We start from the raw sequence: 72089 nt of genomic DNA on the forward strand, positions 1-72089 counted from the left end.
CTGGGTTGCAAAACCAGCAGAAATGGATCACTCAGTTGGAGTCTGGATTACTAGAACTAAGAAAGTTTCATTAAAGAAACAAGCAACACAGTAATCGAAAGGACAATAAATGCAACAGGTCAGCAATGATAAACACACATGTGCACAGAATTAAGATAACAGCATCAATCAAGCTCTATCGTTGTCTAGGGGTAAATGACCAATTTCAAAGTGACACAAAAGTCCAGTTTGATTTAATAGTTCAGTTCGCAGTAATCGTTGCCATGGCAATGGACAACGTGGGGGGAGGGAGAGAGAGAACGACTGATCATTCAGAAACGGCTTCCACTCACAGACCGGCGATATTGCTCACAAGCAGCTTTCGGGCGGGTCCTCCGCAATGTCACCTGAGATCACCGACTGTGACCCCTCCTCCAGATGCGGTCGATCCTCTGCAGTGAACCCGGCACCCAAGCGAGGGTGGACACACACCGGGTTCCCGCTGATCGTACCTTTCCACTCTGTGCGTTTAAGGTCCGATACTTCCCACCGACTCGTGAGAGGCGCACCGCTTCCAGGGTCTCGTTACCTCGGGTGTCGTGTGTGTGTTGTCTTAGCGAACCTGTCCCTTTTTATCCCCCTGCTGGGGTATCGCCTGTCGATCACTTCAAACAGTTCAGGGTTCAAAGGGGAAGCCGCTCTAGACAGCTCTCTCTCTCGTCCCTTCATTACACATCTCCAGATGCTGCTTCATTGTTCCTTATCTCTCCTTCCCCTGAGGACAGGTGGCAGACCAACTGCTGATCTCACAGGGCAGCTAACATCTATGTGTATTCTCGTCACAACGTGCAGTGACAAGAAAGGCCAATGATGAAGTAGCTGAAAGGAGTTTAGGAAAATGGCATGAGCAAATCTTGGAGTCACATCTAGTGGCTGAAATGATTGACCTTCAACAACCACAGTCATCTCTTTTTGACTACTTACCTTGAGCCAGGGGTGAGTGGATCCTATTGTTTATTACTGATTTTGATTTTTCCAGGGCTGCCTAATGCTACACTTGGCCAAATGTCACCTCAAGGACAACAGCTGTCATTCTCACCTATCCTCTTAAATTGATATCTTTTCTCCATCTTTGGACCAAACTCCAATGAGACCTGGAGCTGTGTGATCCCCGGTGAGTGTTAGTGACATGAAATAGCACTGTCAATTATCAATACACACCAAACTACTCTGGTAGACGCATCAGGTACATCTGTTTTGTCTGTCAGTATTCACTTCCCCCGTCTTTGCCGCTGTTATGGTGGCATGGTAGTATAATAGGGTAAGCTGTTACAATGCCTGGATCAATTCTACTGCTGTCGGTAAGGAGTTTGTACATTCTCCCCGTCATCTCATGGGTTTCTAACAGGTGCTCTGGATTCCTCCCACATTCCAAAGACGTACCGGTTAATAGGTTCATTGGTCATTTGAGCGTAAATGGATGGCAGGTGCTCAATGAACTAAAAGGGCCTGTTACAGAGCTGTATCTCTATAAGTAAAAGAAAAGGTTGTCTCTTCCCTTTTTCACCCTTTTCCCACTTACAGTATGTCCACGATATTTCTGATTGCTTTCAGATCAGTCTCATAAACCAAATGGCACTTTTTAAACAGAGTTACAATCCTTTTCACCTCTGTTCCAGAACACACCAGTCAGAGGACACTTGACCAGAAACGATTCCACCACCATCCTTTGCCGGTCTGATCTCCTTCTCACATTGAACAACTTCTTCAACTGCACTGTCTTCCTCCGTAGAGTTGTAGAGTACAGCACAGAAGCGGGTTCGTTGGCCCATCTAGTCTGTGCCAATCCATTTAAACTGCCTACTCCCATCGACCTGCACCCAGACCATAGCCCTCCATACCCCTACCATCCATGTACTTATCCAAATTCTCATTAACTTTGCAACTGAGCTCACCTACACCACTTGCACTGGCAGCATGTTCCACACTCACATGATCCTCTGAGTAAAGAAGTTTCTCCTCATGTACCCCTTAAATTTTTCACCTTTCACCCTTAACCCATGACCTCTGGTTGTAATCCCCGCAACCTCGTTGGAAAAAGCCTGGTTGCATTTTCCCTGTCTATACCCCTCATAATTTTGTATATCTCTATCAAATCTCTTCTCAATCTTCTACATTCTGAGGAATATAGTCCCAATCTATTCAATCTTTCCTTATAACTCAGGTCCTACAGACTCGGTGACATCCTTGTAAATTTTCTCTGCATTCTTTCAACCTTATTTACATCTTTCCTGCAGGAAGGTGAGCAAAACAGCACATGATACTCCAAATTAGGCCTCACTGATGTCTCATAAAACTTCAACATAATATCTCATCTCCTATGCTTAATACTTTCATTTATGAAGGACAATGCACCAAAAGCTATCTTTACAACCCTATCTACATATGATGCCACTTTCAACGAATTATGGACCTACCCTTTGTTCTACCACACTCCACAGTGCCCTACCATTAACTGTAGGGTGAACTAATGTGGTTAGCCCTACCAAAGGATAAGATGATGTGTATTAGATGATGACGGGCATTGATTGTGTGGATAGTCAGAGGCTTTTTCCCAGAGTTGAAATGGCTAACACGAGAGGGCACAGTTTTAAGGTGCTTGGAAGTAGGTAAAGAGGAGATGTCAGGAGTAAGTTTTTTTACGCAGAGAGTAGTAAGAGTGTGGAATGGGCTGCTGGCTACGGTGATGGAGGTGGATACGATAGGGTCTTTTAAGAGACTCCTGGATGAGTACATGGAGCTTAGAAAAATAGAGGGCTATGAGTAACCCTAAGTACTTTCTAAAGTAAGTACATGTTCAGCACAGCATTGTGGGTCAAAGGGCCTGTATTGTGCTTTAGGTTTTCTATGTTTCTATGTTTCTAAAGTGCAAAACCTCGCACTTGTCTGCAATGAATTCTATCTGCCATTTTCAGCCCATTTATCCAGCTGATTCTGATCCCTCTGCAAGTAATGATAGTCCTCCTTGCTGTCCACTACACCCCCAATCTTAGGAGTCATCCGCAAATTTGCTCCCCTTAATCTTCCATGTTCCAAGGAATAAAGTCTTAACCTATTCAATCTTGCCGTATAACTCAAGTTCCAGTCCTGGCCCAGCAACGTGCTTGTAAATTTTCTCTGTAAAATTTCAACCTTATTTACATCCTTCCTGTAGTTAGATCAGGGGTCCCCAACCTTATTTGCGCTGCGGACCGGTTTAATATTGACAATATTCTTGCCGACCGGCCGACCGGGGGCGGGGGGGGGGTGGCGGGGGTAGGGTTGCCAACGGACAAGAGCAGCAGGTAAAAAAGACTACAATGACCATGAAGCCTTGCGCGGGCACCAGTGCGCATGCGTGTACCTACCGATATTATTCTCTGCAAATCGTTTTTGGCGATTCTGTTCGGCGGGGGGTGTTCATCATGACCGGAATATTGGTAATAAGGGGCTAATACGCTCAATTTCGTTTCTAAAAGGGATTATCTAACGAATTTAATATTACACACACAGCGCCTATTTTCCTGCATGAATATAGTGATAAGTTGATCATCAGGGGAGGACAGGGAGCTTGAAGTAAGTGTTGAAAGAACTTCCAGTAGAAGTGGTAGAGGCAAGTTCGATATTATTTAAAGAAAAATTGGATAGGTATATGGACAGGAAAGGAATGGAGGGGTATGGGCTGAGTGCAGGTCGGTGGGACTAGGTGAGAGTAGCTTTCGGCATGGACTAGAAGGGCTGAGATCGCCTATTTCCGTGCTGTAATTTTTATATGGTTATATAAGTCACTTACCAGTCAATAGCATCATAACATTTTAAGTAACTTTTGGATATTAAACACACAGCACATATTTTCCCCGTATGAACATATAAAATCATTGCAACACACCAGTATCGCTGAATCAGTGGGAGCCCTGGGCTTGTTTTCCTGAAACAAGACGGTCCTATCAAGGGGTGATGGGAGTCAGTGATACTTGAAGGAGGTTCCTTATGTCCAGTCCATCTAGTTTTCGTTGCATTCATTGCAGAGATATGTTAGAAATGGAAGCTACGTTTTCAGTTCTTTCGTGGCTATCTCAGGATATTCAGCCTTGACTTTGATCCAGAATGCCGGCAGAGATGTTATGTCAAACATACTTTTCAGCCCGTTGTCATTTGCAAGCTCGAGGAGTTGATCTTCTTCCCGCGCTGACATGGATGACGCGCGGGCAATGACCTCGCGTGTGTTCAAGCTCAACAGTGGGCGTGACAGGGAATGAGGAAAGGTGCAGCTGACTCATATCGCCAAATCATATTGTTTCCTCACGGCCCGGTAGCAAATGCTCTGCGGCCTGGTACCGGTCCACGGCCCGGTGGTTGGGGACCGCTGAGTTAGATGAACCAAACTGCACATTAGGCCTCTAGATCAAAGAAGCTCTGAGTCCAAACTGTAACATCTTTTAACATATTATCAATTTCACTACCACATAAGACCTCTTCCTTGCCTATAGTTTTTTGATTCACCAGCATCAGCTTTTTGCTGTTGCCTACTCTTATATAGAACAGCACTTTGACCTATGATGTCTGTGCCAAATATGATGCCAAATTAAAATAATCCTTTCAGCCCAGACATGATCCATATGCTTCCGTTCCATGCATATATATATATGGCCATGTTTAAGATCCTGTTTAAATGCCACTATTTTATCTGTTTCCACCACCAACCCTGGCAGTGTTTTCCAGGTATCCAGACCTCTCCAAGTAAAAAATTTGCCCTGCAGACTTCCTTTAAAATTTCCCTTCACCCAGCTTAAATGTTGGACCAGTGGAATTCTAAATTTTCATCTACTTCACCCCTACTTTTATGTTGTGTACCTTTTACTCTTTATCTTTTCCCTGTCTTCACTTCAGAAAATGAATTAGCAACCAGTATCCAATAGAAACCCACCATATTCCACTCTCTTGAATGCACTTCCTCCCACACTATTTATAGTAGGGATTTCATCGCATTTCATTTACTTGTCTTGGTCACTACTCCAGTCCCTCACAAACACCAAGAAGGTCATTGGCTTTAGTCACATAAGTGCAACACAATATTCAGGGTCCCTGCCAATCACACCACTCTCCTGACTTGGAAAAATTCAAAAGTGTCTTTATTATTACTGGATCTCAATCCTGGAACTCTCTTCCCTCCAGAACCCCAAGGCATAGGAGTTTATGGACCAATTGTGAGTAAATGGGACTAACACAGAAATATTTGGCATGGCTGTCGTTGGTAGTTATGTGCTGTATGACAACTTGACTCCAACACCATGGGAGCACCTCTGTTTGAAGGGCTGCAGCAATTCATGAAAACAGCTCGCCACCATTTTTTTTAAATGACAATTACAGATGGCGAAAAATGCTGGTGATATCCACATTCCAAAAAGTGTATAAGTATAATTACGCTGCCTGCAGTTTCTTTTTCCATCACCATTTCCAGTGTAGCTCATTTCAGTCAGGTCTTCCTACTTATATCTGCCCTTGATGTACCCTTTGTTACTCACTATTCTTTTTGTGACCATGCAGTTTTCCTTTGGGTGCTCAAGATTCCCCACACGATTAACTGGTCACTTTAAGTTGCATCAAGCATATTGGTGAGTGGTCAAATCCAGGGGAATTTGATGGCACATGTGAGAAAAAAAATAGGATTAGTGTAAATGAGTCAGTACAGACTCAGGGGGCTGAATGGCCTGCTTCTATGACTCTATGACTCTAAGAATAGCTTGAAGCAGGATCAATGGTTCAATGGTTCCATTTAACATCAGGGGATACAGCATACAACCTGAAATCCTTATTCTTTGCAGACATCCACAAAACAGGAAAAAAACCCCACAAAGAATGAATGACAGAAACAACATTAGAACCCAAAAATCACCCCTCCCACACACAAGCAGCAGCCCTCTCCCTTCCCCACTTGCTCCTGCAAGAACAGCAGCAGCCCCCTCTCTCCCCTGCAACAACCACCATGCAATAGTAAAGCCCCCAGAACAGAGCAGGATCTATGTTCATCAAAAGCTACACAGAAGTCTTGGTGGTGTGAGAGGGAAATGGGGGATGGTGTTTGGTAACAGTGAGGAGGAGTGATGGGCGGTGGTGAACTTCACCCAGAATACTGAAGACTGAGCATATCATTCTTTTCTGTGCTCCTGTTATAAATATTTAGACTTAAGAACTGAAAGCTGATGTTTTGCAATTATCATTTTTGCAAGGGCTGAGGCCTGGGTTTATCTCCTTGGCTTTTTTGACTTGTAAATTTTTTTGAGCTGAGTATTGGCACAGAGGAGCCTGACTTGTTCTACTGTTTGCTGTGTGACTGCAGTTTTCGAGAAATACTGATGAGGACCGGGTTGTACAGGGTCAAACTGTCAGTGCTCTAACATTTTGCACAATATCTCTGATTCACAGTAATTAGTTTTAATTTGTGTGATCTGTTCCTTAACTTCGGCGCTGAGCTTGGCAGCTGGAAAGCTGCTACAAGCCTTAAAATAGTCTTGATTTCCAGGCTTTTTAAGTTGAGTTAGTGACCTTTCCTGACTGCATGTTATTAAAAGGCAATTCAAACCACAAAACAAATGTGCTCAAGCTGAATGATTAAAATACAGATACATTGTCATTATCGGATAGAACTTATAAAGTAAATGTCATCATGAACCAATTCATTTGTGGACAATTTTAGAGCACCAAAGTACTTTCATGTGATTTACACTAATTTACGTTATTTTATACTCTCGGGATATGGTCTCCTGCATTTAACACCCATTCCTCATAACCCTGAGATACAGCATGTTGGGCACATTTCAGAGATAATTATGTTTGTGTAGGTCTCGTGTCAAGTCTAGAGATGGGATCAAATCTGCAGGTTCCTCTCTGGAGGACATTAAAGAATTGCCTGTGTGTTACTTCAGTCTGTAAGCATTGCATTCAGTTTTACAGACATTATCATTTCATTCTGAGGTAATTTAAAATTCAATATTTGAATCACTATGATGCACATTACCCTCTGGATGATGGGTTCACTTTAGTCCTGCACTCTAAATGTGAATACCTGCAATTTTTTTCCAGGTCCTGAATTTTTGCATTTCTTCACCGCCTCATCAAGATTGCCTCTCCGCTCGCCATTCCCCATTCTTTTTATTTGTCCTTCTTCCTCAAATCTACTGTTATATCTGGTGAACTGCCTGAAGTTTACTATAGATGTCTTCTTCTACATTGTGTAGCTTTACATAAAGCACTCTAGGGCAATGGTCATAGCTTTAAAGTTATTGAACATGAAGGCATTTATCTCCAAATATTTTTGTGCAGCATAACTTTCCATTTAAACACTCCTTATTTTTTAAAAATATTCCCTTCACAGATTTATTGATACTTATCTTTTGAAATGATGATTTAATTTTACTTCAGTCATGCCATATGATAAAGTATCCCAGATGAAAATTCTTTCTTTTTCATTCCTATTTATTGAATAGAGTGAAAATCCTTGCTTATGTTTGTTTTATTCCCTATGTGCCTTTTGATGGAAATAAATAATAATAGTAATAATAATAATACAAATAAATAATAACAATCTGAGCAGACTAGATGTCAACAAGAAAGTGTCGAATGCTTAGCTCAGAGTTGGAGACTTCTGCCCAGAAACAGAAGGGTTCCTTGGTTCCTTGTGGCAATACAGGACCAGGTGGTTAAAATAAAGAGAATGTTCAAAAATGAATTATAAAAGACCAACAAATTCAACTTGATATCTGTAGAAAATGCCAAAAAAACCTGAAACAATCCAACACATTACAGAATCCTGTAGCAGTTTAACTCAATCTGATTACTTGTGCAGGCTCAGTCAAGTGGCAAACATCATTCATCAAAATCTTGCTTTAAAGTATAAACTCATGAATGAAATCACACCTTATTATAAATATAAACCTGATCCAGTTTTGCAGTCAGAATACCACAAATTATATTATGACTGTTCCATTATTACAGATAGGACAATCTATAATAAACATCCAGATAGAATAATATAGGATAAACAAGCAAGAACAACTTATTTAATGGATATAGCAATTCCAAACACACATAACTTACAGAAATCAATAAGTGAAAAGCACCAGAAATATTAAGTAAAAGAGGAAATTGAAAGCCATTGGAACATGATCAGGTATACATTGGCCTGATAGTAATATCTACAACCGGTATCAACCCAAAGGCACTACACAATAACATTAAACAATTAGGGTTACACAGTAATACCTATGTAAATCTTTAGAAAGTCACAATACAAAACACCACTAGACTAGTCTGACAGTTCCTAGCAGTTGACAAATCAGCGTGCTTGGCTATGCCCATACCTCAGGTTTTACCAGCTTGACCTGAGAAAAAAATAATAGTAATAACTTATTTACTTACAGCAAGGAATAGACCCACCCTGCCCATCGAGCCACCCCACCCCACAATCCCAATTAACCCTAAACTAATCACAGGTCAATTTACAATGGCCAATTAAGCTACAGTCCTTGGACTGAGGAGGGAAATTGGAGGACTCAGAGAAAACCATTGTGTTCAAGGGGTGGACATACAGAGACGTCTTACAGAACGGTGCCAGAATTGAACTCTGATCTCCAGAAAGCTGTAAAAGAATCGTACAAACTGCTACACAACCATTTTTAGAATACTTTTCATACAGGCAATGTGTTTTACAATGGGATGAAGTGCAAGCATGAAAATAAAAGATAAAAATACATTTGTTAAAAACAAGGTTAAATAAGTAGGTTTTGAAATAATGTTTAAAAGTGTCAGCTGACTCTGCACCTCTCATAGATTTAGGTATTAAATTCCACAGTTTAGGGCCATAGTTCGTAAAAGCTAACTTGCCAATTATCTTTTGAGGGAGACTGTTTAAATATAAAGAGACCGGTGGAAGAAGACCTGAGATTAAAAATCTAAAGGGACTCTTTGGTCCCAGACCACTGAGAGCTTTAAAAACATGCGAGAGATCTTTAAAATCAATTCTAAAATATACCAGAAGCCAATTCAGAGTAGATAGGATGGGACTGATATGCTCCTTCATCCTGGTTTTAATTGAAAGTCTAACAGCAGCATTTAGAAGGAGTTGAAGTTTGTCAGCAGCTTGCTTTGGACGGCCAGTAAATAGTGCACTGCAGTAATATAGTCTATTCAATATACCCCCGGGTGCCTGAGAGGGGAGGAGGGTGAGCACCCCAGTCGGACGGACACAACGGCATCAGACCCAGGCAACGAACAAACGACTATGACAAAGCAGTGTGAATGTGGCAAAATCTGCAAGAACAATCACGGCTTGAAGATCCACCAAGTGAGGATGAAGTGTCTGGAGGGAGCAGGAGCGGCACAACGCACAGGTGTCCAACCTGGTGAGACAAAGGAGGGGCCAGGCCCGGAGTCACCCCATAGTGCCCGGAACCTCCAAGTGTTGCAAACTAATCCCTCTAACATCAAGTTTAACAGGAGGTGGATCAAGTGGCCTGCAGCTAACATGACTTCACTGTGCAAGCAGTTTGATCAAGATGTCAACCAAATTCTAGAGGCAACAGCGAAGGGAGGGGTCGATAGGAAGCTGCAAGCCATGACAACAATCATTGTCAGCATCATAGCTGAACGGTTAGGAGAAGAGGAGAAGAAAGGCTCCAAAACACCTTACTCGAAGAACCAAAGAGCGTTGAGGAACCACAACATCAGGCAGGAGATGAAAGCGCTGAAGTCCCAATACAAGGAGGCAGGAGAAGAGGACCGCCTGGGCTTGGGCCAGCTGATGTGCATACTACGAAAGAAGATGAGGGTCTTCTGCCGGGCAGAGTGGCATCGGCGTCGTGAAAGGGCCCGAAAACATGCTGCCTTTATCGCCAACCCCTTCAAGTTCACCAAGGAGTTGCTGGGAGGGAAGCGCAGTGGGAAACTGGCCTGGTCACAGGAAGACATAGACCAACATCTGAAGAAGATATATAATGATCCTGAAAGAGAGCAGGAGTTGGGAGAGGGCGACATCCTAATAGACCCACTTGAACCAGATGTGCAGTTCGACATGTCAGAGTTGCAACTAAAGGAAGTCAGAGAGGTCATCCGCAAAACAAGGGCAAGCTCGGCTCCAGGACCAAGCAACACCTCGTACGAAGTGTACAAGAACTGCCTAAACTCCTGCTGCGTCTGTGGAAGATCCTGAGAATCTTCTGGAGAAGGGGGAAGATCCCAGTGGAGAGCGGCTGAAGGGGTGTGGATCCCGAAGGAGGAAAATGCCACCCAGATAGACCAGTTTCACATCATCTCCCTGCTGTGTGTCGAGGCGAAGATCTTCTTCAGTGCCGTTTCCAATCAGCTGTGCACCTATCTAGCAAAGAATACCTATATTGATACATCAGTCCAGAAGGGTGGCATTTCGGGGATGCCGGGCTGTCTGGAGCACATCGGTGTGGTGACACAGCTCATCAGGGAGGCCAGAGAGAACAAGGGCAACCTGTCAGTGTTGTGGCTCGACCTGGCAAATGCATATGGCCCATTCCGCACAAGCTGGTGTACCTCACACTGACCAAACAACACGTCCCCAGCAAAATCAGAGACCTTATCGCTGATTATTACAGCAACTTCAGGGTGAGGGTCTGTTCAGGAGCAAGTACATCAACCTGGCACAAGGTGGAGATCAGCATCATCACAGGGTGCACTATCTCAGTGACACTGTTCTCCCTAGCCATGAACATGCTCATTAAGTCTGCTGAACCAGAGTGCAGAGGGCCCAGAATGAATTCTGCTCAATGGCAACTACCCATCAGGGCATTCATGGATGACCTCACAGTCACCACAGAATCAGTCCCAGGCTGCCGGAGGATTCCAAGTTTATCAAGAAGTTTATCTCAATTGCCCTTGGGACTAACCAGAAGTATTTCAGTTTTATCTTCAGTTAGTTGTAAGAAATTATTGCTCATCAAATTGTTTATTGCAGCCATGCCAGAAGTCAGAGAAGATAAAATGTTACCATCATCAGGCTCAACCAACATATACAATTGTGTGTCATCTGCATAACTGTGCAAATCAAGTTTATGCTGCCTAATGACGTCTCCGAAGGGGAGCATGCATAAAGAGGAAAGTAATGGACCAAGACAGCTTCCCCGAGCAACACCAAAAGGTACATCGTATCTCTTAGAAAATTGGTTTCCAAGACAGACAAACAATTTTCTCTCTAAAATATATGAGCAAAACCAATTAAGGGCACTACCAGAGAGCCGAACCAAATTCTCAAGGCAATCTAGTTCACACACTGCTTAGGAATCAGGATGCTGCAGGGGATAAGATGACTCCAAGGTCAGCAGAGCAGTGTTCTCCTGTGCTATCAGGAATGCAAAGCAAAAGCACTCACAGAAAATACACAGACACCTTTGTGACAGCAGGGACGCACAGCGCATGTGAAAAGATATGCAGAATATAACAGATTACCTGTCTGTCCTGTGTGTCAACAACACCTACATCTCCCTTCCTGATAAACTGAATGCCTTCTATGCATGGTTTGATGAAATGAATGATGTGACATTAAGGGAAACCCCCACTTGCCCTGACTAACAGGCACCTTCTCTGGCTGCAGCTGAGGTGAGGAGCATCCTACCCAGGGTAAACCCATGCGAAGCTGGACAACATACCTGGTCAGGTGCTGAGGCCCGGCTAACAGAGGTCTTAACGGACATCTTTAACATCTCTTTGCAATCGTTCATCGTCCCTGCAGGTTTCAAGGCAGCCACCATCGTTCCAGTGGGCAGCAAAATGGCAGAAGGAGCTTAACCTAAATGAATGTGAGATGTTGCATCTTCGTAGGGCAAATGCAAAGAGAAAGCACACGGTTAAGGGCAAGATCCTCAACAGTGGACTCTCTCGCGGTGGTGTCTGAAAAGAGGATGCTGTCCAAGTTGCACACCATCTTGGACAATGTCTCCCATCCACTACATAATGTACTGGTTGGGCACAGGAGTACATTCAGCCAGAGACTCATTCCACCGAGATGCAACACAGAGCGTCATAGGAAGTCATTCCTGCCTGTGGCCATCAAACTTTACAACTCCTCCCTTGGAGGGTCAGATACCCTGAGCCAGTAGGCTGGTTCTGGACTTATTTCCTGGCATAATTTACACATTATTATTTAATTATTTATGGTTTTATATTGCTATATTTATACTCTGTTCTTGGTTGGTGCAACTGTAACGAAACCAAATTTCCCTCGGGATCAATAAAGTATGACTATGACTATGAGTGTTGCTCAGCTTAGGATCCAAGTTTGATAAAGTAGTTAAGAAGGTTTATGGGATGTTTGCTTTCTTTTATTACTCAAGGCACTGAGTTTATAAGTTAAAAGGTTATGTGGCAACTTTAAAAAACTCTGGCTATCTCTGGAATATTGCATGCAGTTCTGGTCACCCGACAATAGGAAGGATGTTGAGGCTTTGGAAAGAGTGCAGAAGAGGTTTATCAGGTTTAGAGGGCATGTGCTATCTTGAGAGGCTGGATAAACTTGGGTTGTTTTCTCTGGAGCAGCAGAGGCTGAGAGGAGATCCGATAAATGTTTATAAGATTATGAGGGGCATAAGTAGAGTAAACAGGGGGTGTCTGTTTCCCAGGACTGAAATGTCTAATACCAGAGGGCATGCATTGGAAGTGAGAGGAGGAAAGTTCAGGAGAGATGTGAGGGGTAAGTTTCACTGTCTGGTATGGTGATAGAGGCTTTTCAGAGACGTTTCGATAGGCTCGGGGATGTAAGGAAGATGGAGGGACATGAACATTGTGTAGGTAGGAGGGATTAGTATTTGGGTGTTTTTGATCTGCTTTTTAGCTGGTTTGGCACAACATTGTCAGCTGGGTGGCCTGTTCCTGTGCTATACCGTTCTATGTTCTATAAGCCAGGACGTTGTTCATTGACCAGCTCACTTAACACAGTCATCTCTTAGAAAGTGCCAGGTAAACTGTTTTTGTTAGGGCTGTCTGTAATAGGAAACTGTTTTTGTTGGGGCTGTCTGTAAAGGGAACTTGGGATTGAACAGTATCTGCCCACAAATCAGCTCTGGGTCTCAAGAGCCCTGAAATTAATGGGAAAGCTTCAATCTCTGAAGATGGCAAACTTCCAAAAGAGCTTTCATCAAGCCTTACGCATTATTGTTACAATAATTGGTGCATTGAATAGTTACATATGTTCAGAATGTATTTTGCTGCTCTGTTCAGGACTGATCGTCTTACATATTTGTAATGAAATTTATTTATTTATTGAGATACAACATGGAATAGGCCATTCCAGCATTTCAAGCACTGATGCCTAGCAACCCCCAAGATAAAGCTAGCCTAATCATGGGACAATTTACAATGATCAATTAATCTACCAACTGGTATGCCTTTGGATTATGGGAGGAAACCAGAGCACCTGGAGGAAACCCACGAAGTGACAAGCAGAATGTACAAAATCTTTACAAACTTATGTACAAACTCCTTACAAACTGATTATGGGAATTGAACCCATATCATTGGTATTGTAAAGTGTTGTGCTAACCACAATGCCTCTGTGCCACCCATATTTCTAAATTACTAGGAAGGTTGGCAAGGAAACAACTTGATGAGTTAAAGTAAAATGAAACCGATAATGATGAAAACACTCAGTAAAGCAGATAACATCCATAGAGAAAGAACCTGAGTTAAAAGTTTCAAGTTGATGATGTTTTGTTAAAATCTATCACTAGTGTAGAGCCGGTATTCTCTGTTTTATTTCAGATTTCCAAAATTTCTAGTATTTTACTTATTTACTTATTCATTCACAGGATGTGGACATCACCAGCAAAGCCAGAGTTTGTTATTCATCCCTAATTGTTTTTGAACTGTGGAGGCAATTTTGAGACAAACGTATTTAAATGACACGTAGAAGAACAAGATTTTTTTAAAGGAACAAATAGGAGTTTCCTTATTGGATAATGCTGTAACCGTTTTAGACTTGGCTAGATGATAGTGAAAGAGAAATTTAAGTCAGTTATTTAGACATTCACTCCCAAAACTCCAAATAAATACATAGAAAAAATAGCTCTCTCACATTACATGCCAGACCACAAAGAGTTAATTCCGTCAGGGCAGCTGACACATATGCAGTATGGGTGGATTAATTTAAATTATGTATTTTAATGATGTATGCCTATGACTACAAGCTTCTGGCCATCTCCGTTTTCAACTATAATTGACACCAATAACAGGCATAATACCTCATCCAAATTAATGAAGTCCAAGGAAAAAGCAGCTCATGAACTAGCTGAATTAGCCCCTCTCAAATAAAACAATTATGTTTAAGATAGGTGCCTCTAATGCATTGGTATAATTTGTGAAGGTGAAGTGTGGTTCATGGGGCTGGCTGATAGGGGGTGGTGAGAAAGGCTTTTATGGTAAGGACAAGGAAGGGAAATCGATTCTTATACAGCAGGTAAAATCTCTCTGAATGATCTAGATCAGACATGGATATGCTCCCTGGTAATGTGGAAGATACTACTTTGTAGGTTAAATATTAAAGTAAACTGTTTGAGCGGGACTGTGGGCTTTAATTGATGATCACGTGATGGTGAACACCTAGACAGCTGGAAGCTACTTCATAGAGGTTAAGAGGCAATGCTAATTCCCTAGTCACTGGATGGCTTGATGCTTGAATTCCATAATTGGCTGGACTTCCTGTTGAGTTGCCACTTCTTAGTGAATGGCTGAGGCATCACAAGTTGACAGAGTCTTGGGGTCAAATGAATAACTCTTGAGAAGTGCCAGGCTAGTTGTCATGATAGAGAATGCGTGGCAATAACCTCCCAACTCCTCTCACCCCTGTTATAGATGGTTAACAGGAAAATCAAGCCTTTTTCTCCCTAAGCAAGTAATTCTTAGCAATTAGATTTTCAAGGCAGGAGAAGCAACTTACCTGCAGAGATATTCCTGGTAAGAGAGCATTGAAATAACTGGAACTTGCTTTTATCTATGAATAAACAGTATGCACCTTCAGTGGGGCATAAACTGCATGCTGTAATGTGATGCTTCATTAGAAATCGTAAGCTGACTCCAAGACCCTGGCTACCTGTGCTGTCACACATTCTCCCTCTATCCGTTCACTGAGAAATAACACCAGCGAACATCCAGCCAATTAAGGAAAACAAGTATTGTGCCATTCACGAGGGCATTAGCAGTGCCACTTTATCATCACATCTCCAGGTAAAAATGGCATCCAGCCATTTGTTACCTCATTAAATTTCACAGAATACTCTGAAGTCAAATCATTTTAGTCACAAGATTTTCTCATCCACTCCAATCTCACTGTCATTCTCCAGCATTATAAATGCCACTAAAAATGCTAGTGAAACTCTTTGGCAGCACTAATTAACTCTGAACGAGGTGGAACTTCATTACTTCAAGATTAAATGGTTGTTGGGACTTTTAAAAACATATTTTAAATTTCTCATGCAAAATAAATGCAAGAACTGAACATATGGGGGTAGAGGCAAAACGAATCCATGGGGAGGTACAATTAGATGCCTTACAATCTCAAAATTTGGTCAGTTATCTGAAGATTTCTATACTAAAGAGCATGAAAACTATCCAGAAAACTTTCCATTTTGGTTTTGCTGCTACTCCACTATTTTACTGCCTGAATATCCATCATGATTACATTGATCAATGCTCATAAGATTAGTCACTTTGCCTTCTTTATCTCCGTAAGCTCCTTCAACTATTAAACTTTGTATCTTCAATTCTGAAATGAAATGTCACACTGAAATGTTATTTTAGTTAATTTTCTTCTATTTTGCACGGAGTTCAAACAAAACTTGATCTGGACTTCACACTGAATTTTAGACACTGTTTCCCTTGGTACAAACTCTAACGTAATAACTCATTTTAATCTGCAAATCAGCTCGAATGTCCTGGACGAATTAGTCAGGATGAAGGTATCTCTCACAAATCTCAAGGACACAGCTGCGACTCAGCAGACTGCGTTAGCACTTAATCAAGACAAACTGTGGCTCACAGTCCTGTGATGGGAACAATTACTGCTGGTCCCCAGAGACATTGCTGCCGGTTGAATATATTCCATCCTCTATCAACGCTCTCCATCTGTATCCTGGGAGATGGAACCCTTGAAAAATTACTGCAATGTACTAGTGGAAAACAACTTCACTGCAGGAATAGTTGCAATGGGCGAACCATTTGAGATGGAGCACCCATGCCACAGAACTTAAAGGGAGAGGACTTCATTGCCCTGCTCCAGAGCTTTGAGCGCATTACACAAATTGGCAACAAGATATGGATGCACTATTGAAGCTTTTTTTATTTGCTTGTTTGTTTGTTTATTTATTTATTTATTGAGATACAGCTCAGAATAGGCCCTTTGAGCTGTGACAGCCAGCAATTCCCCAATTTAATTGACCACAACTCCCTTAGCTTCAGCACAGCTATGGAAAAGAATAAAAACAGACAAAATGGGAAAGTGCCTAACTGGGGAAGGGCTAACTATGAAGGGATGAGGCAGGAACTAGCGAGAGTAAATTGGAAACAGATGTTCAAGGGTGAAAGCACAGAAGTAAGGTGGAGGAAGTTTAGGGACCACGTGTGCTGGGTTCAGGATAGGTTTGTCCCACTGAGACAAGGAAAAAATGGTAGGAAAAGGGAACCGTGGCTGATGAAACACGTGTTGCAACTCGTCAAGAGGAAGAAGGAAGCATATGTTAGATATAAGAAGGAGGAAGCAGGAGGAGAATTATAGGGTAGCCAAGAAGGAGCTTAAGCAAGGTCTGAGGAGAGCTCGAAGGCGCTATGAGAAGGCTTTGGCATGTAGGATTAAGGAGAACCCCAAGGCATTCTATGCGTATGTGAAGAACAGAAGGATGACAAGAATGAAGGTGAGGCTGCTAAAGGATAAAGAAGGCAACATGTGCCTGGAGGCAGAGGAGGTTGGGGGGCGGTCCTAAATGAATACTTTGCTTCAGTATTCACAAGTGAAAAGAACCTTGTTCAGGGTGAGGTCAAAATAGAACAGGCCTGTGTGCTGGACAATGTGGAGATTAAGGAAGAAGTGTTGGATCTTCTTAAAAACATCAAGATTTGTAAGTCCCCAGGGCCGGATGTGATATACCCCAGGTTGCTGTGGGAAGTGAGAGAAGAGATCACTGGAGCAGTAGCTATGATCTTTGAATCCTCTTTGGCTGCAGGGGAGGTGCCGGAGGATTGGAGAATGGCAAATGTAGTTCCCTTGTTTAAAAAAGGTAATAGGAAGAATCCTGAGAACTATAGACCGGTGAGTCTTACGTCAGTGGTCTGCAAACTATTGGAAAGGATTCTTAAGGATAGGATGTACAAGCATTTGGAGAAGTACAGTCTACTCAAGAATAGTCAACATGGCTTTATGAAGGCAAGGTCATGCGTCATGAGCCTAATCGAGTTTTTTGAAAAGGTAACAAAAGAAATTGATGAGGATAGGGCGGTAGATGTTGTCTACTTGGATTTTAGCAAGGCATTTGACAAGGTCCCCTACTAAGGACTCATCCAGAAAGTCATGAGGCATGGGATCAGTGGAACCTTGGCTGCTGGGATAAAAAATTGACTTATAGGAAGAAAGCAGAGAGTAGTAGTGGAAGGGAAGTATTCTGCCTGGAGGTCGGTGACTAGTGGAGTGCCGCAAGGATCTGTCCTGGGACCCCTGCTCTTCGTGATTTTTATAAATGACCTGGATGAAGAGGCGGAAGGATGGGTGAGTAAGTTTGCAGGTGACAAGAAGATTGGAGGAGTTGTGGATGGAGCAGGAGGTTGTTGAAGGTTACAAGAGGATATAGACAGGATGCAGAGTTGGGCAGAAAAGTGGCAGATGGAGTTCAATCCGGATAAGTGTGAGGTGATGCATCTTGGAAGGACAAACCAGAAGGCTGAGTACAGGGTTAATGGTCAGTTACTTAAGAGTGTGGATGTACAGAGGAACCTTGGGGTTCAAATCCATACATCCCTCAAAGTCGCTGCACAGGTTGATAGGATAGTTAAGAAGGCCTATGGGATGCTAGGCTCTTTAATTGGGGGATTGTGTTCAAGAGTAGAGAGGTCATGTTGCAACTCTACAAATCTCTGGTGAGACCACACTTAGAGTATTCTGTTCAGTTCTGGTCACCTCATTATAGGAAAGATGTGGAAGCTATGGAGAGGGTGCAGAGGAGATTTACCAGGATGTTACCTGGATTGGAAAACAAGTCTTATGAGGCAAGGTTAGCTGAGCTGGGACTTTTCTCTTTGGAGCGTAGAAGGATGAGAGGGGGCGTGATTGAGGTCTACAAGATTATGAGAGGCATAGATGGGGTGGATAGCCAGTACCTGTTTCCCAGGGCATGAATAGCAAACACCAGAGGGCGTATGTACAAAGTTAAGGGAGGGAAGTTTAGGGGAGACATCAGGGGTAAGTTTTTTTACACAGAGGGTTGTGGGTGCCTGGAATGACTTGCCAGGGATGGTGCTGGAGGCTAAAACATTAGGGGTATTTAAGAACCTCTTGGACAGGCACATGGATGAAAGAAAAATAGAGAGTTACGGGATAGTGTGGGTTTAGTACGTTTTTTTAAGGAATATATGGGTCGGCACAACATCGAGGGCCAAAAGGCCTGTACTGTGCTGTAGTATTCTAGTGTCTAGTGTCTTAATCTGAGCCATAATCACGTGACCAATTAACCTATCAACTAGTATGTCTTTGGACTGTGGGAGGAAACTGGAAACCCTGGAGGAAATCCACATGGACGTGGGCAGAACATACAAACTTGCTACAGGCCATGGTGGGAATTGCACATCGGGTTCCCTGTACTGTAATGCATTGTGCTAACCACTCTGCCACTGTGCTGCCCCAGTTTTTATTAAGTTAATAATAAAAGTAATTTATATTACTTTAAAAGTAATTTATATTGTAGATAAAAACTATTCAAAGAAGAGCAGAGGAATCATCCTCAAAGTACTGGACAGCCAACACCTGAATATAAAGACCTGACATTTACTTCATTGCTGCTCCTAAGACCCTGAATGCAGATCAATTTCTGTTTCACTGGTTATATCTTCCACTCAACTGAACTGAGGATGTAATACAATTGAGAAAGTGCTATCATATATTTATGTTGAATTTCTCTTGGGAGGTAAACTTGCATTTCTTTAAAACAATATTACATAGGTTTTTATTTGCACCTATTTTGTCAATTCATAAAATTGTAATTGTGTTAGTACAATTATAATTAGCCTGAAGAAATTGACTGATGTTTTATATGAAACCATGTTTTGAGTCTGCAAATTCTAGCACAAAATTTAGATCTACAACGCATGCTTTTGGCATCATGGGTGAATTAGCTCCAACCAGTGAAAGATGTTCAACTGGACAGCAGCATTACCAAACTGCCAAGTGATATTCCAGTGAACACCTCTAGGAATCTCACGTGGCTAGACATGGCTTGGCATACAACTGTCAAAAGTATGTCAAAAACGGAAAATGTTGGATCTACTTAGCAGGTCAGGCAGCATCTATGAAGAAGGCATAGAATTAACATTCCGGTGAATGAACATTCATCAGAACTGAAAGGTCATCAACCTGAAACACTAAATCTTTTTCCCTCTCTCCAGATTCTCTTCGATCCACTGAATATTCCCAATAACTTTATTCAATATTTCCAGCATTTTCAATGCTATTCTGTTGAAGGGTGAGCCCTTTTAAAATTAAAGTACATGTAATGTCGCAAGGAAATGTGAGAAACCTTTGTAAATTGTAGCATCACTGCATTACAGTTAAATATCTGGTCATACCATTTTCAATAGAAGCTACATAAATTGCAGCAGTTAAAAACTCTACTTCAATATAAAGAGCAAAATTAAATCTGCAGCAAGGCATGATTCTAGCAGCAGATTACACATAAATCGATTCTAATCCAATATGTGTTCATCAAAGCCAGGTAGCCATAAAACCAAGGAAGAAAAGAAAGTCAGCACAATAATCAAACCCCAAATCCCACCTCCCCACAAAAAAAATGAACAAAAATGGAATAGGCACATCAATCCCCAAATCTCTCCTCCCACACAAAAAAATGAACAAAACAGATCAGGGACATCAGTACCCCCTCCCCCAGATCTCTATTCCCGCACAAAAAAATGAATAAAGTGAATCAGGCACAATGAACCCCAATTTCCTATGCCCACACAAAATATCCCCAAGAAGATCAGGTGAAAAAACACAGAATATAAAACTATAAGTCTGATGTAAAAAGAGTCTAAAGTCCTGGGAACAGTCTCTGGGAACAGTGACACGCTCTCCACTCTCCAGTATAAAGAAACCAATTAAAAGGTAAGCAGCCGGTACTAACTCCCTGAATTCGCTTTGACGCTTCAGTTTCAATCTCTCTCATTGCTATAATCGGCGACCAGCGGAAGGTTTAATTGGTGAAATAGAGCCAAACATCTGCTTGTGTCCCAATCTTGCAGCCTGCCCACTATGAGGTTCGCACATGTTACATCTGCCTCCTGGAGTTCTCTCAAAGACGCTGGGACACCCAAACGATCTCCAAACTTCCGCACTCGCCTTGATGTTTCAACCATCCGCTTCACTTTAATTGTCGAACAATGGAAGCTATAGTCAGTGAAATGGGGTCAAACATTGGCTCGCGTACCATCCTGCAGCCTTCTTGCCACGAGGTTCGTTCACACTGCCTCTCTCTCCTGGAATCCTCTTGGAGACTACAGAGCACTGAAGCACCCAAAACAATCTCCAAACAGCAAAACACGGGCTCCAATGGTTCCAGAATCACATCCAAGATGAGAAATAACCGTAAAAGACATGAAAGAAGTGAAATATATGGTTTCATGATCTACCCAGAAGATGTCACCCAAAGGAGCATTTTACACAGTTGCCATCTTGACTGGAATTCCCAGTGAACAGAAACTGTCAGGTACAAACCCTGAGATAAGTTGATGATGGGAGAATGATGGGATTTTGGTCAGTGGTGCTACAGGGGGCCAGTGGTACAAATGGTGGATCTATCTATTAAAGCTGAGGGTAGCAGGCACAGGGGAGCAGCACCACTTCCTAACTTGCTCTGAAAGTGATAAACCTACCCAGAAACATATGATTATTCCTTCAGCATCACAGAGTCACAGCTTGGCAGCTCTGAGACTGTATCACCTAGCATTGATAGCAATAGTTTAAGAAACCAAGTCTACTTTCTTGAGCAATACACACAAAATGCTGAAGGAACTCAGGAGACCCGTCAGGCCAAGATCCTTCAGCAGGACTGGAGAAAAAAAAGATGAGGAATAGATTTAAAAGGTGGGGGGAGGGGAGAGAGTAACACAAGGTGATAGGTGAAACTGGAAGGAGGAGGGATGAAGTAAGGAGCTGGGAAATTGATTGGTGATGAGATTCAGGGTTAGATAAGGGGAAGTCTGATAGAAGAGCACAGAAGGTCATGGAAGAAAGAAAAAGGAGGGGAAAAACCAGAGGGAAGTGATGGGTAGGCAAGGAGATAAGATGAGAGAGGGAAAAGTGGATGGGAAAGGAGGCAGGCAGCATTACTGAAAGTTCAAGATATCAGTGTTCATGTCATCCCCAATGGGATCACACCACCAAGCACATCTTTCCCTTCCCCTCTCCACTTTCTGCTTTCTGCAGGGATTGCTCCTTACGTGACCACATTGTCCATTCATCTCTCCCCACTGATCTCCCTCCTGGCACTTATCCTTGCAATTGGAACAAATGCTACACCTGCCCCTGCACCTCCTCCCCCACAACCATTCAGGGCCCCAAACAGTCCTTCCAGGTGAGGCGACACTTCACCTGTGAGTCTGTTGGGGTCATATACTGGGTCCGGTTCTCTCAGTGTGGTTCCCTGCACATCGGTGAGACCTGACATAGATTGAGAGACCACTTTGCCGAGCATGTAAAATCTGTTCACCAGAAGAAGTGGGATCTCCCAGTTGCCACCATTTTAATTCCACTTCCAATTCCCATTCCGATATGTTAATCCATGACCTCTTCTACTGCTGCGATGAGACCACACTCAGGCTGGAGGAACAACACCTTATATTCCATCTGGGCAGCATCCAATCTGATGGCATGAACATTGATTTCTCAAGTTTCCAGTAATGGCTCCCCACCCCTCTCCTTCACCCTTACCCATCCCCTTTTCCCTCTCTCACCCTATCTCCGTGCCTGCCCAGTGCCTCCCTCTGGTGTTCCTTTCCAGCTTTTCATTCTACCATGGCCTTCTGTCCTCTCCTATCAGACTCCCCCTTCTTCTCTATCTCTTTCACCAATCAATTTCCAGGCTTTTTACTTCTCTCCCCCTCCGGTTTCACCTTTCACCTTCTCTCCCCCCTCCGCCACCCATATTTTAAATCTACTCCTCATCATTTTTTCTTCGGTCCTGCCGAAGGACTGAGCCCAAAACGTTGACTGTACATTTTTCCATAGATGCTGCCTGGCCTGCTGAGTTCCTCCAGCATTTTATGTTGCTTGGATTTCCAGCATCTGATGATTTTCTCTTGTTTCTACATTCCTGAGGCTAATTGAAGATAGCCAAGTAATATTATTTTTGGAAGCGATGCCAAGGGCATTTAAAAGATATGAGGAGGAAGAGAGTGGTGGCTGTGTGGAACGAGCTTACAGCAGAAGTGGTTGAGGCAGGTTCAATATTGTCATTTAAAGTTAAACTGGACGGTTATATGGACAGCAAAGGAATGGAGGGTTATGGGCTGAGTGCAGGTCGGTGGGACGAGGTGAGAGTAAGAGCTCAGCATGGACTAGAAGGGCTGAGATGGCCTGTTTCCGTGCTGTAACTGTTATATGGTTATATGATATTTAAAAATGATATTTGGAGATGTATTTATTGATTTTGGTCATTCATTTGATGTTGTTGACCATTCTGTTACACTTGTGACAAAAGAACCAGTTATCAGAAGACTGATGCCGATAAGAGAACAATGGGGGAACCTTCAAGAGATGTTAATGAGAGACGAGAGGGATTAACGGAAAGGAGACACAGTTCCCAGTATTGTCAGAGACCGGGGCTTTGAACCCTGAACTGTTTGAAATGTGATGGACAGGCGATACCCCAGCAGGGAGATAAAAAGGGACAGGTTCGCTAAGGCAAGAGACACACGACTCCACGAGGTAACGAGACCCTGAAAGCGGTGTGCCCCCCTCCTCACTAGTTGGTGGGAGTTTTTGGAGGTCTGGTCGTGGGACCAGCCATAGACGCACAGGGTAGAAAGGTATGGATCGGCGGGAACCTGGTGTGTGTGTCCACCCTTGCCTGGGTGCCGGGTTCACCGCAGAAGAACGATCGTATCTGGAACGGAGTGGTCACAGTCGGTGACCTCAGAAGACATTACAAAGGGCTCGCCTGAAAGCTGACTGCGAGGAATATCGAAGGTCTGTTTGGAATCCGATTTGAATATTCATTCGTTCTCTCTCTGCCCCCCCCCCCGCCCCCAACGGCACAACAGCGATTACTGTGAACTGAACTGAACTCAATTGAACTGAACTTTGCGTCACTTGAAACTGGTCATTTACCCCTAGACGGCGATAGAGCTTGATTGATCCTATTATCCTAGTTCTGTGTACATGTGTGTTTATCATTGCTAAACTGTTGCATTTATTATCCTTTTGCTTAGAGTACTGTGTTGCTTATTTCTTTAATAAAACTTTCTTAGTTCCAGTAATCCAGACTCCTACTAAGTGGTCCATTTCTGCTGGTTTGGCAACCCAGTTACGGGGTACGTAACATAAGTGGGGGCTCGTCTGGGATTTCAAACGCTAAATTTGGGACAGGGTAAATTGATTGGGTTAAAATTCCTGAAAGAAAGAAAAGGCAAACAGCAGAAATGGAGATTGAGGAATATCTAAAGGCGCCAACCTTGGAGGCATTAGAGGATGCCAGGAAAGTGGAATTGGCAGCTGTGGCCAAACGGTTGAATCTTGTTAAGGGGAAGTCGACAATGAGGAAAGAGGAAATACACAGAGCTATCGTAGAGCACTATGTATCTAAAGGTGTGTTTCCCCAAGGGGAGCTGGAGGTGGTATCTATGGGAAAACCTGGTGGAGACGCAGTACAGGTGCAGACTGAAAAACTGAGACTTGAGCATGAGTTCCGGGTACAGCAGCTAGAACACGAAGAAAAATAGTTAGAACGGCAAGAGAGAGAGAGAGAGACAGTTAGAACGGCAAGAGAGAGAGGCACAAACAGTTGGAGCGAGAAGAGAAACAGAGGGAAAGGGAATTCGAGCTGGAGAGGTTAAAGATAAGGGCAGAGCAGGGGCCCATGCCGAACCAAGATGGAGGGTTCAGGGCGACCCAGGAGGTTAGGCTGGTTCCCCCATTTGACAATACCGATGTTGATCGGTAGTTTCTCCATTTCGAAAAAGTTTCTGCAAGTCAGGACTGGCCGAGGGATAAGTGGGCTGCTTTGCTTCAGAGTGTACTTAAAGGAAAGGCCCAACAAGCTTACTCGGCTTTGTCCGCAGAAGATGCCCAGAGGTATGAGGTGGTGAAAGAGGCCATCCTCAGGATTTATGAGTTGGTCCCGGAGGCATACCGGCAGAGATTCTGGAATGCGAGGAAGCCATGGGGCCACACGTATTTAGAGTTTGCCCGTGAGATGCAGACATATTGTGAGCGTTGGTGCGCCTCGAAGGGGGTAAATGGGGATTATGACAGACTGCTACAGCTGATCCTGATTGAGCAGTTTAAAGGTTGTCCCTGACGGTATGAGACCCTACCTAGATGAGAAAGAGGCAGACACTTTAGCCGCAACTGCAAAGTTAGCGGATGAGTACGCGTTGACACATAAAACGAAGTTTTCCCCGAGTAAAGGCTACCAGAAGGGTAGTCAGCACGGCGGGGAGAGTCCGCCAGAAAAGTCAGAAAGTAAGCCGGGGACTAGTGAGAAGGATAAGGTAGACCGGGAGCAGTCTGGTAGGAAGTCTCCTGGGGTGGTATGTTATAATTGTGGGAAAGCCGGACACTTTGCGTCCAGGTGCTTTGCCCCAAAGAAGGAGACGGGAAAGGGAAAGGTAGCATTTCCGACTGGCTGTATTGAGCTGGTAAACCAACCGCTAGGAGAGGAGAGGGCTAACAAAGTTCAGGAAGGGCGCGAGAGGTTTATCTCGGCTGGATTGGTGTCGGTGAAGGAGGGGTTAAACCCAGTTCCAGTGGGGATCTGGAGAGACACGGGAGCATGTCAGTCATTGATAGTAAAGAGTGTGTTAGAGTTTAGTTCAGAGACACAGACTGGGGAGGTCAGGGTCAAAGGCATTGGGCAAGGGACTGAGGCAGTACCGTTGCACCAGATACACCTAAAAAGCGACTTGGTCTCTGGACCGGTCACGATAGGGGTGAGGCTCGAACTACCGATGAAAGGCGTGGAGATCTTGCTCGGTAATGACCTCGCCGGCGGGGAAGTGCATCCGGCAGTAAAATTGACAGGCCCGCCTGCCAGCATTAAGGCCCCGTCCATGGACTCACAGGGTTATCCCGTTTGCGCAGTGACTCAGCGTATGTCCAGAAAGACTGTCGAAATAGCTCCAGCTGAGACGTTTTACCAGCCTTGTACCAGTGTCAGTGGAATGTCTTTTATAGCTTTGGCAGCCAGCAAAGCTTGGCCCACTTATTTAGAGGCAATGCCTTGTTCAGGCCCCTGCTTTTGTGATAGTATTTGCAATGTAATGACAAGGAACAGTTATCTGCAATTCAGTTCAGAGAATCTGCAACGATGACCTGGAGTCAATTACTGCTGACAGAAAATCCCGACACAATGATTCCCACAGATGTTTATGCCTTCCAGCTGGATGACTGGAACAAATCCCAACCACAGACCAGGTGAAGAGGCCCAACTCCAAATATTGATGTCGATTTCTCTCCATAGACGCTGCCTGATCCATTGAATTCCTACAGCATCATGTATGTTGCTCTAACCACAGTATAGTTTGCTGAAAAAAGGTGGATTGCTGTAGCAAGTAAAAAGGACGTAATAATAACATTATACAATGCAGTAAGTTCAGTGCTGAAGTATAAAGGGACTGATGCACTTGGCGGAACACAAGACAGAGGCCAAGTCAGAAATTAAATCAGAAGAAAGAAACAGACTGTGTAAAGGTTAAGTAGGCTAGGTCCGATCCTTTCCCTTACAGTGTTCCAGTGACATCAGAATCTTATTAATTAAGGACAAAGGGACAGCAGGCAGGAATAATACTTGGGAGGTGGGCTAAAGTGAGCACATCTTGAAAGGAGAATGCAACAGGAAAGAATCCTATTAATCATTCTTACAGTGTTGAGAAGCAGCAGGTAGGGATCAGTAAGTTCTTTGAAGTCTATTGAAATGAGTTACTTGTGAATTAGCCCTCGGGGAATTTCATATCATCTCAGAAGCATACTGATGTCTGCATCAATGGGAGCAGGAATATGTGAAGGTGATCTGACACCTGGCAGTGGAGTGCAGTTTACCTGTTGCTTTATAGCGCTGGGGGAATCGATAATGGATGAATGCAAGTGAGAGACAGAACCAGAGGAAGGGAGAGGTTGGGTGAGAGGATAGAGAGGAAGGGAGAGGAGGAAGGAGGGGAGGGGCAAAGGGGGAGAAGGGAAGAGGGAAAGAAGGAAGAAGAGGGGAGAGGGAGAGTAAGAGAAGGAAAGAGAGAGAGATTCCATTTCAGGTCAGAATCAGAATCAGGTTTATTATCACCAGCATGTGACGTGAAATTTGTTAACTTAGCAGCAGCAGTTCAATGCAATACATAATCTAGCAGAGAGAGAAAATAATAATAATAATAAATAAAATAAAACATAATAATAAATAAACAAGTAAATCAATTACGTATATTGAACAGATTTTTTAAAATGTGCAGAAACAGAAATACTGTACATTAAAGAAAGTGAGGTAGTGTCCAAAGCTTTAATGTCCATTTAGGAATCAGACGGCAGAGGGGAAGAAGCTGTTCCTGAATTGCTGAGTGTGTGCTTTCAGGCTTCTGTACCTCCTACCTGATGGTATCAGTGAGAAAAGGGCATGCTGGAGGTCTTTAATAATGGACGCTGCCTTTCTGAGACACCACTCCCTAAAGATGTCCTGGGTAATTTGTAGGTTTTGTGGGTGTCTGTGAAACTAGGAAAGATAATACATCTCCTATTATGACTTCCGCAAAGGAACACCTATTTATACTGTTTCCTTTCCAGCATTCTCTTGAATCTTTCTGAATGAGGAATTTGTGAGAACTTTTGCTGAGGTGCTTCAATTAAAAGCTTACTTCCATTACATTACATTACATTGCATCTGTTGTAATAGCTCAGTGAGCTACAACACTGTTGCTAATCTGGCTTGGAGGAAATCAGACACAGGATTTGAGTATTACAGATTTGTTCAGATCTACTATAAACTGAAGCATATTATTGAGAAGATATCAATGAGAAATGCAAGGCAACCACTGACTGGTAACTCTCCCCAGTTTTGCTCAGATTTGATTTGTTGTTCCAGGCCTGGAGACCACTTGAATCTCCATCCAGACTATGAAGTAAATGTAATTAGCATAGATAGGACTTGATGGTTGGCATGGACATGGTGGGCTGATACACCTATTTACATGCTATATGACTCTGTGATTCCATCTATGACTCCATCACAGTAACCTTCTCATAACTTAATTAAAATTGTTCTTTGATTTTTCCAGAACTTTGTCTTTTCATCAGCAGTTGGGAAAGGTTTTATCCCATTACAGTTACTTTTGATATACGAGGGTCTGAAGACTCCAAACCTTCCTTCTATGAATGTATAAGTTGAGAAATTGAAGCATGAACAGGTTACTCAGCCCCTTGTATCTGTTCTGTATCTCAACAGGATTTATAACTCTTTCATTTTACCTTAAAATGCTTTCCTGCTCTGACCCCATATCTATTGATTCCTGTAATATCCAAAAATCTATTGATTTCTATCTGGATCATACTCAGCTATTGTATTGAAAAGCTTGTATGCTTGGAAAAAGCACCTGTTAGGAATTTGAGAGGATGAGCTGGAGAGCAGTAAACATTGAGAATACCATTTAATTAGGAAGAACTTAACTTTTAAGTTATACTCAGTAATTGGATGTCCATAGCCTTTTTCTGTAGAAAATTTCAAAGAAGCATATCTCAATAGATGAAGAAATTTCTTCTTAACCCTGTCATTAATGGCTTACCTTCTCACCTCTGTTGTAGCAATGATGGAATTGTACTTGTCTCAGTTTCTCAGTTAGGTTTTGAAGAATGGTGATTCAAAGGAGGATAATGGTATGGTAATACCGTTTAGTGTCAAGAGTGGGTATTTACATTTTGTTCTAAGCACCTACCCTTCATATGTTTGTCACCTGGGTAATACAAACACTCTATACGAATTATTAATCCGTGCCTGAACATTATCAAGGTCTTGTCGCATGCAGGCTTGGAACTGCTTCATTATCTGAGCTCAAACTGTGCAATCATATGGGAATGACAGTAACAACAGCAGTATCAGCAAGAAAGTGGATCATGTAATGTTGCAGAGAAGCAGCCGACTCAGAGCTCCAGCAACCCTCATTCAATCCTGACCTCTGGTGCTCTTTGTGTGAAGGTTCATGTTCTCCCTGTGCGTGAGTGTGTTCCCTTCAGCTGCTCTGGTTTCCTCCCAGATCTCAAAGACATTTACTTCAGTAGATTAATTAACCATTATAAATTGCCTCTATTGTGAAGGTGGGTGAAATGATAAGAACGTGGAGAATAGGATTGTGACTGAGAGCCAAAATAGACTTAACAGTCCTATTCTATGTGATGGAGAAGTATGTGAAATATCTTAGTCATCACCTCCTGGGAGGCCATTAGCCATTTGGCCCATTGAATATTCCCTGCTAATCAATCATAGCTGATCCTTTTTTTTCCCCTCCTCAGCCCCACTCCCCGTCCTTCTCCCCATAACCTTTGATGCCACGTCCATTTAAGAACCTATCAAGCTCTGCCTTAAATATACTCAACCACCTAGCCTCCACAGCGTCCTGTGGTATTAAGTTCCACAAATTCCCCACGCTCTGGTTAAAGAAATTTCTCTGTATTATATGGACGCCTCTCTATCCTGAGGCTGTACCTTCTTGTCCTAGACTCTCCCACCATGGGAAACATCCTTTCCACATCTACTCTGTCTAGGCCTTTCAGCATTCAAAAGGTTTCAATGAGATCCCCAACCCCCACCCATCCTTCTAAATTCCAGCAAGTAAAGACCCAGATCTATGAAACATCCTTCGTATGATAACCCTTTCATCCTTGTGACCCTCTTCAGAATCCTCTCCAATGCCAGCATATTGTTTCTTAGATGAGGAGCACAGAACTGTTCACAATACTAAAGGTGAGACCTCACCAGTGCCTTATAATGCCTCAGCATCACATCCCAGCTTTTGTACCTAGACCTTTTGAAATGAATGTAAACTCTGCATTTGCCTTCCTCACCACTGACTCAACCTGCAAGTTAACCTTTAGGGTGTGCTGCACAAAGACTCCCTAGCCCTTTGCATATCAGATTTTAGAATTTTCTCCCTGTTTACAAAATAGTCTGCACATTTATTTCCTCTACCAAAGTGCATCACCATGCATTTTCCAACATTGTATTTCATTTGCCACTTTCTTGCCCATTCTCCTAATCTGTCTAAGTCCTTCTGCAGCCTACCTGTTTTCTCAATACTAACTACCCCTCCAACAATTTTCATATCATCTACAAACTTGACAACAAAACCATCTACTCCATCATCTAAATCATTGATATACAGCATAAAAAGAAGTGGTCCCAACACCGACCCCTGCTGAATACCAAGAGTCACAGGCAGCCTACCAAAACAGGATCCTTTTTCCCCACTCACAGTCTCCTACCAATACGCCAGTGCACTAACCACGCTGGTACCTTTCCTGTAATACCATGGGCTCTTAACTTGGTAAGCAGCCTTATGTGTGGCACTTTGTCAACGTCCTTAGTGTCCTTAAAGGAATGAATCCAGGTGCCCATAAATATCTACTCCCTTGCCAATCTAGCTGGATTGATGTTCAGTGCTTCCTCTTCCTGGAAAGTCACCATCTTCTACAGGATTGTCATTCTTATAATACAAAAGACCTGTTTGGAGCAAGGTAAATCTGTTACAATCTGCAAAGCATGATCAAGCTAATTATGATGTTCAAAGAGAACTCGAAAGGAAAGCAGTTGCAGGGCTTTGTAAACAGGTTGGGAGACCAGTTGGATTATACTTGATACAAGCCATAAGACCATAAGATACAGGAGCAGAATTAGGCCATTTGGCCCATTGAGTCTGCTCTGCCATTTCATCATGGCTGGTCCATTTTCCCTCTCAGCCCTAATTTTCTGCCTACTCCCCGTATCCCTTCATGCCCTGACTAATCAGGAATCAGCAGGAGTTACATGATCTGAAAGGCCTCTTTCTGTTCTAGAAACCTCCTGAGACTCAGTGAGATCCCAGCTCAGCCCAGGACACCAGAGCAGTTCTCATGATGAACTGAGGTCCAATTCAATCAACAGCAAATGTGAGGTAATGCACTAATTCTCTTTAATGCTAAATTCTTGGCTTCCTTTACACCTTCAACACTCAGCAATATCTGAATTGTCCCATCCAAATTTAGCAGGTTTAGCATCAAGTTGACTTAGCACAAGTGTTTGTAGTACCACCTGCTTATTCAACATACTTTCCTTGCTTGTGTGTGCTATCACTATTTAATTTAGCAGGGGTTATAAATCATGTGTAAATATACTTACACAAGAAATAGATTAGATTAGAAATAGAAGAGCGCTAACAGTCTGAAAAATCAGTATTGTACAGTGTAGTTTTTACAGCCTTGGTGTACAGTTCAGTGATGCAGATGGTAAAGTTGTTGTCTGACAATTCCAGCAACCCAGGTTCAATCCTAAACAGTCACTCTCTACATGGGATTTGCTTTGGGTATTCTGGTTTCCTTTTACATCCTAAAAACATGTGGATTTGGTAAGTTAATTGCCCACTGTAGCTTGTGTAGATGTGTGTAGAATTTGCAGAGGATTAGGGTAAAATGGGTCATTGATGATTGGCTTCCTGTTGAGCATCTCTGTTTGTGCACAGTCTTTCTCTACAGCACCTCTGTGGACCTCCTGAAATGAAGTCTGTGTAGGGGAGCACTTTGGTTCCAGTGATGATAACACCATTAGTTTCAACTTGATCATGGACAAGAATAGATCTGGTCCTAGGGTTGAGGTTCTGAACTGGAAGAAGGCCAAATTTGAAGAAATGAGAAAGGATCTAAAAAGCGTGGATTGGGACAGGTTGTTCTCTGGCATGGATGTGATCGGTAGGTGGGAAGCCTTCAAAGGAGAAATTTAGAGAGTGCAGAATTTGTATGTTCCTGTCAGGATTAAAGGCAAATTGAATAGGAATAAGGAACTTGGTTCTCAAGGGATATTGGAACTCTGATAAAGAAGAAGAGGGAGTTGTATGACGTGTATAAGAAGCAGGGAGTAAATAAGATGCTTGAGGAGTATAAGAAGTGCAAGAAAATACTTAAGAAAGAAATCAGGAGGGCTAAAAGAAGACATGAGGTTGCCTTGGCAGTCAAAGTGAAGGATAATCCAAAGAGCTTCTACAGGTATATTAAGAGCAAAAGGATTGTAAGGGATAAAATTGGTCCTCTTGAAGATCAGAGTGGTCGGCTATGTGCGGAACCAAAGGAAATGCAGGAGATCTTAAATAGGTTTTTTGCGTCTGTATTTACTAAGGAAACTGGCATGAAGTCTATGGAATTAAGGGAAACAAGTAGTGAGATCATGGAAACTGTACAGATCAAAAAAGAGGAGGTCATTGCTGTCTTGAGGAAAATTAAAGTGGATAAATCCCTGGGACCTGACAGGGTGTTCCCTTGGACCTTGAAGAAGGCTAGTGTTGAAATTGCAGGGGCCCTGGCTGAAATATTTAAAATGTCGCTGTCTACAGGTGAGGTGCCGGAGGATTGGAGAGTGGCTCATGTTGTTCCGTTGTTTAAAAAAGGATCGAGAAGTAATCCGGGAAATTATAGGCCAGTAAATTTAACGTCGGTAGTAGGTAAGTTATTGGAGTGAGTACTGAGACAGAATCTACAAGCATTTGGATAGACAGGGGCTTATTAGGGAGAGTCAACATGGCTTTGTGCATGGTAGGTCATGTTTGACCAATCTATTGGAGTTTTTCGAGGAGGTTACCAGGAAAGTGGATGAAGGGAAGGCAGTGGATATTGTCTACATGGACTTCAGTAAGGCCTTTGGCAAGGTCCCGCATGGGAGGTTAGTTAGGAAAATTCAGTCGCTAGGTATACATGGAGAGGTGGTAAATTGGATTAGACATTGGCTCAATGGAAGAAGCCAAAGAGTGGTAGTAGAGAATTGCTTCTCCGAGTGGAGGCCTGTGACTTGTGGTGTGTCACAGGGATCAGTGCTGGGTCCATTGTTATTTGTCATCTATATCAATGATCTGGATGATAATGTAGTAAATTGGATCAGCAAGTTTGCTGATGATACAAAGATTGGAGGTGTAGTAGACAGTGAGGAAGGTTTTCAGAGCCTGCAGAGGGACTTGGACCAGCTGGAAAAATGGGCTGAAAAATGGCAGATGGAGTTTAATACAGACAAGTGTGAGGTATTGCATGTTGGAAGGACAAACCAACTTAGAACATACAGGGTTAATGGTAAGGCACTGAGGAGTGCAGTGGAACAGAGGGATCTGGGAATACAGATACAAAATTCCCTAAAAGTGGCGTCACAGGTAGATAGGGTCGTAAAGAGAGCTTTTGGTACATTGGCCTTTATTAATCAAAGTATTGAGTATAAGAGCTGGAATGTTATGATGAGGTTGTATAAGGCATTGGTGAGGCCGAATCTGGAGTATTGTGTTCAGTTTTGGTCACCAAATTACAGGAAGGATATAAATAAGGTTGAAAGAGTGCAGAGAAGGTTTACAAGGATGTTGCCGGGACTTGAGAAACTCAGTTACAGAGAAAGGTTGAATAGGTTGGGACTTTATTCCCTGGAATATAGAAGAATGAGGGGAGATTTGATAGAGGTATATAAAATTATGATGGGTATAGATAGAGTGAATGCAAGCAGGCTTTTTCCACTGAGGCAAGGGGAGAAAAAAAAAACAGAGGACATGGGTTAAGGGTGAGGGGGGAAAAGTTTAAAGGGAACATTAGGGGGGGCTTCTTCACACAGAGAGTGGTGGGAGTATGGAATGAGCTTCCAGACGAGGTGGTAAATGCGGGTTCTTTTTTAACATTTAAGAATAAATTGGACAGATACATGGATGGGAGGTGTATGGAGGGATATGGTCCGTGTGCAGGTCAGTGGGACTAGGCAGAAAATGGTTCAGCACAGCCAAGAAGGGCCAAAAGGCCTGTTTCTGTGCTGTAGTTTCTATGGTTTCTATGGAATGCTGACATTGCATTTGCCTTGCTCACCACTGACTCAACCTGCAAGTTCACCTTCGGGAATCCTGCAGAATATTTGAAGCTTTTGAAAATGTTGTGTTTGCCCATGTTACCAGAAGACCAGCAATTCATGTTTAAGCCCTAACAAACTTCTACAGATCTCTGTTGAAAGTATCCTGATGTAGCATTATAGGCTGGTAAAGCAATCTGATTGTGTAGAAATGCAAGAAGCTAAACAGAGTAGTGGACTTAGCCACACACATAGCTGGCATATCCATCTCCACCATTGATAATGTCTCAGGAAAGCAACATTTATCAACAAAGACCAGATGATCTGGACTACGCCCATCTTCTCACAACTACCATCAGGCAGGAAGTACAAGACAGCTACTTCCCTTCAACCATCTGGATCTCGAAACAACCTGTAATCACTACTTCAGTATTGCAATACGATGATCACACCAAATGCTGGAGGAACTCAGCAGGCCAGGCAGGTCTGCCGAAGGGTTTCAGCCCAAAATGTCCACTGTACTCTTTTCCATAGATGCCGCCTGGCCTGCTGCGTTCCTCCAGCATCTTGTGTGTGTTGCTTGGATTTCCAGCATCTGCTGATTTTCTCTTGTCTGTGAATACTATGACCACTTTGATTCCTTTCCACTACAATGGACTTTCTTTGTTTTGGTTCCAATTGTGTGTTTCTTTCTTGTTAAAATACATGTATCATTTATTATCATTTTTGATGTAAATGCTACGTTTTTGATGCTGTGTTCGTGTGATGCTGCCTTAGTTAAGTTTTTTTTTCCTTCATCTGTGCATACATGTACTTCTATATATGACAAAAAACACTACTTTGACTTTGAAGTTGAACTAGAAGCAACAGAATATTCCGTATAATCAATACTTTATTTTGCAAGGCAATGAGTACTTGGGATGGACCTCTGATTAAGGCCTACTTTGATAAGGCTGCTTACGGTGCGAGGAGAGGAAAGCTCAGTGTTCATACAAATATACTTTTGCTGACTGTTACCAGGTTAGTTTCTGAGACAAATGGATTGTCCTATCACAGGTAGCTAAAGAAATTGAAACTATATTATTTAGAGTTCAGTAAAATGAAATGCAACCTTCTTGAAACATATAACTTAATGATGGGATATAACAGGTATATTCATTAGTGATATAATCTTATATAGAGGGTCTTAACTTCAAGATTATAAGGATGGTCATATAAAACTGAGGTGTTTAAGAAATTCTCAGGGTGGTTTGTGAATCTCTGGAGTACTCTGCTCTCCAGGGTTGTGGAGGCTAGATCAAGGGCTGTGTACTTAAAGAGAATGTAGATGCTGTATTTTAAAAACCAAACTTGAGGGCTGACACAGAAAAAGCGATGAGACCTGAGGTACCGTAGATCAGCTGTAATCAGACTACATGGCAGGCCAGGCTTGTGAGGCCAAGTATCCTGCTCCTTCTTCTATTTTCTTACATCCTTGTACTATTATATAGTGAAGATCATGTCGATCATGCTCCTGTTTTTCCTAAATCCACAGTGCAATCCAGGCAGCATTGACTCGGAGATGTTGCTAATGAGTCTCTGAAGCATCAGCAACAGAAAGGAGTGATATGCCCCTACTATTGCCGCAGATGGCTTTGTCACCCTTGTTCTTATGAATAACAACGATGTTTGCATTTCTCCATTGCTGTGGGGTGTTCTCATCAGTCCAGACCTTGGTGATGTACTGGTAGGGGGTGCACAAACACACGTACCCTCCGTTCTTCAGTAACTCAGCAGGGATATTGTCAGCACCAGGGGACTTGCTGTTCTTAAGGGAATGGACAGCTGATAGAACCTCCTGGAAGGTTGGTGGTAGACTGAGGTCGTGGATAGGAAGAAGTTCAGGTAGTTCGTCCAGGATGGTGGGGTCTGCGTCAGAGTCCTGATTAAGCAGGGTGTTAAAATGCTCAGCTCGCCTCAGCAGAATGGTATTCTGATTCTTCAGAAGTGTTAGACCATCTGCTGTTTTCAGGGGAGTAACACTTCGATTTATTGAGCCATAGATGGTTTTGACAGCATTGTAAAAATTATGCATGTCATTATTATTGGCAAAGGACCGGATTTCATGTGCCTTTTCAGTCCACCACTCATTTTGTATGGCCCGTGTTGTCTTTTGCGCTCTCCTCCGAGCTGCCTGCCAATGCTGCCTGATGCTGGTGGATGAAAGGTTGTCTAAAGGTGCCCGATGTGCTTTGTGCTTGTTCTTAAGCAAGTTGTGGATGGTGTTTGAGTTATTGTCAAACCAGTCTTGGTGGTTCCTGCCCTTATGGCCGATGGATTGGGCTGCTGCCTCATAGAGTGCAGAGCTGATATAGGTCCACTGTTGTTCCATGGTATTTTCTGAGCTCAGACAAGGTACCAGTTTGGGAGCAACATCAGGACCTGTTTATGGCCTTTGTTGACCTCTCCAAAGCATTTGACACTGTGCAAAGAGAGCTCTTATGGGATGTCCTCCTCAGGTTTGGCTGTCCCAATAAATTTGTTAACATCCTCCGCCAGTTCCACGATGAGATGACTGCTCGGGTGACCATAGGAGGACAAAAGTCTGAGCCCTTCCTTGTATGCACAGGGGTGAGGTAGGGGTGTGTACTAGTGCCAATGCTCTTTAACATCTTCCTCTTGTGTGTTACCAAGCTTCTCCACAATGAGATTGAAGACAGCAGCGGTGTGGCAGTGGACGTCAGATTAGATGGCAACCTCTTTGACATCAGGAGGCTCCACACAACCACCAAACTCCGTAGAGAGTGGGTCCTGGAGCTGCAGTATGCAGACGACTGTGCTCTTGTGGCCCATACTCCGGAGGATCTTCAGACTGTCCTTGCTATGGCGGTGAGAGCGTACAGCAGGATGGGGCTGTCTGTCAATACCACCAAGACAGAAGTGGTTTGTCAATGGAGGACCAGTGTCCCACCCACTCTACCTGCCTTCACTGTTGGTGATGAAAAGCTGTCAGTAGTGCCATCTTTCAAATATCTGGGGAGCATTCTCTCTGAGGATAGCGGCATTGACAATGACATCCAGAGCCGCATTAAACAGGCATCAGCTGCCTTTGGGAGACTTCAGCACAGAGTCTTTCAGAACAGGAGCCTTCGTCCCTCCACAAAGGTTGCCGTATACCGAGCGGTCTGTGTCACCACCCTCCTTTATAGCTGTGAAGCTTGGGTAACCTACAGCCGTCACATCAAGTACTTGGAGCGCTTCCACATAAACTGCCTCCAGTGCATCCTGGGAATTACCCGGTGTGAGCAGGTGCCTCACACTGAAATACTTGTAAAGACCAACTGCAGGAGTATTGAGGCCATGATCACCCAGCGTCAGCTGCAGTGGCTGGGGCGCGTGATAAGGATGCCCCCATGTCGGCTACCCGCAGAGTGTTATACGGCCAGCTACATCATGGTCAACGCTCAGCTGGAAGGCTGAAGAAGCGTTATAAGGATCAGATGAAGAATGATTTAAGGAAGTGCAAAATCAGACCTGAGGACCTGGAGGATGTTGTTGCTGACCGTACCACTTGGCGACAGCTGTGTAGAGATGGGGTTTGTATTCTGAAGATGGAAAGAACAACCAGAAAACAGCAGAAGAGAGCCAGGAGAAATGCAGCCCGGGTTGCCACCACTACCTCCACTACCACATATAGGCAATAGGGCTTGTGGGTCCAGGATAGGACTGTATAGTCATCAAAGATCTCACCGTTAAAGGAGTGGATGTTGCCATCGGATTTCGATGGACAACCGAAGAAGATTATGTAGTGAACTCTCAAATTCATAGGAGGTACAATAATGTCCAAAAGCCTTCAGCACATATATAGAGCTAGAGTACCTCAGACCTTTTGCACTGTACTGGATTATGACAAGGATACAATACGCCCAGAATCTCAATAATATTGAAATGAAGCTGTGTTTCATTAAATTCTTGACTACCATGTATACCTCACAAGAAGCTGTCAGGTTCCGAACACGACTCTCCAACACTAACCACAGGGGACTGGACTGAAATGTCTAGTCCTCTGCTAATCACACATCTGCATAAAAGATACATTCATTGAATGAATAATTTTAAGCGAATATATTTTTTAAAATGTGCTATTATATTTTCATTATTTGAATCAAATTCAGAACTTCTGAAGGCATTTGTCTGGGTTATTATTAGAGTCCTTGGAAAATTAAAGTAAAAGATATTGATTATGTAAATAGTTTGTGTTGGAAAATAAGTAATACAAGAATGTCCTATATTATTTTGATCATTATGAAATGTTACCAATAGGACCATTGAATTGTTCAGGCACATGCAGTGGTCATTCAGTCCAACATGTCTGTGCTGGCTCCTAGTGTACATGTTGTTCAATTGCCTTGCTCTTTCCCTGTAGCCTTGCACATTAGTTTTTCTCAAGTATTCATCTGATTATCTTTTGAAAACCTTGACTGACTGTTTCCTTCAACTTGACTTCCAATTTGGTGTATAAAAATAATAGTTTTGCCTCAATATCCCTTGTATTTTTTTTATCCAGAGTGTGAAATCAGTGACTTCTAGTTTTTGAACCATCTTCAAATGAGAATCCTTTCTCTGTTATCCATCTAAACCTATCATAATTTTGTACACGTAAACACGAGGAATTCTGCAGATGCTGGAAATTCAAGCAACACACATCAAAGTTGCTGGTGAACGCAGCAGGCCAGGCAGCATCTCCAGGAAGAGGTACAGTCGACATTTCGGGCCAAGACCCTTCATCAGGACGAAGGGTCTCGGCCCGAAACATCGACTGTACCTCATGCTAGAGATGCTGCCTGGCCTGCTGCGTTCACCAGCAACTTTGATGATAATTTTGTACATGTCTATTAGATCTATTCTTCTGTCCAAAAAAATTAAGGCATTAAGGATTCTCCATTATAACCTTGCAGTTGAACCTCCTCATCCTTGGATCTATTCTACTCAAATCCTCTCCAGGACTTCCATATCTTTCCTAAAATTTAATGATGCAATACCCTGGTCTTGCCCTCACCAGTATACCGTATGTTCAACAAAATGCTCGTCCTTCTGTATACTGTGTTTCTATAATTCTCAGAATCCAGTATGAATTAATAACTAATCTCGCAACAATGTTAGCCTCCCTCAAAGAATCATGCAACCAAATGCCTCAGTTTATTTACAACTATCCAATTTAATCGATATACTCTCCCCTTCTTTCTGCTGAAGTGTTTCTCTTCACAGTTTTCAATTTTGAATTACCTTATATTACCATCTTTTTTTGACTGTTAAGCCTATTTCCAAACTGGTACCATCTACAGATCTGGAAATTTTTACCTTGAATATTCAAGCGTGATATATCTCAAAAATTAGAATGGTCCCAGCTCTGACTTCTGAGGAACATTACGACTTGCAATACTCAAAACTAATCAAGAAGCGCCAAGACCTTGGCCTCAATAAACTTTTTGTGCAACTGAATCCTGGATTTCCTCACTTACAAATCCTAGTCACATCATATTGGCAACAACATCTCCTCCACGATCTCCATCAGCACAGTTCCACCACAAGGCTGTGTGCTTAGCATGCTTTACACATATGACTGGGTGGCTAAGCACAGCTCCAACGCCATATTCAAGTTTGCTAATGACACCACTGTCCCAGGTTGAATCAAAAGTGATGATAAAGCGACATATAGGAGAGAGACTGAAAATCTGAAAACCTGAGTAGTTGTAATGGGAACCTCTTATTCAATGTCAGGAAGACCAAGGAGCTGATGATAGACTTCAGGAGAAGGAAGTCAGAATCCCATGAGCCAGTCTCATCAGAGAACCAGAGGTGGAGAGGATTAGCAACTTTAAATTCCTGGGTGCTATTATTCTGCAGGACCTGCCAGGGACCTGCATGGAAATGGCAATTATGAAGAAAGCATTAAGTTTGTGGAGATTTGGCATGATATCAAAATCTTTGACAAATTTCTAAAGATCTATAGTGGAGAGTATATTGACTGTATAGAACCACTAGTACCCTTGGACAGAAAATCCTACAAAAAGTAATGGATATGGCCCAGTCTATCAGAATCAGAATCAGGTTTATTATCACCGGCACGTGACGTGAAATTTGTTAACTTAGCAGCAGTTCAATGCAATACATAAAATAGGAAAAAAACAAAATAAAATATTAATAAATAAATAGGTAAATAAATTCCAGTATATGTGTATTGAATAGATTAAAAATTGTGAGAAAAACAGAAATACTATATATTACTAATGTGAGGTAGTGTCCAAGGGTTCAATGTCCATTTAGGAATGGAATGGCAGAGGGGAAGAAGATTTTCCTGAATCACTGAGTGTGTGCCTTCAGGCTTCTGTACCTCCTACCTGATGGTAACTGTTGTAGCGTGGATGAAATTACTGGAGACAGAGTCACTGGTAGATACAAAGCAGCTTCTTTATTTGACGCAACAAAGTACAGCAGGCATCTTGAGACGCCTTCCGCAGAAAGCTCTGTTAGCTCAATATGGGCTCGATATTTATATGCTAAACACAAAGGCAATTGCTACTTAAAAGTTATAGACAATGCTTAGACAATGCTTCCCATTGAAGCTACATACAAAATATCACACCATCCTTTCCTCCCGGCGCCAACATGTCTGGGTTGGTATCCACAGCCTTTAGGAATGTAAGTTAAATCTTTGGTACATTTATTTGGCATTTCCCGTGCTAACATAGAAGACATTTAATATTTATAATGTATAGGTGATACTGCCTTCGAAACTACAACATCAGGTCAAACTACCAGAAGCATCTGGAAGTCCTTAATAAAGGACGCTGACTTTCTGAGACACCGCTCCCTGAAGATGTCCTGGGTACTTTGTAGGCGAGTAGCCAAGATGGAGCCGACTAAATTTATAACCCTCTGTAGCTTCTTTGGGTCCTGTGCAGTAGCCCCCCACCCCGCTCCACACACAACAGACAGTGATTCAGCCTGTCAGAATGCTCTCCTTGTTACATCTAAAGAAGTCTTTGAGTGTACTTGTTGACGTACCAAATTCCTTCAAACTCTAAATGAAGTATTGCCACTATCTTGCCTTCTTTATAACTGCATCAATATGTTGGTGCCAGGTTAGATCCTCAGAGATCACAATCAACTCTTTCATCTTACTGATGTTGAGTGCCAGGTATTGCCGTGACACCACTCCAATAGTCATAGTCATAGTCATACTTTATTAATCCCGGGGGAAATTGGCTTTTGTTACAGTTGCTCCATAAATAATAAATAGTAATAGAACTATAAATAGTTAAATAGTAATATGTAGATTATGCCAGTAAATTATGAAATAAGTCCAGGACCAGCCTATTGGCTCAGGATGTCTGACCCTCCAAGGGAGGAGTTGTAAAGTTTGATGGCCACAGGCAGGAATGACTTCCTATTACGCTCAGTGCTGCATCTCGGTTGGCATATCTCACTCTTGTACGCCCTCTCATCACCACCTGAGATTCTATCAACGATGGTTGTATCGTCAGCAAGTTTATGGATGGTATTTGAGCTATGCCTAGCCACACGATCATGTGTATATAGAGAGTAGAGCAGTGGGCTAAGCACGCACACCTGAGGTGCATCAGTGTTGATCGTCAGCGAGGATTAGATGTTGTCACCAATCTGCACAGATTATAGTCTTCCAGTTAGGAAGTCAAGGATCCAATTGCAGAGGGAGATACAGAGGCCCAGGTTTTGCAACTTCTCAATCAGGATTGTGGGAAGGATGGTATTAAATGCTGAGCTATAGTTGATGAACAGCATCCTGACGTAGGTGTTGGTGTTGTCCAGCTGGTCTAAAGCTGTGTGAAGAGCCATTGACATTGCATCTGCCATTGACCTATTGTAGCGATAGGCAAATTACAATTGGTCCAGGTCCCTGCTAAGGCAGGAGTTCATTCTAATCATGGCCAACCTCTCAAAGCATTTCTTCACTGTAGATGTGAGTGCTACCGGGAGATAGTCATTAATGCAGCTCACATTATTCTTCTTAGGCACTGGTATAATTGTTGCCTTTTTGAAGCAAGTGGGAACATCCACCCATAGCAGTGAGAAGTTGAAAATGTCCTTGAATACTCCCACCAGTTGGTTGGCACAAGTTTTCAGAGCCTCACCAGGTTCCAATCATTGGGACCTTCCACCTTACGAGGGTTCACTCTCTTTAAAGACAGCCTAACATCGGCCTCTGAGACAGAGATCACAAGATCATCAGGTGCAGCAGGGATTTTCACAGCGGTAGTTATATTCTCCCTTTCAAAGTGGGCATGGAAGGCGTTGAGTTCATCTGATAGTGAAGCGTTGTTGCCATTCATGTTATTGAGTTTCACTTCGTAGGAAGTAATGTCTTGCAAACCCTGCCAGAGTTGTTGTGCATCCAATGTCACCTCCAACCTCGTTCGAAATTGTCTCTTCACTTTTGAAATAGCCCTCCACAAATCATCACTCACAACATGCTGGAGGATCTCAGCAGGTCGGGCAGTATCCGTGGAAACAATGAGTCGACGTTTCAGGCCGGAACCCTTCATCAGGACTGTAGAGGGAAGGGCCCCTATAAAGAAAGTGGGGGGAGGGTGGGAAGGAGAAGGCTGGTAGGTTCCAGGTGAAAAACCAGTAAGGGGAAAGACAAAGGGGTGGGGAGGGGAAGTAGGGAGGTGATAGGCAGGAAAAGTGAAGAAGGAATAGGGGAAAACACAATGGGCAGTAGAAAGAGACGGAACCATGAGGGAGGTGATAGGCAGCTGGGGGAGGGAGCAGAGTGAAATAGGGATAGAGGAAGGGAGGGGGAGGGAATTACCAGAAGTTAGAGAATTCTATGTTCATACCAAGAGGCTGGAGACTACCTATACAGTATATGAGGTGTTGCTCCTCCAACCTGAGTTTAGCCTCATCATGGCGGTAGAGGAGGCCAAGTGTGGACATATCTGAATGGGAGTGGGAAGCAGAGTTGAAGTGGGCGTCTACCAGGAGATCCTGTATATTGAGGTGGACGGAGCGGAGGTGCTTGATGAAGCGGTCCCCCAATCTGCGTTGGGTTTCACTGATGTAGAGGAGGCCGCACTGGGAGCTCCGAATGCAATAGATCACCCCAACAGACTCACAAGTGAAGTGTTGCCTCACCTGCAAGGACTATTTGGGGCCCTGAATGGTTGCAAGAGAGGAGGTGTAGGGACAGGTGTAGCACTTACGCTTACAGGGATAAGTGCTGGGTGGGAGATCCGTGGGGAGGGACATGTGGAGCAGGAAGCTGGTTAAAATCTCCCAAAACAATGGTGAAGGGGTTACGGTGTGCTGTTTCGTGCATGTTGATCCCATTGCTCAGATCATTTAAAGCCTGATTGACATTGGCTTGAGGTGGAATGCATACTGCTACCAAAATGACCCTGAAGTACCCTTGTGGTAGGTAAAAAGGATGGCACTTAACTGCTAGATATTCCAGGTCTGGTGAGCAGAATTGGGACAGCACTGATATATTTGTGCATCAAGAAGAGTTGATCATGAGGCATACTCCTCCACCTCTGCTTTTGAGAGATTCTATAGATTATCCTGATGGTGAATAGTAAACCCATCAATCTGAATCGCTGCATCCGGTACAGAAGGGCTTAACCAGGATTCCCTGAAACAAAGGACGCACGCCGTCCTAATGTCCCTCTGATTCAGCACCCTAGCTCTGAGATCATCAGTTTTATTCACCAGAGAGTGCACGCTTGCCAGCAAGATAGTCAGCATTGGGAGTTTAAAACCCCATTTCCTTAAACGCACCTGTACACCTGATCTACAGTCACGCTTCCTCCGTGGAATCCTATGTAGACTCTTCTGTCCACAGTCAGTATTGTTTCCATCAGTTTTACGCAACGATAGTTTGTTTAAATGCATTAAGACATTTTTGTTGACTGTACTGATCTTGGAAACAGTCGTGCTTTTCAGCTGTATCAGGCTGAAATGAGAGTATTTAATCGCATCCATTGAGAGTACTGCTGATACTCGAGTCACCCCTTAGGCGCCATCACAGGTAATGCCCTCCCAACCACTGAGCACATCTACTTGAAACTCTGTCCTAGGAAAGCAGCATCCATCATCAGGGATCCCCACCACCCAGGATATACTGTCTTCTCATTGTTACCATCAGGAAAGGAAGAAGGTACAAGAGCCACAGGACTCGCACCACCACGTTCAGGAACAATTGCTACCACTCAACCATCAAGCTCTTGAACCAAAGGGGATAACTTCGTTCAACTTCACTTGCCGCATCACTGAAATGTTCCCGCAACCAATGGACTCACATTCAAGGACTTTTCATCTCATGTTCTTAATATTTATTTCTTATTTCTTCATATGGTTTATTCATTTTTTATTTGCACAGTTTGTTGTCTTCTACACACTGGTTGCAACATTCTGGTTGGGTGTTCTTTCATTGATTTTGTTATGGTTATTACTCTATAGATTTATTGACTATGCAAACAAAAATGAATCTCAGGGTTTTATATAATGACATTTATGTACTTTGATAATAAATTTCTCCTTGAACTTTAAAAAACAACAACTTATTGCTCTTCTCTGCGTTATGCCCTGAAGAATGTTACTGTAGAATGTTGACTTCAAGGCACATCGATATTCCATAAGACCATAAGACTCTAAGACATAGGAGCAGAATTAGGCTATCTGGCCCATTGAGTCTGCTCCACCATTCAATCATGACTGATCTTTATTTTCCCACCTCAACCTCAGTTTCCCAACATCTCCCCATAACTTTTGATGCCATGTCCAATCAAAAACCTATCAATCTCTGCCTTAAATACACCCAACAACCTGGCTTCCACAGCTGCATGTGGCAACAAATTCCACGAGTTAACCAACCTTTAGCTAAAGAAGTTTCTCCGCATCTCAGTTTTGAAAGGGTGCCCCTCTATCTTGAGGCTGTGCCCTCTTGTCCTAGACTGTCCCACCATGGGAAACATCCTTTCCACATCTACTCTGTCTAGGCCTTTCAACATCCAAAAGGTTTCAATGAGATCTCCCCCTCATCCTTCTGAATTCCAGCGAGTAGAGACTCAGAGCCATCAAACGTTCCTCGTATGATAACCTTTTCATTCCTGGAATCATCTTTGTGAACCTCCTCTGGATCCTCTCCAATACAGTACATCTTTTCTTTCTTTTCTTTCTTTTTCAATCTTTTTATAAATTTCAAAATACAAAAACAAAACATAGCCATAATACAAATAGAAGGAGATAGATTGTTACACTTAAAAAAAGTAATTGCAAAACCAAGTAGTGGAAATTAACAAAGCTCCCAAACATGTAGAACTAACCACGGATAATACAAAGCAAAAAAAAACTGGAAAAAAAATGAAAAAGAAAAAAAATCAAAAAAAAAAACCCCATCCCCAAAGAAAAACAAAATTAATCAACTAAACTAAAAGACTTGGGCAAAACTAACAACTTAAAAATGGAAAAGAAGAAAACCTTGGCGTCGACGACTCCAATCCCCTCCAACAACAGTACAGAGGGATAAAACAAGTTTGGAAATGATCAAATTACATCAAATGAAAATGCTGAATGAATGGCCTCCAAGTTTTTTCAAACTTAATGGAAGGGTCATAAACTGCACTTCTAATTTTCTCCAAATTCAAACACACCATAGTTTGTGAAAACCAATGAAATACAGTAGGAGGGTTGATCTCTTTCCAATTCAGCAAAATGGGCCTTCTAGCTATTAAAGTAAGAAATGCAATCATCCTTCATGATGAAGAGGTTAAATTATTTAAGTCTATCATTGGTAATCCAAAGATAGCAGTAATTGGATGAGGCTGTAAGTCTATATTTAGGACCGTTGAAATAATATCAAAAATATCTTTCTAATATTTCTCCAACAAGGGACATGACCAAAACATGTGGGTTAAAGAAGCTATCTCGGAATGACATCTGTCACATATTGGATTAATATAAGAGTAATAACGAGATAGTTTATCTTTGGACATATGAGTCCTGTGCACTACTTTAAACTGCATCAACCTATGCTTAGCACATACAGAGGATGAATTCACCAACTGAAGAATTTTTCCCCATTTTTCAGTCGGTATATTAATCTCAAGTTCTCTTTCCCAGTCAGCTTTAATTTTATTAGAAGCATCAGGACATAAATTCATAATTATATTATATATAATTGCTACTACACTTTTCTGAGAGAGATTTAAATCTAAGATTTTTTCCAAAGTGTCCATTGGATATGGATGTGGAAAATTAGGGGAGACAGTAATTAAAAAGTTTCTAATCTGTAGGTATCTAAAAAAGTGAGATCTGGGTAAGTTATATTTATTAGAGAGTTGATCAAAAGACATAAAACAGTTATCCAAGAATAAATCGCGAAAAGATATTATACCGTCGGTTTTCCAATCTAAGTTTGATCCATCTTGGCAGGTTGAAAAAGAAAATTTGATATAATGGGACTTGCTAGAATAAATTGATTAAACCCAAAAATTCTTCGGAATTGAAACCATATACGTAAAGTATGCTTAACAATTGGGTTGTTCATTTGTTTATATGATTTAAAAGAAGTGAAAGGAAGTAAAGTTCCTAAAACCGAACCCAAGGAAAACCCTTGTAATGAATTAGATTCAAGATTTACCCAATGAGGGTTTAAAGATGCGTCCAAGTCTTGTAACCAAAATTTTAAATATCGAATATTAATTGCCCAATAATAGAATCTAAAATTCGGGAGGGCGAGCCCCCCCTCCTTTTTAGATTTCTGTAGATACCTTTTACCTTACCTAGGATTTTTATTCTGCCAAATATATGAGGAAATTTTTGAATCTACGTTATCAAAAAAAGATTTTGGGATAAAAATTGGAACCAATTGGAATATATACAAAAATTTGGGCAAAATGATCATCTTAATAGCATTGATCCGGCCAATCAAAGACAAAGAGATTGGGGACCATTTGGTAAATAAAAGTTTAATCTGATCAATTAAAGGTAAAAAAAATTAGCTTTAAATAAATCTTTATATTTTTTCGTAATTGTTATCTCTAAATATATAAATGAATCAGTAACCAATTTAAATGGTAAACGTCCATAAATAGGTACATGCTTATTTAAAGGGAATAATTCACTCTTACTAAGATTCAATTTGTAACCAGAGAAGTTACTAAATTGAGCTAACAGATCTAGGATAGCAGGAATTGACTTCTCCAGGTTAGAGATGTATAACAACGAATCATCTGCATATAATGATAATTAATGTATTTCGTTTCCACGTGTAATACCAACAATATTTGGCGAGTCACGAATAGCAATTGCTAAAGGTTCAAGAGCAATATTAAATAGTAAAGGACTAAGAGGGCAACCTTGCCTAGTACCACGAAAAGGACGAAAAAAAGGAGATCTATAATTATTTGTACAAACCGAGGCTACCGGGGAGTAATATAACAATTTAATCCAAGATATAAATGTCAAATTAAAATTAAATTTCTCAAGAACATTAAATAAATGAGGCCATTCAACTCTGTCAAAGGCTTTCTCAGCATCTAATGAGATAATACATTCCAGGGTGTAAACAATATTCATTAACCTCCTAGTATTAAAGGATGAATAGCGATTTTTAATAAATCTGGTTTGATCCATAGAAATAATTTGAGGTAACACCTTCTCCAGTCTAGTTGCTAGAATTTTTGAAAAAACTTTAGAGTCTACATTCAGAAGAGATATCGGTCTGTATGATGCACAATCAGTAGGATCTTTATTCTTTTTAAGAATTAAGGAAATAGAGGCTTCATAAAATGATTGTGGTGATTTACCTAAACTGATTGCTTCCTTGAATATTCTAGACAACTTAGAAGAAAGAATGGAGGAAAAAAATGTTTTAAATTCCACTGTAAACCCATCCGGATCGGGTGCTTTACCGGAATTCAATGATGAGATTGCAGTTATTATTTCTTCCTCTGAAATGGAAGTTTCTAATGATAGGCAATCTTCAGGTGATAGTTTCCGGAAAACTCAATTTACTACACCTTTTCTAAGTGAGGGGCCGAAAACTGTTCACAATACTCAAGGTGAGGCCTCACCAGTGCCTTATAAAGCCTCAGCATCACATCCTTGCTCTTGAAATGAATGATAACATGGCATTCGTCTTCCTCACCACCAACTTAACCAGGAAGTTAACTTTCAGGGTGTTCTGCATAAGGACTCCCAAGTCCCTCTGCGTCTCAGATTTCTGGATTTTCTCCCATTTAGAAAATAGTCTGCATGTTTATTGCTACTACCATGTATTTTCCAACATTGCATTTCATTTGCCACTTTCTTGCCCATTCTCCAAATTTATATAAGTCCTTCTGCCTGTTAAGTCCTACCTGTTTCATCAACACTACCTTTCCCTTGGTTCCAAGGTTGTCAAGCCGAGGAGTGGTAGTGGGGACAAGCTTCCACTACCTAAAAGTTCTCCTCAAATAGCATCTGACAACCAAGTCCAACTACTGGCCTTCTCGTGTGGCTTAGCCTCTAAGCCCGGCGGAACTGTTTCTACTGACAAGAGAAGGGTGAAGGTGGTTCCTGGCATCTTAAAACCAGTGCTTTGGGTAGATGGAGCTCATCAGCCTGGGAAAGCAGTCCATCTAAGAGAGGGAAAACTCTGATTTCAAACCTCCACTGCCTTGGGGCCATACCCAGTCATGGGAAAGGCTTCAGGAGTAAACCTTGAGGACAAATCTGGAGCTGAAGTCCCTAAGGCAGTCCGATGTTGCTTTCAACCTCGTTCTGGCAACTCCTGCGACGACACTGGTGCCAAGCTGTATCGGCCCTTGCCCTTCCCTTGGACAACATCGGTGTCTTGGAGAGGGGAGACTTGCTGCATGGGCAACTGCCGGTCTTCCATACAACCTTGCCCAGGCCTGAGCCCTGGAAACTTTCAGGCCCAGATCCATGGTCTCGTGAGACTAACGGATGCCACCACCTGCCCCTCCACCAATCTTTGTATGGTCTGCAAACTTGGTAACAAAGTCATCTATTGCATCATCTAAATCATTTATTTACAGCATAAAAAGAAGTGGTCCCAACACTGACCCCTGCGGAACATCACTAGTCACTAGCAGCCAACCAGAAAAGGATCCTTTTATTCCCACTCGCTGCCTCCTACCAATCAGCCAATGCTCTAACCCTGTTAGTAACTTTCCTGTACTACCATGGGATCTTAAGCTGGTAAGCAGCCTCATGTGTGGCACTTTGTCAAAGGCTTTCTGAAAGTCTAAATATACAACATCCACCGCATCCCCTTTACCTATCCTACTTGTAATCTCCTCAAAGAATTCCAACAGGTTCGTCAGACAGGATTTTCCCTGAAGTCACTAAGTACTCCATCAGCTCGTCCTTAACAATTTAATCTAACATCTTCCCATCCACTGAGATCAGGCTAACTGGTCTATAATTTCCTTTGTGCTGCCTTCCTCCTTTCTTAAAGAGTGGAGTGGCTTTTGCAATTTTCCAATCCTCTGGCACCATACAAGAGTCCAATGATTTTTGTAAGATAATTTCTAATGCCACCACAATCTCTAATGCTACATTTCTCAGAACCCTGGTGTGCAGTTCATCTGGTCCAGGTGACTTATGTACCTTTAGGTCTTTTAGCTTTATGAGCACCTTCTCTCTTGTCATAGCAACTGCACCCACACACTACAACATCAGGCATACTGTTAGTGTCTTCCACAGTGAAGACTGATGCAAAATACTCATTTAGTTCATCTGACATCTCCTTTGCCCCCATTATTATTTCTTCTGCCTCATTTTCTAGCGGTCCTATATCCACTCTCATTTCTCTTTTACTTTTAACATACTTGAAAAATATTTTACTATCTACTTTGATATTACTTGCAAATTTGCTTTCATATTTCATCTTTTCCATTCTAATAATTTTCTTAGTTGCTCTCTGTAGGTTTTTAAAAACTTCCCAAACCTCTATCTTCCCACTAATTTTTGCTTTGTTGTATGCCCTTTCTTTTTCCTTTACAGTAGCTCTGACTTCCCTTGTCAGCATAGTTGTACTCTTTTACCGTTTGAGTATTTCTTAATTTTTGGAATACATTTGTCCTGCACCTTCTTCATTTTCCCCAGAAATTCATGCCATTGCTGCTCTGCTGACATCCATACCAGCAGCTCCTTCCAATTTACTTTGGCCAACTCCTCTCTCATACCACTGTAATGTTCCTTACTCCACCTAAATACTGCTACATCAGACTTTACTTTCTCCATATCAAATTTCAAGTTGAACTCAATCATATTATGATCACTGTTTCCTAAGGGTTCTTTTACCTTAAGCTCCCTAATCACCTCTGGTTCATTGTATAACACCCAATCCAGTGTAGCTGATCCCCTAGTAGGCTGAATGTCAAACTGCTCTAAAAAGCTATCTCTTAGGCATTCAACAAACTCACTCTCTTGAGATTCATGATCAACCTGATTTTCTGAATCTACATGCATGTTAAAATCTCCCATGACTGTCATAACATTGCCCTTTTGACTCGCCTTTTCTATTTCCTGTTGTAACCTGTGGTCCACCTCCCAGCCACTGTTGGGAGGCCTATATATAACTGTCATTAACGTCCTTTTACCCTTGCAGTTTCTTCCGATCTTATGTCACATCTTTCTACTGATTTGATGCCATTCTTTACCAGTAGAGCCACACCACCCCCTCTGCCTGCCTTCCTATCTCTCTCATATAATGTGTGACCTTAGATATTCAGCTCCCAACTACAACCATCCTTCAGCCACGATTCAGTGATGGCCACAACATCATATCTGGCAATCTGTAATAGTGCAACAAGATCATCCACCTTATTTCTTATACTACGCACAGTTAGATACAACACCTTGAGTACCGTATTACAACATCTTGATACCATATTCTTAGCTAGATTTTTTATGAAAACTTTATCAAATACCCCCTAAAAACTTAGATAAACAACATCTGCAGCAACCCCTTCAACAGTCTTCTTTGCTGCCTCATTTACAAACTCAGTAATGTAAGTTGAACATAGTTTGGCTTTAACGAATCCATTCTGAATCTCATCTATTCACTGAACTTTTCAAGTGCTCATTAACATTTATTTCCTTATTATATTTCGTGAAAAGTTATGTGGGGAGCAGGAAGGGGGCTGGGTTTGAACAGGGATAAAGAATGTAATCTTTGTATGAAAAGAAAAAGCTATAGCCCATGTACTGAAAGAATGCTTTATGTATTTGTTAGGGTTTATTTTCATCCTGCAGTGATGTGCTTTACTGGTTAAGAAAAAAATCATGACAAGCTTTTTGCACCGATCTTATTGGTGTGCTCATCGTACGGCGTGTCCTAGGCATCTGAAACCTGGCGGAGCCCATCCCTCTCCAGGTTTTTTTTTTACGAGGTCGAGTTGTTAGCTCGACAATCAACCCAAGCACAGATGGAGAGCGTGCAAGGGAGCCGGCCAGATTCGAACTCGGGACCTCTCGCCCCAAAGTCCAGCGCTGGTGCCACTATACCACCAGCCGACAGGTACAGTATATAGGGTCATAAAGAGAGCTTTTGGCACATTGGCCTTCATAAATCAAATACTGAGTACAGGAGTTGAGATGTTATGTTGAACTTGTATAAGATACTAGTGAGGCTTAATTTGAGTATTGTGTGCAGTTCTGGTCACCTACCTACGGAAAAGGTATCAATAAGATTGACAGAATGCAGAGACAATTTACAGTGTCTTTGCTGGTACTTGAGGACCCGAGTTATAGGTGAAGGATTAATAGATCAGGACTTTATTTCCTGGAGTGTAGGAGAATGAGGAGAGATTTGATAGGATAAATGTAAGCAGGCTTTTTCCACTGAGGTTGGGTGAGACTAGAACTAGGGGTCATGGGTTAAGTGTGAAAGGTTAATGTTTAAGAAGAACATGAGGGAGAACTTTTGAACCTCTAAACCTTTGAACTTCTTCACTTAGAGAGTGATGAGAGTGTAGAATGAGCTGCCAGAGGAAGTGCTGGACGTGGGTTTGATTTCGGTATTTAAAGAGAAATTTGGAAAGTACGTACAGTGGACAGAGGGGTATGGGGGACTACGGTCCACCTGTAGGTCCAGGCAAATTAATAGTTTGTCATGGACTAGCTGGGCAAATGAGCCTATTTCTGGCTGTAGTGTTCTATGATTCTATGTTGTGGTTATAATCAGGTCAGCCGTGATCTGATTATATGGCTGAGCAAGTTCAAGGACCAAGCAACCTATTTCAACCCTAATTCATATGCATCTATGTACTGAGCAAATCCTGCCATCTTTCAAGTGTATATTCTCAGGTGAATGCAGCAGATCCCAATGGCACTTGTCACCAGTGCCTTTGCCAATATTTAGCCCTCAATTACTTACTACTAATAGGATTATAATCACATTATTTGGATATTTTCATAGTCATACTTTATTGATCCCGGGGGAAATTGGTTTTTGTTACAGTTGCTCCATAAATAATAAATAGTAATAAAACCATAAATAGTTAAATAGTAATATGTAAATTATACCAGGAAATAAGTCCAGGACCAGCCTATTGGCTCAGGGTGTTTGACCCTCCAAGGGAGGAGTTGTAAAGTTTGATGGCCACAGGCAGGAATGACTTCCTATGACGCTCTGTGTTGCATCTCGGTGGAATGAATCTCTGGCTGAATGTACTCCTGTGCCCACCCAGTACATTATGTAGTGGATGGGGGGCAGTGTCCAAGATGGCATGCAACTTAAACAGCATCCTCTTTTCAGACACCACCGTCAGAGAGTCCAGTTCCATCCCCACAACATCACTGGCCTTTCGAATGAGTTTGTTGATTCTGTTGGTGTCTGCCACTCTCAGCCTGCTGCCCCAGCACACAACAGCAAACATGATAGCACTGGCCACCACAGACTCATAGAACATCCTCAGCATCGTCCGGCAGATGTCAAAGGACCTCAGTCTCCTCAGGAAATAGAGACGGCTCTAACCCTTCTTGTAGACAGCCTCAGTGTTCTTTGACCAGTCCAGTTTATTGTCAATTCGTATCCCCAGGTATTTGTAATCCTCCACCATGTCCACACTGACCCTCTGGATGGAAACAGGGGTCACCGGTACCTTAACTCTCCTCAGGTCTACCACCAGCTCCTTAGTCTTTTTCACATTAAGCTGCAGATAATTCTGCTCACACCATGTGACAAAGTTTCTTACCGTAGCCCTGTACTCGACCACATCTCCCTTGCTAATGCATCCAACTATGGCAGAGTCATCAGAAAACTTCTGAAGATGACAAGACTCTGTGCATTAGTTGAAGTCCGAGGTGTAAACGGTGAAGAGAAAGGGAGATAAGACAGTCCCCTGTGGAGCCCCAGTGCTGCTGATCACTCTGTCGGACACACAGTGTTGCAAGCACATGTACTGTGGTCTGCCAGTCAGGTAATCAAGAATCCATGACACCAGGGAAGCATCCACCTGCATCGCTGTCAGCTTCTCCCCCAGCAGAGCAGGGCAGATGGTGTTGAACGCACTGGAGAAGTCAAAGAACATGACCCTCACAGTGCTCGCTGGCTTGTCCAGGTGGGCTTAGACACGGTTCAGCAGGTAGACAATGGCATCCTCAACTCCTAGTCGGGGCTGGTAGGCGAACTGAGGGGATCTAAGTGTGGCTTGACCATAGGCCGGAGCAGCTCCAGAACAAGTCTCTCCAGGGTCTTCATGATGTGGGAGGTCAATGCCACCGGTCTGTAGTCATTGAGGCCGCTGGGGCGCGGCGTCTTCGGCACAGGGACGAGGCAGGACGTCTTCCACAGTACAGGAACCCTATGGAGCCTCAGGCTCAGGTTGAATACATGGTGAAGTACTTCACGTAGCTGAGGGGCACAGGCTTTGAGCACCCTGGTACTGACACCATCCGGTCCTGCAGCCTTGTTTGGGTTGAGACGTTTCAGCTGTCTTCTCACCTGTTCAGCTGTGAAGCCCACCATGGTGATTTCATGTGGGGGAGGGGTATAGTCATGAGAGCAGGGTGGGGGACTGTGAGGAGGGGTAGGAGGGGAGAATGGACTATGTGTTGGTTGGGGGCCGACAACAGATGGCTCATGTGGGGGATGGGCAGGGGCTACAATGTCAAATCTGTTGAAGAACAGGTTAAGTTCATTGGCCCTGTCCACACTACCTTCAGTTCCTCTGTTGCTAGTTTGCCGGAACCCAGTGATGGTCCTCATCCCCCTCCAGACCTCTCTCATGTTGTTCTGCTGGAGTTTCCACTCAAGCTTCCTCCTGTACCTGTCTTTTGCCTCCCTGATCCTGGCTTTCAGGTCCCTCTGTATTTCCCTCAGCTCCTCCCTATTTCCATCTCTAAACACCCTCTTTTTAGCATTCAGCTTGTCCTTAATGTCCTTTGTCACCCATGGCTTGTTATTTGAATAACAAAGGACCTGTCCCTACATCTCCTCTCTTGCCACCATTCAGGGCCCCAAACAGTCCTTCCAAGTGAGGCAACACTTCACTTTTGAGTCTGTTGGGGTCATCTATTGCATCCGGTGCTCCCGGTGTGGCCTCCTCTACATCGGTGAAACCCAACGCAGATTGGGGGACTACTTCGTCGAGCACCTCCGCTCTGTCTACCAAAACAGACAGGATCTCCCAGTAGCCACCCACTTCAACTCTGCTTCCCATTCCCATTCAGATATGTCCATTCATGGCCTCCTCTACTGCCATGATGAGGCTAAACTCCAGCCCCTTGGTATGAACATAGAATTCTGGTAATTCCCTCCCCCTCCCTCCCCTATCCCTATGTCACTCCTCCCCCTCCCCCAGCTGCCTACCTCCTCCCTCTTGATTCCGCCCTCCTCTACTACCCATTGTGTTTTCCCCTATTCTTTCTTCACCTTTCCAGCCTTTCCCCTCCCCCACCCCTTTATCTTTCCCCTTACTGGTTTTTCTTCTGGAACCTACCAGCCTTCTCCTTCCCACCCTCCCCCACCCTCTTTATAGGGCCTCTGCCCCTTCCCTCTACAGTCCTGACGAAGGGTTCTGGCCCGAAACGTCGACCGATCTTTTCCACTGATGCTGCCCGACCTGCTGAGTTCCTCCGGCATGTTGTGAGTGTTGCTTTGACCCCAGCATCTGCAGACTATTTTGTGTTAACAAAGGACAGTTCTTGTCGGAACATTGCAGTCCACGCAGAGCTCCGAGCATGTTCTCACTGGAGTGTAGAAGAATGAGGGGGGATCTCATTGAAACCTGTTGAATATTGAAAGTCCTAGATAGCATGGATGTAGAGATGTTTCCTATAATGGGAGAGTCTACTGCCAGAGGGTACAGCATAGAGGATGTCCCTTTAGAACAGAGATGAGAAGGAATTTCATTAGCCAAAGGTTGTTAAATCTGTGGAATTCATTACCACAGACGGCTGTCATTGGTTATATTTAAAGCAGAGATTGATATGTTCTTGAATAATAAGGATCTCAAGGGTTATAGGGAGATGGGAGGAACAGACACAATGGGCCAAATGGCCTCATTCTACTCTCATGTTTTTATGGTTTTATATGACAGCAATCTGGGCTTGATTTTTTGTCTTTTGGCTACCCTTTAACGGCATTCAAATGAATAAATTATTTTGTGTTTCCTGTGATGCTTTGATTCAAGGATGATCACTATTTTTGCTGAATGTTGGTTCAATTTCGCAACAGGAAATAAACCTTAATATGAATGAGGTTTTATACTGATTACCTGTGATCCAATAATTACCAGACTGCCAATTAAGGTCAGACTTGTTCTTCGTGTCTTGTAGGTTTTAATTGGACCTATCGATACTCTGCCTCCAGTACTGCAATCAAACTCTTTTGTTAGTGGCTGAAGAGTACAATTAGTGTGAAGAGTACAATTAGTGTGTGATTAGTGGATAATGTCTCTTTATACCTGAGGCAATGTATTTCAATGGACTTTAAGTGGCTGATTAATTGCAATCAGTGCAACCGTTGTCAATCATTTGCTACTCAATATTCAATTTTGGCCAAGTGTGAAATTTATTGCTTTGTATTCCTAGAAACCTCACCTTGATTGACAGTTGCAGTGGCAACAGGACAAGAGAGTTGCCAGTTCGGCTGGAGAACAATTTTATAGTCTGTGTGTGACGGATTCCTCATTATCTTGTCATTCCTGGAAATTCCATAAAAAATGCAGTATTCCAGAATACTGGCTTTGATTGGTAAACAATAAAAACTTGTTTCAAAAATTAATTACAATTCACAATCAAAAAATATGAGAAATAGATCTAAAATAATAAACACGAGAAAGTCTGCAGATGCTGGAAATCCATAGCAACTCACATACATAATGCTGGAGGAACTCAGCAGGTCACGTAGCATCTATGGAAATGAATAAACAGTTGACATTTCTGGCTGAGAACCTTCTTCAGGACTGAGATCTAAAAATATCCCTGGAATGAGCATCTCAAAGAGGAAAGGAAGCAATTATCTGGGTTCACGTCAGCAACATTGGGCCAGACAGCTAGTTCATCCCATGGAGAGCAAGTAATATGCTGAGGGTGGGTGACACAGTGCACATTATGGTGCGGATATTGGCACCTCCACCCTAAAGATTGATCAGAACAATCTGACCCCTTCTTCTGCTCCAGGACTCACTACTGAGTCCAGAAGGGCTGTGAATTGCTTAAGAGAGAAACCTAATGTGCTTTGTTCCGTCAGCTTTACCCAGACAGAGGACGGGGTTAGCATTTTAAAGAGCATGTTTTTGTTTAGATTTTTATTTCAATGTATACTTATAATTAACTAAGAGCTGTTTTAATCTATTTGAAATAAATAACTTTTAACCTTAAATGTAACTTTTAATGATCTGGTTATTTTTTTCCTATTTTTGTTTAGAAGTTGCTGGTGTCTTTAGGCATCTGGAGATAGTGAATACAGTCGGCCCTCCTTATCTGCGAGGGATTGGTTCTGAGACCCTCTGTGGATGCTCAAGTCCCTTATTTATCCTGTCTCAGTGCGGGTGGACTTTAGGACCCAGGGCAGCACAGGACCCGCTGCGCTCAGTGTTTCTGTTCCATTGACTTATAATACCCAATATAATGTAAATGCTATGTAAATAGTTGTTATACTGTATTATTTAGGGAATAATGACAAGGAAAAGCAGTCTGTACATATTCAGTACAGACGCAACCATTGTAGCTCTTCTGGGAACGCTGTTGCTGCCTCAGCATCAGCCGATGCCAATTCTCCCGTGATCTTTAAGTTCTTGAGGTTGTAGCTCTTTACATAGCCAGCCAGCCATCCCTAGCACTAACACTTTCACAAATTTCAGCTTCTTTCTGCTCTATTGTACAAATGCTCAATTCGTTCTTACCGACCTTACAGCTCACTTTGGAATGTGACATGCCACTTTTCAAAAGATCTAATATTTCTAATTTCTTGGTGAGAGAGAGCACTTTACACTCCCTCTTGCCTTTGAGGAATTGCTTTGATCACGTAATTGCTTTTTAGGGGCCATTTTTTCACAGAAACAAAGTAGCGAACGAATGAGACGCGAGGCGAACAATGCTCGAACAATGAGTGCTGGAGAGAGAACTTCCGGGTTTTCCCAATTCACGGTCAGTTGAATTCGCGCATGCGGAACTCGCGGATAAGGAGGACCGACTGTAGGTGTAATTCTGAGCTGTCAGAGATGTGGAGATCTGATTTGTTGACCTTTCACAGCAGAGCAAACTCTTACGAGAGCAGTGGATGCCCTGTGGTGAATGGGTCTCAGGTAAAGTGTCCTGATGTCCTACCCCAGAAAACTTGGACACAGCTTTCTGACAACTCACTGATTTTAAAATGGTTTCTTAACAACTTACAGTCACAAGCATTTAAGTGTAATTCAAATTGATTTAAATAATTAAGTATATAAATATAATTTTAAAAATTTATCATTTCAGTACATCAAAATACTGAGAAGTAAACAAAATAAACTAAAGTCATATACTTATTTCCATTGTCACCACCCACACACTGACCCACCCTGTGGGTGTGATGTGACCTCTCTGATCAGTATGCCATGGCTCAGTGGTGCCTCCTTGAAGGAGCACACAGACAGATAGTATTTGACCCCAGCTTCTTCTTTTTTTGATTTTTTATGGTGGTTGGCAGTCCAACTTAAAGATTCATTACATAGAAACATAGAAACATAGAAAATAGGTGCAGGAGTAGGCCGTTCGGCCCTTTGAGCCTGCACCGCCATTCAGTATGATCATGGCTGATCATGCAACTCAGAACCCTATACCAGCCTTCCCTCCATACCCCCTGATCCCTTTAGCCACAAGGGTCATATCTAACTCCCTCTTAAATATAGCCAATGAACTGGCCTCAACTGTTTCCTGTGGTAGAGAATTCCACAGATTCACCACTCTGTGTGTGAAGAAGTTTTTCCTAATCTCGGTCCTAAAAGGCTTCCCTTTTATCCTCAAATTGTGACCCCTCGTTCTGGACTTCCCCAATATCGGGAACAATCTTCCTGCATCTAGCCTGTCCAATCCCTTTAGGATTTTATACATTTCAATAAGATCCCCCCTCAGTCTTCTAAATTCCAACGAGTATAAGCCCAGTTGATCCAGTCTTTCATCATATGAAAGTCCTGCCATCCCAGGAATCAATCTGGTGAATCTTCTTTGTACTCCCTCTATGGGAGGGGAAGAAAGGGGGAAGCGAGCACCAGAGGAAGATGGAGAACAGGCAAGGAGTAATTGTGAGAGGGAAAGAGAGAGAAAAAAAGAAAGTTAAAAGAAATAAATAATAAATTAGGGTTGGAGTAAGAAGGTGCCTGGCCTGCTGTGTTCCACCAGCATTTTGTGTGTGTTGCTTGAATCTCCAGCATCTGCAGATTTTCTCGTGTTTGCTTCCTCCAGCTTTCTGCATCTGTAGTCTCATTACATTTTTTTGTCTGTTCATGTGTCCATCTAAAATCTCTTAAATGCTCCTAACACTTCTACCACCTCCCTTTGGAGCACACTTCAGACCCCTACAAACCACTTCAGAGTGAAAAGAAAAGTATGCCTTGTGTTGTATAGTTGTAACATGATTTCCCAATTTATATAGTCAATGACGTGAATGAAGGAACGCATGCCAAACAACTTTTTCACAAAATTGTCTACCTGTATCACCGCTAACTGGAAACGATGCACCTAGTACACTTCCCAGGGCCCTGCTATTTACTGTGCAAGTTCTGCCCTGGTTTAAATAACCAAACTCCAACATTTTGCCATTGTCAAGTCAAGTCTATTGGCATTTCGACCATAAGCTGCTGGGTACAGTACGCAGTAAAAACGAAACAACGTTCCTCCAGCACCCTGGTAGAAGCCTTTTCCCACTTTCTCAGTAGATCTACTGTAGATTTGGCTGTAAGCTTAGACATCCACCATCTACAATAGGATCCTACCACTGACTATATCTTTCCCACAAACCCTCCACCCCCCCCCCACTTTCTACAGGGATCACTCTCCCTTGTCCAGAAATCATCCTCCAGGCAATTATCTATGCTAGCATGACAAGTGCTACACTTGCCCTTACACCTCTTCTATCAGCATCACTCAAGGCTCCAAACAGTCCTAGGTGAGACAAAATTTCACCTGCACGTCTGTGAGGGTCATCTAATGTACCTGGTGCAGGTTCTTTTACATCAATGAAACCCAACACATTGGTGGATCACTTTGTCAAGCACCCTTGCTCTGTCCACCACAAAAGATGGGATTTCTCGATAGCCATCCACTTCAATTCAACTTCCCATTCCCTTCTGACATGTCAGTCCATAGCTTCCTCTAATGGCACATAGAGGAGCAATACCTCACATTCTGTCTGAGTAGCTGCCAACCTGATCACATGACAGTGATTTCTCTAACTTCAGGTAATTCCTTCCCCTCCCTCTCTTTTTCAATTCCCCATTCTGGTTCCTCTGTCACCCCTCCTCCTTCCCTTTCTCCTATCAGATTCCTCCTTCTTCAGTCCTTTACCTCTTCCATCCCTTTTCCAACACCCACCTTCACCCTCACCTTTTTTCACTGAACATCTGCCAGCTTCCCCTCACTCACCATCTTATTCTGCTTTCTGCCCTTCCTTTTCCAGTCCTAATTAAGAGTCTCGGACCCAAACGTCAACTATTTATTCACCACCATAGATGTTGTCTGATTGGCTGAGTTCCTCCAGTATTTTGTGTATTGATCATAGTCAAACAGCTCCACCCTCCACCACACTAGCAATTTTGCTGTCATCCACAAACTTACCAAGCACGTCCACTACATTCTCATGGAAATCAATACACCTGATAAACAACAGTGGACCCTGTGGCATATTATCCACCGGTCACAGACATCCAATCTGAAATACAATCCTCCACCATTACTGTCACCAACTGGAATGGATTTTGGCGTAGATGGAAAAAAAAATCACCTTATTACTTCTCTTTCAAATGAAAGATAAATTAGCCCCCAAAACCCTATAGATTGTAAGTAATGAAAGTTGATACTGTGTATTAAATTAAAGTCAATCCTATAACTTAGTGCAGTTTTTAAGTGAAACCACAAGCCCCAAAGATGTCAATGAAGGCTGCATTTGATTTCTTTCAACCTTATATGCTTCACACTGTAACAGTATGTGTTCAACTGCTTCATAATGATGGCAAAACCTACACACCCCAGCATGATTTTTCCAACAAGATCCAAGGAACAATTAAGCACAGGATGCCCAATTCTAAGTTGTGTCAAAATAATTCTCTCCCTTCTTGTTTTGCCCCCTTCTCCCATAAACACAACAGTTTTATGTATATCTTAAAGGTGTCCCTTTATGCCCATTATCCCGCAAAGGTTGACCCTAGCTTGTCTCAGCCGTCTGCTTCTATCTGCATACATGTGCAAGTTTGGGAATTGCTGAACCTGAACACTGATAGCCAGTGATTGCTTTAGAACTGCCTTCTATAAGTATATATGAGATCTCCAAGTAAGAGCCAGCACATTAAGACAAAGAAGATAGTGGTAGACTTTAGGAAGACTAAGCCTGCACTGCTCCCTGTTACTCTTGATGGTGAGGACATGGATGTGATGAGGACCTGCAAGTTCTTGGGGGTGCACCTGGATGACAGACTTGGGTGAAGCACCAATACAGAGGCTGTGTACAAGAAGCGCCAGTCACCTCTACTTCCTGAGGAAATTGAGGTCCTTTGGAGTATGCAGGCCTGTCCTTCACATGTTCTACTGGCCTGTTGTTGCCAGAACAATCTTTTATGCGGTGGTGTGCTGGAGCAATGACATCAATACAGGTGAAGCCAACTGATGAGAAAGGGTGGCTCTGTCATGGGAGTCAGACTAGACACACTGGAGGCTGTGGTAGAACAAAGGATCCTACGGAAGATCCTGGCTATTCTGGACAATGTTTCTCACCCTCTGCATGCCACCTTGGCTGAACAGAGGAGCACTTTTAGTAATAGACTAAGACAACTGCACTGCTCCAAAGAGCGCTATATGAGGTCATTCTTACTCTCACCCATTAGGCTCAATAATGAGTCAACCTCTAGCTGGGAAGTGATGACTCCCTCCAGTTAGACCGTTTGAGGTAACTTATGTTTTATTCTTTATTACTTCTTTTCTAATACTTGTGTATCTGTGCACTTGTAATGCTAATGTGACACTAATTTCCTTTGGGATCAATAAAGTACAGTATCTATCCATCTTAACTCATGATTCAATCTTCTTCTTGGGAAATCCAAAAGTGAGCCAAACTGTTTGCAATCTTCTCTTATATTGGCTCTGGGAATGAGATCCGGACCATGGGTTCATTCAGCTATTCATTCAGAAGACCTTTACACTTGTCCACTCCAACACTTCTATTTTCATTGCAAACATCTGCTCATAAACATACAATAACAAACTCAATTTAACTTCAGTTTATGTTGGCTGCCAATCTAGTTTGATTTAGATTTTAATACATTCACCTTGTTTTCAGATTTCACAGAGTCTCTGACCAGAAACATTTACTTTGTTACTCTTCTGTTAGTTCTGGTCTGACCTGTTGAGTATTTCCAGCATTTTCTGTTCTTGTTTTAGATTTCCACCCTGGCCACGTCCTCAGAGCTCTGTTATCTCCCATCATCTTCTCGCCTTCTGAGAAACTAACACCTCCTCAATTCTGGCCGCTTGATCATTATTGAACTTAATTATCCCACTGAATTTAAGTGCTTTGCTGTTAACTTTAGTTGGCAAGACTCTAAGCTGTAACATTCACTTCACTGGTCTTTCTGTTTTTCTATGTATTCCTTCCTCAGAGTTTTCTTGTAAGATTTCTTGTAAAAGAAACATTTTTCCTATTTTTTGCAATAATGCCTTATTTCAGAGTTAAATTTCATTTGCTAACACTGTTACAAAGATATATGACATTTTTTTTTCTACCTTAGAAGAGCTAAATAAGCACTATAATTGTAATTATTTATAAATTTTCTATGATGTGACATTTTCAGATGCAAGGTGAGTTTTATTAATCAGAATCAGATTTAATATCACCAGCATGTTGTGAAATTTGTTGATATGTGGCAGTATTATATTGTGATATGTAATAATAAAAACTGTGAATTACAGTAAGCATAGATATAAAATAGTTGAATATGTAATGCAAAAAATTATAATATAAACTATAGTACTGTGCAAAAGTCTTAGATAGATATACATATATAGCTAGGGTGCCTAAGACTTTTGCACAGTGCTGTGTGCCTATGTAGAGTATTCGCTGCAGAGGTAGGTATAAAACTCAATGTAAGAGCACTGTGATTTTCCCATTGTCTCTGGCAGCACTCTTTCCTCTGAGATTTAATATCATCATCCCCTCAAAACTAATCAGTAAACTCCAAAACCTGGGCCTCAATACCCCCTTGTACAATTGGATCCTGGATTTCCTCACTTGTAGACCCCAATCAGTATGGATTGGCCAAAGCATCTCCTCCACCATCTCCATCAGCACAGGAACACCACAGGGATGTGAGCTTAGCCCCTGCTCTACTTGCTTTACACCTTTGACTGTGTGGCCAAGTACAGCTTCAACACCATATATGAGTTTGCTAACAACAGAACTGCTATATCAAAGGGGATGATGAATCAGCATACAGGAGGGAGATTAAAAACTTGGCTGAATGGTGTAATAACAACAACCCCTCATTCAATGTCAATAAGGTCAAGAAACTGACTGAAACTTTAGAAGAGGGAAACCAAAGGTCTATGAACCAGTATTCATCAGAGGATCAGAGGAGGAGAGGGTCAGCAGCTTTAAATTCCTGGGTGTCACTATCTCAGAGGACATGTCCTGGACCCATCATATAAATATTATTGTGAAGAAAGCACACCAGTGCCTCTTCTTCCTCAGGAGTCTGCAGAGGTTTAACATGTCATCGAAAACCTTGGCATACTTCTATAGATCTATGGTGGAAAGTGTGCCGACTGGCTGCATTACATCCTGGTATGGGAACACCAATGCCTTTGAACAGAAAATCCCACAAAAGGTAGTGGACTCAGACTAGTACATCCCAACCATTGAGAATATCTAAACAAAATGTTGCTGTAGAAAAAGCAACACCCATCATCAAAGATCCTCACCACCTAAGCCATACTTTTCTCGCTGCTGCCATCAGGTAGAAGGTACAGGTGCCTCAGGACTCACATTGCCAGGTTCAAGAACAGTTACTACCCCTTAACCATCAGACTCTTGAACAAAAGGGTGTAAGATTTAAGATAAAGTTTAAGGTTTATTTTATTTCTTACATCCATCTCACAAAATGAGAGAGTGAAAATCTTTATGTCTCCGTCGCAATGTACAAGCAATAAGAAGAGAAATGTGGGAGGATATTACCCATACACTAAAGTTGTATGCATAATTATTTTGTACACAAGTACGTACAGTCTGATACACAATCGGATCAATATACAGTCAGATATGGAATCAGAAATTGATGAATCTGATGGCCAGGTGAAAGAAGCTCTCCGGAGCCTGTTCGTCCAAGCTTAAATGCTGTGGTACCGTTTGCCGGACGGAAACGGTTGAAACAGTTTGTGGTTGGGGTGGCTGGAGTCCCTGATGATCCTTTGGGCCCTTTTTATGCACCTGCTGCTGTAAATGCCCTGAACAGAGGGAAGCTCAAATCCACAGATGCTCTGGGCTGTCCGCACCACTGTCTGCAGTGCCCTGCGATTGAGATTAGTACAGTTACTGTACCAGACTGTGACGCAGCCAGTCAGGATGCACTCGATGGTGCCCCTGTAGAAAGTCCTGAGGATTTGAGGACCTACAATAAATAAAGGACTCTGTTACATTGTTATATTGATGGACATTATATTGTTATTTCACATTTGTTATTTATTTATATCTGCATTTGCACAGTTTGTTTATAGTTTACAGTTACTGTTCTATAGATTTGCTAAGTATGTCCACAGAAAAAAGAACCTCAGGGTTGTATGTGGTAACATACGTGTACTCTGATAATAAATTTTACTTTGAACTTTCTCATGCTCAAATTGAGCAAGTATCCAGCGCTCATGCTCTGCTGATTGGGGAGTTGTTCAGAGCATTGTTCTACTGAGCTGAATAAACACAACTAAAGCCTTGTGGTAGTATTCAAAAATCTGAGACTTTTCTGGGAACTCCTTTTGTAACTAATATAAGCAACAGATTAATTATTCATTCGTCTCACTGCTGTTACGGTTGATCTTGTTTTGTGTAAAAGACTGCCAAGTGTGCTTAAGTACCAAACAGCAGATGCACCTAAAATAATTCATTGCATGAATCTTTTTTTTTCCTGTTTCAATGCATTAACATACTACGTAAGTCCAAGTCTTTCTATTTTGAAACTGAGTTGGAAATGAAAACACATAAATCTGTCACAAATTGAAGTGAAATGTATAGAAATTAAACTGGTACTGAAATTATTGAATAAAATCAGTACTGGTACAAAAGATATGGAATAAAGTAGCATGTCCCTTAGCTCATTGAGTCTAGGCCAAACATTGTGTGCTCACTTACTCCAGTCATGCAGTAATGCCATTTTATTCTCTGTAGGAGGAAATTAGAGCATCCAGGCCAAACAATATAGTTATAAAAAGATGTAAACTTCACCCAGACAGCACCCAAGGGCAGGATTGAACATGGGCTGCTCCTACTACTCCAACTAAGACAGAGTTAAATTCCTGAGGACAAGAAACAAGATTTCTGGAATTCTGCAAACAATTCTGCTGTTTTCTAGTATATAATTGCAGACATGTGTAACAGCCTTTTCCCCCACTGACCCCCCCCCCACCATTGTCTAGGGTGAATAGCTGTTGACCCTGCCAAACAGTGCAAATGCTTTGGTGCGGATAAAGTGTGAGTCGCCCAATGATCAGCCACGACGCAAATATGAAACAATATACAAAGTGCGAGTAAAAAATGATACTTTATAGCAAATTTTGGTGATGGGTTAGTAGCAACAACTAAAAGAAAAGGCGCCACATAAGTAACTTATTGGTCTTGTGCACATAATACTTCAACGCGTTGGAGCTCACGCCTCTAATTCCATCCACAACAGCCTTCTGAAACTCAGGCCACCTTCCGAACCCCCGAGGTCCGGTATCCGCCACCCTGGAAGCGCCGTCCATTCCTCACACATCCGTCCTCTCTGCTCGCCTCCTGACAAAGCCCGCACTCCTCAACTCAGCACACATATACAAGATAACAGAACATGACTTCCATTGGTTAACAAATGAACGCAGTTTCCATTATCACATTGTATAACCCAAACATTGCTGTTACAGAGAACCCCTTGCTCAGCAGTTAACAGTACGAGAAGCCATTTTAATATAACACCTCAGAGAAGCCATTATGATAATAAGCAATTAACAGTTAACAGTCCGTCCAGTATTACTGAGAGCCCCACACATGAGTGTAACAACCATTCAAAATTTTACTAACTGTACATTGTAATGGAAATGTACATTGTAATGTTACCAAGGATATATTAGTAGTCCACTTATGGTGAGAAATTCTAGGAGCAATTTCAGGAGAGCTGAAGATCCTGTATTTTCCTCAAGTTTCCCAGTAACACTGTAAAAGAGCTGGTAAATGATATGTTAACCAATTGACTTCCACACTTTAATAGAGCTCGGGATAGAAGGGATCAGTAGTTTTTTTAAAAGGAAAGGTTTTGGTTCTGAAGACATGAGGATTCCTATTACACTTACAGGGTTAATAAGGTACAACTCATGGCACTGTTAAAGAGAACAGTGAAATGTAGAAGTTCAAGATAAAGTGCTGCATAACAAGAGAATGAGCTGACAGTGTGACTAAACCATTGCAATAGTGGAAAACAAACGTATCCAATTCCCTTGCGCTATCAAAATTGACTAAAACTCACGCTTCTGTCTCTGAGATTCCAGTCCTCATGAAAGTAAGCTATCTCTGCAGAAAAGTCCATGCAATTTTGAACATGAAGATTGCAATTTATATTATTTTTCTCAGCATGGCTTTGAAGTCAAGCCGTGTGCTTGAACTCTTTATCGATTTAATCAGCTGCCTAAGAAGAGATTTGTGTGTAAGGCAAGCATGGTGTTTTACTGGAGTGTGATAAATGTAGGCTATTTTGTTTTGGATCATCTCATACTTTCTCTGAAAATGACTAATTGTTCAAGTCAGTCTCCCACACTCTGTGATAGCAAAATAGCAAAAGTTACCCTCCAGAGGAGAGATAATGAAGTCATTGGGCAAGGTCCTAGCAAAGCAGCTCATCGAATACATCTCTTTAAGAGGAAGCAGACATTCCCAGCTGGGAATAGGATTACTGGCCATGTGCTCAACAAAACAAGTATGTCGTTGGATCAGGTGAAAATATATCACAAGGAGATTAACAGATGAATGGTGTAGATTGAAAGGTGAAGTTCACTTGATAGGCTGAAGGGTGCAGAGAGTAGATTTGTCTCTAAACAGATTAGAAAGTACATGACAGTGGCCACACATTTAATTCTACATCCCATTCCCATTCTGATATGTCTATCCATATCTACTGTAAAGATGAAGCCACACTCAGGTTGGAGGAACAACACCTTATATTCCTGATGGCATGAACATTGACTTCTCAAACTTCCGCTAATGCCCCACCTCCTCCTCGTACCCCATCCGTTATTTATTTATATATACATATTCTTTCTCTCTCTCTCTCTCCTTTTCCCCTCTGTCCTTCTGACTATACCCCTTGCCCATCCTCTGGGTTTTCCCCCCTCCCCCTTTTCTTTCTCCCTGGGCCTCCTGTCCCATGATCCTCTCATATCCCTTTTGCCGATCAACTGTCCAGCTCTTGGCTCCATCCCTCCCCCTCCTGTCTTCTCCTATCATTTTGGATCTCCATCTCTCCCCCTCCCACTTTCAAATCTCTTACTAGCTCTTCCTTCAGTTTAGTCCTGACGAAGGGTCTCGGCCCGAAACGTCGACTGTACCTCTTCCTAGAGATGCTGCCTGGCCTGCTGCATTCACCAGCAACTTTGATGTGTGTTGCTTGAATTTCTAGCATCTGCAGAATTCCTCATGTTTGTAGTACGTGACAGAGTAGACTGGGAGGATATGAGATCTATGAAGCACTGCAAAGTTAAGATGGCGTTAAATGGTGCCCGTTTTGCTAGCATCTTTGGAAACAGTTTTATTTCTATTTTTGATATCTTTTTTTTCTCCTTTTCAGGGTGGGGGTGGAGTTCTTTTGAAGACCCTGACCTGGAGTTACACTCTGACCATGTTTCTTTGCAGGAATGAGACCTGCACTCAGGGCCTCACGACCGGCCGATTTTTTTATATCCCAAGGACACGGCCAAGAAGGCGAGCGCGCCTTCAGGGTTCCGGGATTTCGTGGTTCTGGAGACGGGCTGATTCTGGGACGGTGCCCCTGAATGAAGCGTCGAGGGAGAACACGGAACACGGAACATTGGGAAAAGCAGCTCTGGGTTACGTGCCTGGAGAACTGAACCCTTTTGGTGCCGACTCCCCAGGCGCAGAGCTCCAAAAAAGCGACACAACAGGCTTTTAACATTGTAAAGCGGTGAGTTGTTTGTTATGTCTCCCCTCTCGCTGTGAAATGGGGCATCTCTTTTTCTCTTAATAGGGAGAGAGAGAGAGCCTGTGTTATGTCAAATTATTGGATGAACAAGTAGTTTTTGGGGTACTGCAAGTCTGTGTCTTCATTGACGCTTTGCTGCACGCTTGAGTGCTCGGTGGAGGGTGCTGATGCTTTTTTGCTGGTTGGGGGGGTCGTTGCCTTGCTGCTGCTTGTGACTGGGATCTTTGGGGTTCTAACGTTTAACTGTTATTCATTCTTCTGGGCACTCTGTTTTCATGGATTTCGATGAAGAAAAAGAATTTCAGGATGTATATTGTATACATTTCTCTGACATTAAATGCACCTATTAAGACCTTGTGTTCAAAGGGGAAAATGAAGAAATAATGTAGTGCAAATTTCAAACACTCAGTCAGAACTAACAAAGTACTAAAATACTAAAAAAAATAATATTTTTGAGGAATATGGAGATAATTAAATGTTGAGGAAGCTGCTGATAGCTCATCTAATTGATACAAACACTTAGGTTAGGATGCTGTTTATTGATTATAGCTCAACGTTCAACGCCATAATTCCTACAGTCTGATTAATAAGATACTGGGCCTCTGTACCTCCTTCTGCATTTGGATCTTCAACTTCCTAACCAGAAGACCGCAATCTGTGCGTATTGGTGATAATATCTCCTCCTTGCTGATGATCAACACTGGCGCACCTCAGGAGTGTGTGCTTAGCCCACTGCTCTACTCTCTATATACCCATGACTGTGTGGCTAGGCATAGCTCAAATACCATCTATAAATTTGCTGATGATACAACCATTGTTGGTAGAGTCTTAGATGGAGATGAGAGGGCTTACGGGAGTGAGATATACCAGCAAATTGAGTGGTGTTGCAGCAATAATCTTGCACTCAATGTCAATAAAAGGAAAGAGGTGATTGTGGACTTCAGGAAGAGTAGAACAAGAGATCATGAACCAATCTTTACAGAGGGATCAGAAGTGGAGAGAGTCAGCAATATCAAGATCTCTGAGGATCTAACTTGGTCCCAACTTATCAATGCAGCTATAACAAAGGCAAGACAGCACCTATATTTCATTAGGAGTTTAAAGAGATTTGGTTTGTCACCTAAAACACACAAAAACTTCTATAGATGTACTGTGGAGAGCATTCTGATAGGCTTCATCACTCTCTGGTATGGAGGGGGCATGGGGGACTACTGCAAAGTATCAAAAGAAGCTACTGTAAGTTGCTAAATTAGTCAGTTCAACCTTGGGTACTAGCCTCCATGTATCAAAGACATCTTTCAAGGTGCAGTGTGTCAGAAAAGTGACGTTCATTGTTAAGGACTCCCATCACCCAGAGCACGCCTTCCTCTCATTATTGTAATCAGGGAGGTACAGAAGACTGAGAGCACACACACAGTGATTCAGGAACAGCATCTTCTCTGTCGCCATCCAATTACCAAAAGGACATTGAAACCATGAATGCTACCTCACTTTTTTATATATATTATTTCTGTTTGTGCACTATTTTTATCTATTTAATATACATATATACTTACCGTAATTTATTTACTTATATATTTTTTCTTCCTACATTATCATGTATTGCATTGTACTGCTGCTGCTAAGTTAACAAATTTCATGATACAAACTTGATTCTGATAACTTCTTCTCTTTGCCATCGTCAATCTGATCATCTTTGCCCTGAAGCCCTCTTGAGGATTGGTGGTGGAATCTATCTCTATTATATGTACTGATTTTATTTAATTGTGCAATCAAATTTGAAGTTTTATAAAACTGTTTCACTCTATTAAATTATTAATGCCTTAAAAAGATAAATATTATGTTCCATAAACAAAACTATTCAATCTGTAATATCTTATTCACTTTGCATTTTATCTCAGCTCTAAACTGAATGGCAATCTGTTAGAGACCAAAATTACTGAAAGGCTTATCTTCAGATAATCAGTAACACATAATATATTAGCTGGTAAAAATCACTCCGGTAATTGCCTTTAATTTAGTTAAGTCACAATTGATCGTTTTGAATTGTCAGACCATCAAAACATGTGCAGAAGAGAGAAAATACCCAAGATTGAGCTGACCAATTTTGCAACTTACAGTAGCTTCTTTAGATCCTATGCGGTAGTCCCTCTTGCCCCCTTATCAGAGAGTGATGCAGCCTATCAGAACACTCTCCACAGTACATCTAGAGAAGTTTTTTTGTGTTTTATGTGACAAACCAAGAATTAATCCAATTTATGAAATCTCAAAAGCAGTCATTGGCAATAACGCAAAGATCAGTGACTATTTCCTTTTTTGTGTGTGCCATTCTCTGCCAGAGCCTCGGCGACCACTTTTTCAAGTGGTTGTCTTGGAGGAAAAATTCTGTGAGTAGTCCCCCACGTCCTTCTCACAGCACAGTTTTTTTTTACAATGCTGAGTTGAGACTTCACCTTGACCTTTGAAGTTTGAACTTTGCTATTAGACCACAAGATATAGGAGCAGAATTAGGCCATTCGACCCTTTGATTCTGCTCCACCAATTCATTATGACTGATCTATTTTCTTCTCAGCCCCAGTCTCCTGCCTTCTCCCCGTATCCCTTCATGCCCTGACTAACAAGAATCTGTCAACCTCTGAATTAAATATACCCAATAACTTGGCTTCTACAGCCACCTGTAGCAATGAATTCTAGAGATTCACAACTCTGGCTAAAGAAATACCTCCTCAACTCCATTCTAAATGGAACGTCCCTCAAAGCTGAGGCTGCGTTCTCTGGTCTTAGACTTCCCTACCATGGGAAACATCCTCTACACATCCACTCTATCAAGGCCTTTCAACATTCGATAGGTTTCAATGAGATCCTCCCTCATTCTGGTGAATTCCAGTGAGAACCATCAAACACTTTTCATATGATAAGCCTTTCAATCCCAGAATCATTTTCCTGCACTGCCTTTGAACCCTCTCCGATATCAGCACAACCTTTTTTAGATAAGGGGCCCTACACTGCTCACAATATCCCAAGTGAGGCATCACCAGTACCTTATAATGCCTCAACATTATACATCCTTACTTTCATATTCTAGTGCTCTCCAAATGAATGCTAACATCGCATTTGCCTTCCTCACTACCAACTCAACCTGGTAATTAATCGTTAGGGTATCCTGCACCAAGGACTCCCAAGTCCCTTTACATCTCAGATTTTTGAATTTTCTCTCCAGTTAGAAAATAGTCTATGCGTTTGTTTCTTCCACCAAAGCGCACAATATTATGTGGCTAATCATTCTACTGAGGTACTAAGGAACAATTAAAGATGAAATAGATTAATGAAACAAAATAGATGTTAGTTCCTTGTGCTTTTTCCAAACAAAAGCACCACATACTAGTACAGAGATAATTTACTTGATTCATCTATCAGGATACCAATGGCCATGTCTGCGTCCTGCTTTGCCATAGTTAGTTTTCTTAATTGTCTTCTAGTCAGCCAATCTTCTATCTGCGCAAGTATCTTTTCTGTAATTTTATGGACTCTTAACTTGTTTAGCAGTCTCATGTGTGGCACCTTGACCATACTACAAGAAACTTTACATGTGTTTAATATTAACTTGTGATCAGCAGAGCCATTCTTATTTTGCTTGCAAAACACCACATTTTCTTGACAGAAGGACAATTGATGGTGTATAATGCTTGGATAAAAATAAGCAAAGTTTGGTTTATTTATTTCCCACAGATGTGACTAGCATAGGTGCTGAAGGTTTTGACAGTGTCAGCTATTCCTGCACTGGTGCTTGCCCTCATCTTCCACTTTGATAAGTTGCCAGTGGACACTGTGGAATTGCTCAGAACGATAAAGGGTTGTCATATGCCCATCTAAAAACCTCTTAAGTACCACTATTGTATTTACTTCCACCACCATAAAAAACCTCCAATGCATCTCCTTTAAACTTGCCCCCTCTCACCTTAAATGCTTATAGTACCTTCTAGTATTTGTCATCTAAGTATGTATCAAAGACAGTTTCTACCCCATTGTTATAAGAGTATTGATTGGTTCCCTAGTACTGTTGACCTCACAATCTATGTAGTTATGACTTTGCACCTCACCAGTTACGTGAATTCTCTGTAGTTGTTGCCTTTATTCTGAACCCTGTTGTTGTTTTTTAACCTCATTTGTCCTCAATATACTGTCTAATGAATTGATCTGTATGAACAGTATTAAAGACAAGCTTTTCATTATATTTTACTACATCTTGCTACATATGACATGCCAGTAAAGGTCCAGTAACATCATAAAGGATCCCACCTACCCTGCTCATGGATTGTTTGTCCCATTCACATCAGGGAGTAGGCTGCATAGCATCCGTGCCAGGACCATCAGACTCAAACCAAGCAGTAAAGCTGATCAACACTTCCACCACAAACTCCACCACTACTTTATTATTTCTTTT

This window comes from Mobula hypostoma, chromosome 22 (assembly GCF_963921235.1).
Source record: "Mobula hypostoma chromosome 22, sMobHyp1.1, whole genome shotgun sequence".
Classification (NCBI taxonomy): domain Eukaryota; kingdom Metazoa; phylum Chordata; class Chondrichthyes; order Myliobatiformes; family Myliobatidae; genus Mobula; species Mobula hypostoma.